Source organism: Anguilla rostrata, chromosome 6 (genome assembly GCF_018555375.3).
Source record: "Anguilla rostrata isolate EN2019 chromosome 6, ASM1855537v3, whole genome shotgun sequence".
Lineage (NCBI taxonomy): Eukaryota > Metazoa > Chordata > Actinopteri > Anguilliformes > Anguillidae > Anguilla > Anguilla rostrata.
This window is the reverse complement of record NC_057938.1, coordinates 35897497-35968785: the sequence shown is the minus strand read 5'-3', so window position 1 is coordinate 35968785 and position 71289 is coordinate 35897497. Positions and strand designations below refer to the sequence as shown.

Genomic DNA, 71289 nt, shown 5'->3' with positions numbered 1-71289 from the left:
ATACGTATGAACAATCTTGCCTCAAAATGATTCTGGAGTGAACCAGGATGTCCAGATTCTTACAAGCATTTTCTTCTGTTTTCATCTCCTTGTTTCCTCCTTCGTTCTCTTCTTGTTTCCTTTTGATGTGTAGAAGAAAGCAATGTAAGAAAATGAGGAAACATTAAAAATAATTCTACTGCGGCCCAAGTTGGGTGTGTGTTTTGCCAACCCAAAGTTTTGTCATTCTCATGCCACAAAGGAAATGTGAGAGACCATTAAATGCAGTTCCTTCCTATGAGAGTTTGCTTCTTCTAAATTGACAAACATCATGTTGCTCATGTAGTTATCGATTCGTTCTCAATTTCTTATGAAAAGCTTGTCTACCGCAGTAGCTCATGGGCACTGGTGATGAGTGAGCCACAAACAGAGGGTACTAAAATACCAGTAGATAAATACCAGTAGATAAATAATAGACCTAACTATTTCCAGTATTATTCTACCATAGCATAACAATTGTGATGATTCAAAAGATACAGAAAATGTAAAGAGGGATTTACCCCAAGTGTATTCTTTCCATGTGAAACTGATTTCACTTAATTGATCCAGATCTTATTTATATTCTGCAAATAGACAAGGAGAAAATGGAACTATGATATAAGACACAATTATGATAAAGCATTGGGAGAACTCTTAACAGTGGATTATTCAGATATGTAACACAGTTTTTAATCAAGCAAAATAAATGGATAAAATTAAATTGGCTGAAACCAATAAACAGTTGAAACCAATAAAAAGATCCATTTTATGGCCCTTTTGATTCCAGCTTACCTGTCACTACAGCTTTGAGATAAATCCTTTTTTCATCAATGTTCCTTGAATTCAGGCAGTAAAAGTGCACATATACCCGACATGTTTTGTTATGAAAATCTTGTTTGCCAACACAAAATGATCTAGAGACAAATTAGGTGTGCCAACTGGTATTGATTATTAGCTTAAGTCATTTCTTGATTGTTGCTCCAAGTAACTACACAGAAAATGGTTCTGAGTAGCCTATACTTACCAATTTAAGGTAAATAATCATCCACCCCGCCCCCAACTCCCGTCCCCCATTTCCAGGACACACGTCACGAGTAAGAGTGGATCTTTGTTCTTGCAAGTTATGAGTCCTTTACTCGGACCTGGATTAAGAAGGAACTAGAACAAAAAGACACAAGCGGTCCTCTGTTATTAGTATGATTACTGTTATTTCACATGCTAGGGACAGATTTTTCCTGTATGCTAAAGTCGTTATGAGTATAAAGCCCCTCCTTCAGGCAATGGGAACATGAACAACTCCTCAGTCATTCTTCTCCTTTCTCAGCTCCTCTCCGGCCCTGCCATCTTAATCATTGCGACAGGTGTGCTCTTCAAACGCCACGCAGCGCAGACAGGCAGGGAATTACAATGCGATGCACCCATCTGCTCACGTTTGGGCAACACTAGTCATTACTCACTCCAATTATCCTCTGTGAGCCTGCTTGTTACTGGGGGATACACCATTTTCTCCAACAGCCCAGTTCTGACTGAGACCTTTGTGTAAGTCAGTCTTACAAAATACAGCTTACCCTCGACTAATCTACCCCTCCTCCTGTCAAACACACAGGAGAAACAACTCAACCCACGCAGTCACACACACACGCACACACACACACAAACACACACACACACACACGCACGTATGCACACACACACCTAAATATTTGTATCACTTAGTGACTGCACCACTCTCATAAAATATACATAGAAGAGGTTTGATCGAAGACCCAATAACCTTTTTTTATTTTTTTTATTAGCATGACAGGAGTTGTCTACAGTTGCTGCAGAATTTTAATAACAGAAGACTAACCTTCTCTTCCCTCTCTCTTTCAGAATAAAGTATTGCATTTCTCCGACTTCAGTCAGGTCACTTGTCATTAGTCTAATTTTGTGTGCAATTCGTTATGCTGAGGAATCGCTGAGTAGGCAGGTAGGCAAGTCTACAATGGCTGTATTCATGAAATGTTATTTTCTGAACCATAAGTTCACTTTAGTTTAGCAGTTTAGTTTAGGTTTAGCAGTTTGACCAATGGAAGACTGGGGCAGATGTTAATTTTGCATTGTGCTTGAAAATGGACACCCCATCTTTGCACACACTCTTTCACTCTCACATTTTCTCTTATGCTCTCTCTCTCTCTCTCTCTCTCTCTCTCTCTCTCTCACACACACACACACACACACACATGCAGACACACTCATGTATAAATACACCACATGGCCAAAAGTATGTGGTGTACACCTGACATTCAACATCTCATCCAAAATTATGGGTAATAATATGGATTTGGTCCACCTTTTGCTGCTGTAACAACCTCCACTCTTCTGGGAAGGCTTTATACTAGATGTTGGGGCATTGCTGCAGGGATTTTCTTCCATTCAGCCAGAAGAGCATTTGTGAGGTCAGACACTGATTGCTCACAGTCGGCTTTCCAATTGATCCCAAAGGTGTTGGATGAGGTTGAGGTCAGGGCTCTTTGTAGGCCAGTCAAGTTCTTCCACACCTCGACAAAACCATTTCAATATGGACCTTGTTGTGTGGCCGGGGGCATTGTCACACTGAAACAGGAAAGGGCCTTCCCCAAACTGCTGCCACAAATTTGGAAGCACAACATTTTAGGACAAAGATATATATAATTTATTATATAAATTATAAATATATTATCATTATAATTGTTTCATTACAGCACTTTTTATACATAACCCTTCATTTCAGGCCATCATATTGCCTGGGACATATTAATGTTATGTAAATAAAAGTAGTCCTATTTAGTACTTTGTTGCACATCCTTTTCATGCAAAAAACTGCTTGAAGTCTGTGACCCATGGACAGGGCGGTCTCTAAGTGGGAGGTGAATGGGGCAGTCGCCCTGGGCCCCGCCCTCTGGGGGACCCCGCGCCATCTGCCTGAACTTGAGCAGACTCTGTACACTTCATAATTCATTCTGATGCTGCTGACTAGATACTGACAGTTCTCATATACCTGCACTAAAGCAATTGAACACGCCTGTCGAATCAGAAACAGCAGTGAAGCCATTTGTCCTAGACATTACGGTGCCCCAGAATACGAGAAATATGTATAAAAAGTCATTTCTACATCGTGAAACCAAAATGTATTAAAATACCCTTAAATAAAAGCTGAGAATGTGCACTCTTAACCACGTGTGAATTGTTTGATGATGAGACTAAAATTGTGGTGTACAGAGCCAAGTTACTCACACATAGCCTACAAAGCACTGTCTATAAGTCATTATTTCAAATCTAGGCCTGCCATTAAAATTATTGATATAAAAATTGTGCCAAGTTACATGAAACAATATTGGCTATCTTAGCTCACACAAATTAAACAAGTTGTATTCCAAAGCAATGCTACCCAATGTTTCCTAAATTGTTTCAAGTAACTTGATATTTTGGAGGTGTCAATTTATGCTAAGCACAAGTACTGTGAACCGGCTTTTCATTTATGATCATTTAGTATTTATCAACATACACATGGATACAAAAAAAGCTATGTCTACACATGTTTGATAAATCTTTTTCTGTTTCCGATTACGCATACATGTACACACTGTTTTATACATAGATAAATGAGGCCCACTGTGTGTCCTACAAGTGCTCATGTCATAGTTCCTGTTGCCTCTCATTCTCAGACCTAGTTTAACTACATGAAAGTTTTGCAGAGTTATGACAGGAACTGATGACAGGAAATGACATCACACCCTTGATTCAGATCAATATTTCGTTTGGCATTGTGACTTGGATGCACAGTGCCTTGCAGTTCAACTCAGCCTTTTTCAATGTGGTACTGAGGCCCTAGTGTTGTTCATGTGGCAATCTCAGAATACTGAGATGACCTTGTGAATTAAATTGTATGGATAGACAGAACACAAAAGGCTCTTTCAGTTAATCATGCCACGGGGGAAATCCTCCCTCATTCCAGCCACAAGGTATTTAATAACTATTTCTGTTTAGCAGCAGGGCTTATCTACATAACTTAGACTTTGTCTCCGACCTGAGAAATCTCCCCACCCCCCACCTTCCTTTCCTAAATATAAACAAATCCTAACTAGAGTTCATTAATCAGTAATGTGGTCTTGCTGGGGTAGCTCATTAGAGTCTGCTGACAGTGCATTATAGAGGAGGGCCTAAAACTTGTCCTGGGAACCAGGCTTAAAATTAAGTTTGATGGCCTCCCATTGTTGTTGCTGAAACTTGATCCAACAATCAGGAAAGAGCAGTTGTTGAACATCGAACAGACAAGACCCCAAAAAAAAGGAATTCATTACCTTGAATGCAAATTGCACTAAACAATGGCTAACCGAACAAGAGCACAAACATGGGGGATGAGTGATTGAGGTGGTTTTTAAAAATCACACTCATTTGTTGGGGAGGCCAGCTGGATGAAATTCAAAAATGCAAAACGTGCCAGGGGAGCAGTTCAGGGGAAGGGAGTAGCGAGGACAGAATTGCGGAGGCGACAATATTCATTACTGTCTAATGATACATAAACACAGTGAGAACACAGACCAGGTAGGCTACATCACCCTCATTCTAGATGTTTCTGGATGAAGAGATCTAGTCAAAAACCCTGACAGTGATTTTCCAAGTACTACAAATTAAATAATAAATCAATCGTAGCCCAAGTTCGTGGAGCGATGACCAGTGTTGGATCTGAATAAGTCCAGTAAGCCCTCAGTTGATGGCAAGAGTTCCCCAAACATTTTTTTCTTAAAGGAGTAACATGGTGGTTGAACATGACACTTCCCAGTTGTCTTTAGGCAACAACAAAACAAATGTGCATATTTTTTTTATTATTCAGTCATTTCAATGTACTTTAAAACGTATTTTTCTAAGCCTAAATTTCCCACTGTAGAAGTTCACCCGAACCGTCTGGGCGTGGTAATGAGAACTGTCAGTTAGCTATGATTGACAGACTGTGCCCCGTTACCATAGCTACCCCCATGATACGCGCTCTTTTTGGGAGACTGAATTTTCACAAGCTAGCTAGCTTAGTAGTATATCAAGTATCGATAGATAGCTAAGGTAAGGACGTTGACTTATATCCAATTATAATTTTTGCTATCTAGCTAGCCAAGTTAAGATAAAAGCACAACTATAACGTCCTCATAAAAGCAAACTAGCTAGCTAACGTTAGCTAGCTAGCTAAATGAATATAACCAGAAATAATCTAATAGTCCTTAAAAGGCACTTTAATTTAAGCGAACCTAACGTTAGTCAAATATTTGCATTGTCTTGCCTGTAAGCCAGCGGTGTGTCCTGTCAGATTTCTTTACGGGGCGTGGAAAGGGGAGTGGTTACTGTATTTGTGACGCACCAAGTTGACAACTTTCTCAACCGGTTGAAAATAGGACGATAAATTTAAAACGCATATTTCTCCAAAAATACAGAACGGACATATTTAATGTGTTTCTTCAATGTCTCTTGTGCAAATAGCACATAAAACCGAGAAAGTGTGAAAATCACCATGGTACTCCTTTAAGACTCCCTAAAATGGCCACAAAAATATTTTAATTTATACGTAATGTTGACACCTTTATCCAGCATCCACTACAGGCTGCAGTGCAGTAGCCATTTAAGTATACTGAAAAATCATTAAAACAGGTTGTCATATATTATGGAATTATACCCAGCACATATTATCACAATATCCATATATGATTAATTAAGATGATAATATATCCAGAAAATGATATAATATTGCCAAAAACATCTAAACATATTAAAAGTGATAATATGGATGCCCAGAGGTCACTGAACAGTTTATGAAATCCCATTCAGAATATTTCTGTTAGAGTAATTACAAGCTGTTTAATAAGTGAATAAGTATCTGGGTTTTACACTTCCAGTGTAACTTCCTCTGTGTGTTCACTTTTACTTTTAAGGCTTACCCTCAGTGCAGAAGTAACCCTGCGCACCAAACAGCTCAATTTTTATTTTGATGTCCTTCACAACTGTCATAAATTTATATTTCTGAGTCAACTTAGACGTGCAGTGAATGATTGTGATCTACTCACAAACCTGTGTCAAATACATATTTGTTCTGGTTTCAAATACTTTTCTACGCTTTACTGATCTTGTCTGGTGTATTGGGACCAATGAAATACTCTCAGAAATTGCAAACCCTGCCTTCTGGTCATATTGGCAGGCTCAATTACACCAGACAAGATCAGCAGAGCACAGAAAAGTATTTGAATCCAAAACAAATACGTATTTAATCCAGGTCTGTCTACTTTTTTTTTTTTTACCGTGGTTGTTTCCAGCTTCAGCCTTTCAGTACAAGAATCACATTCTGAGTGGTTTGTCAATACCAGAGCTAGGATCAGAGAAAATGTCCAATAGGAAAGGTTACTGGGCAGGATTTTGCCCATCTTATCTGATGTATTATCAAGGGTGCTTACAATTTAGATCATAAGCAGTGCAGCCAAAGGAGAACATTAGTTCTCGTATGTCATAGTCTTTTATACATTTTTTTAAAAAAAGACATAAAACACCATTTTGCATGCTTTTGAGTCATGTGCGCGTAAGTATGCCTGACAGGTAGCCACATGAACCCCAAGTTCCCCCTTCCCTGTGCAACTGCAGTTGCACAGACATTTAAAAAATGTTTCAGTGGGGAAAAACAATGATTGATAGGGATGGGAAGGAATGGAGGTGGGGGTGGGGGAGATAAGCTGCAGGCACATTACATCTCCCATCTGACACTGTTTTTAGTGACTGGGCGTTGTTGAGGAGAAACTCAAAGCTAGCAAAGTGTTGAGTTCCAGTCTCCCTGTGACATCACGGAAGATATGGCCTCATACACCTCTCACCTTCCACCACTCGTCACTCTAACCTCTAGCAAATTCTTCGCTGTATTTGGACACCAGACCTGACAGTGCGAGAGCCCCTTCTGTTTACCCAGCATGCAGTGGGTTTCCCCACCTCTCTCTCTCTCTCTCTCTCTCTCACACATACACACACACACACAGACACAGATAGGAGACAACAAATAAACAGATAAAAAATAAAACAAAATGCAAACAGGTAATGCTAATAGAGAATGTACTGTATGCAATGCCAGCGCTACACAAGGTGTCACACAACAAGAGCCAAAACCACTTACTCCATCTATCAATTTCATTACTTACATCAGCTTGTTCTCTCCATGACAAAGTCTTAGGCTTGCATCTGATGACTCAAACTTTCCTGTCTACTACAGCTGCTAAAAGAACCCTCTTTACATACAGTGATGAAGTGTTGACCATTATAAGGGTCTACAAATCAGCCTTTTGATGTGTATTCAGTGCACACAGCTGTGTTAGACACCATGCAATATCCTAGAGTGATTAATCATCAGATTTAATACTTGCTGTCAGTAAATACGTGTCAAATAGGCGTCCATCAGTTTCACGGAGTGAAGCGAGTACGTGTGATGTGGTTTTAATTAATGACTCGGAAAGAGACCATTCCTTTTTTAAAGAAATGCACAGCAAATATGGTATTGGCCCTTTTTTGCTTTGCTGCAGTGGAGACTGTGCAGGGGAGCAGTCCATATTTGGCCTCCATATTTGGTTGAGCAGATCTGAAAAATTCTGCTCCTTTCTGTGACGGTGTGGAATGCATTACGCAGCATATCACAATGTGGCACCGAACTGCTTGAGTTGCCCACGTCTATTTCAGGCCCAGCAAAAGAACATAAGCAAACAGGAATGAGATTCAAAAAAGGACTTTAGGTCCAGAATGCATACATACATACTGTACAGTGAGCTCCATAATATTTGGGACATATTGATGTTACGTAAATGAAAGTAGTCATGTATAGCACTTTGTCGCATATAGTTTGCATCCAATGACTGCTTGTGACCCGTAGACTTCACAACTTCACCAGGTGCTGAGTATCTTCTCTGGTGGTGTTCTGCCAAGCCTGCAGCCATCTTAAACTCCTGCGGGAGCAGGTTGCCTGGAGTATTCTCTCCAGCGTGTAAAACGCATGTGTAATTGGATTCAGATCTGGTGACTGATGTGGCCAGTCAAAAATTTTCCAGTTTTTGACTATGAAAAACTCCTTTGTTGCTTTAACAATATATTTGGGATCATTGTCTTGCTGTATGATGAAGCATCACCCAATGAGTTTGGAGGCATTTGCTTGAACTTGACCAGATAAGTTGCTCCTGTACACTTCAGAATGCATTCTGCTGCTGCAGTTACTGAAGACAAGTTAGCCAGTACCTATGGCAATCATACAGTACTGTACATGCCCAAACCAAAACAACCCTACCACCAAGTTACACAGATGAGGGGGGTGCTGGGCAGTTCCTTTTGGCCTCCAGACTTTGCTCTTGCCATCACTCTGATACAAGTGAATCTTGGTCTCATCTGTCCACAAGACCTTTATCCAGAATTCTATAGGCTCTTATAGGGATGTCTTTGCGAACAATAACCTGACCATCTTGTTTTTGCAGCTAACTAGTGGTCTGCATCTTGCAGTCTAGCCTCTGTAGACCTGTTTGTGAAGTCTTCAGCGGACAGTAATCACTGACACATCCACACTTGCCTCCTGAAAAGGGTTTCTGATCTGTCAGACAGGGGTTTTTCTTCATTATGGTGAGAAATGTTTGGTCATCAACTGCAGAGGTCTTCCTTGGCCTACCACGCCCCTTGCGATTACTGAGCTCATCAGTGCTCTAGTCTTAATGATGTTCCAAACAGTTGATTTTGGTAAGCCGAAGGTTTGGTTTATTTCTCTGACAGTTTTTCCCCCATTTCTCAGCCTCATAATGGCTACCTTGACTCCAAAGGCAATCAAATGCCTAGAAAGACTAGATACTAAAAGCTCTGCACAAACAAAAGTGTGATAAGTTTAGGTTTCTTGCTGTTGGTGACCTCGATGCACCGTTTGGTGTATCTGAGGGGTTTCTTTCATATCCATAAATAAAAGCTGAGAATCAGCACTTTAACCACATATGAATTGTTTGAGTACAAAAATTTAATATAGAAGAGTACAGAGCCAAATCAAGAAAAATATGTCTTTGTCCCAAACATTATGGAGCTCACTGTACATGTGCACGCAGGCACACACACACACATACACCCACACACATACACACACACACACACATACACACACACAGCTAAATGCAAGAAAGAGAGCAAAACTTTCTTGGTACAAGCTTTAGCTGTACATAATAATCAGTGCATTTCCCAGAAGTGTATCTCCAGCATCTCAGCCTTAGTAAAGTCAAATGTTAAACAAATGAGCACATTTTTTCCACACTCACTATAGTGAAGTAATCTTGAGAAATGGTTCTTCTCACTCGTTTTTGGGTGAGGAGATTGATTTTCGTTTTGTGAAGCCTATTCCCCTCTGCTGACATCAACAGGAAGGAGTTGGTTTGCTACCAGCTAAAATCAACAAGGGCGTAGAAATGTCATTGACCCCAGAGCTCACTTTCGCGAGCAAAACAGTAAAGTCAGAAGTATGCTGACTCAAGTCGGTCTTGAGTCAGGAATTGAGTCAAAACCTTCCAATAGTGCCACATTTTGTGAGTAAAGATCATCCGCCTCTATGAAGCTGTGGGGTGTCACATCTTCATGTGACTTTTTTTCTGAGTAGTACATGCTACACTGTCAAAAAGGTGCACACCCACCAGGCCTGTCTCCATAAATGTGGAACACATCGCCATGGATTTACCTGCAGAGGCCATAAGGAGCTGTTCTCTGAAAAATGATCAGTAGCCTCCGATATCCACTCAGAAATTGGCAGTGGTTAGTAGAACCCAATGCCCATCCAGGAACATGAAGTGATTAGTAGTCTCAAATAACCACAGCAGTGCTGCCTCTAATTCTTCAGCACTGGTCCAATGCTCCGAAGATTACATCAGCCCATTTAACAGCCACTGCCTGCAGAAGGAAACAAGAGGACGTGGAGTGAGGGCAAGAGATGGAATAAGCCAGGATCCACCACTCGACAGCCAGCACATCCTCCCTTGCTCTCCTGCATGATTCCTTAGGAGAGCAAGGGAGGAAAACCCGTACCAACGACAACTGCCAACACTGAAAAGCAGGAAAACCGCTCACAGCATCAAAACAAGGCAGATAATGTCACTTTTTATTTAGTACTTTCAATACATGCTCCTCAGGTGTTTCTGGTGTTTTCAATGCTGGTTTCTCCTGGCTCCTGTGACACTATTTAGAAACATACAGTGGCCAGTGGTCCCCAACACCCACTCAGGCACACAGTGATCAGCAACTCCAAAAGCCTCTCAGACATACGCACACTGATTTGTGGTCCCCCACACTCAGCCAAAAAAATAGGTGGTCAGTAGTCCCTCATTTATGAATGAACAATTGAATGAATAAACAAATGAATGAATGAATGAATAATACAAAAGGGGAAGATTAAAAACCTTATTTAAATCATTTGTTAAGAAATGCACACTACAGCTGTATCTCAAACTGAAGGCAGCTGTCTGCTGCCTCACTGCCTGAGCAGTCATCATCCTTCGAAGTCAACATTTTTAGAGGTGCCTGAACACAATCCTGAATGGAGACAGGCTTCCCACTAGTAAGTCATGAGCTTGAAAGTTTTTTTGCGGCCAGAAAATTGGCTTATATCAATGCTACCATCTCAACTGATTTCCTCAGCCTACCTGATCATGCATGATTAATGGCAATGGACACCATGTGTTTTTTTTCACCAACATTTTTATTTTGAATTCACATGCTTAGTACACAATTCTACATTGTTACAATTGGTTAATAAAGCAATGTAACAACAAAGACTAGGTTAATGTATCAAGATTAGCTCTCAGTTATTATATATTATTATATAATTAGAATATAAAGCTGAAAAAATTTGGTGCAACAAAAGAGTGACAACAAAAGTAAAAAACCCACTGAATCATTTAGCTTCTCAATTCTAACTGGGTATACTAAATAATATCACTAACATTTGTACACAAACTTGCCTCACTGGCTATCTTCCATTTTGCACATAATTATGGGATATCCTACTTGGAGAATGATATATCCAGTGCTGTAGAGAATTGTCTGTATGAAGGCATCTAACTTTTGAATGCGGTATGCCTCAATGCCTTCCTGCTTTGAATGCTGCCTGTGTAGGCCACATTTTTACTGTTTCAGATACATCCATCCAGTTTTGACCAGGTACAGACAGCACAACAGCAAACAAGTATAAGAAAATTAGAAGGGTGGTAGTTAGGTTCTTTTTAATAAATAAATATGTATAATGCACACAGAAACTTGAAAACTTACCGGTGCACTACCTGTCATTTTTGGGGAAAATATTTTGAAAGGCTATCAACTGCAGGACTCCTGCACTCCTTTGGGTCATACAGGTCTTCAAATGTCAATCATACCGAAGGGTATAGGCGCATGTGCAGTATTCTAATTTAACTATGCATCAGTGGCAAGAGTATCTGCAAACAACATACCATAAAGGATCCCAACATCAATTCTTCAGTAACCATCAGTTGATCATTCTAAGAGAATTTGGAAAGTAACTTAAGTGTAAAGAGATCAAAAAAGATAATATACGTTTCATGTAAAAAATCTATCACATCATTCCCTTTTTTACAATTTCATAAGGTTAATTTTATTGTGCAATGGTGTAAAATGCCTCGCAAAGGCTGTATAGTAGCTTACATTGTGTTGCATTACAATCATGTTATGTATTGTGTTGGGCTGTACTTCCTGTTCAGGGACTGCAGATGTCAATTAGCTTGAAGCTAACTTGTGCCATTTTATTTTGATTGGGCATGGTCCCTTTTAAATAAACAATGAACTAAACTATGAAATTAGAAACATATAGGCACATATGAATAAAGTAGTTCATGCAGTATATACTATAAGTGTCAGTGATAACACAAAAATATGAATTGTGAGTATGTAATGTTGCACAGGATGTGTGGGAAGAAAATCTCAAAAGTAATTGAAGTTTACAGTTTAAACACAAACAATGATTGTATGTACCTGTCAACTTGGTGGCAGCTGGTTGTTTCAGCCTGGTCTGAAATTCAAGTGTAACTGTTGTTCAAGTCACAGTTAGTAGCAGATATAGTGAGACTGTTGCCTGGGAGTGGTTGCTTGGTGGCTTGTTTCAGGCATCAAAAGCTTTACAGGAAGTTGTGGTGTACTTCAGGCCACTTCCTCCCCCTGCACGAGGCTCTGTGATCCAGTGTGTGCGTCACAGGAGGCTCGAAGGCTGCAGGCTACCACTGAGAACAAATGGAGGGCCAGGGTGCTCAGAGCGTCGAGGCAGATGACAAGGAGGTGCGTTCTTCCTCGCAGGGAAGATAATAGCTGTTTTTGCTTTCCTCTGGGAAAGTTTGCTGTCTCAACATAGCTCTGTGTTGTGTGTAACTAAAAGTGGTCCCTCCTACACCTAACTAAGGAAAAACAATCCTCTTTAATTACTGTGCATGTATGCATGTGTGTCTATGTGCCAATATATACATTATTTGAGTTTTTTGTGTGTCTGTCTGTGTGAGGCTGTGTGTATGTTTGTCTATGCATTTACATATGTTGTTGAGAGACTTCAATTTCATCCTCACCTGGACCCATTGGAGTGAAATGTCTCCTTAGTTTCTGGTCAGAATACTGGCCTATGTCCAACCTGGACTGCTTTGAGAGTGAGCATTCCCTAGTGTGTGATCTCCTTCTCCTCTTTCTCCTCCTCGCCCTCATATTTCCCCTTTGTCATGGAAGCCAAGTGAATCTCCCTGTTGCCGCAGTGCAAATAGCACTGAGCCTCCTCGTTAACCAAAATGAAGATATCAGCCACAGAGCCGCTGTCTGGCAGTTGCCACGGGAACAGGCGAGACAAATGGAGCTCTCCTTGGCAGATTGCTTGGTCTGTCTGGCGTGCTCTGAGGGAAAATTGAGGAGCTGGCAGGAGCCCGTTCCTCCGTATTCAGGTACTGTTCGACGTGTGGCCGACAATGTGTATTGCAACACGGTGGAAAATATCCCCATTCAGAGAGGGAAACCAATGCCAGATTGGAGCCAAATGCCAGCCAATAAGTTAGTAGATTCTACATACTACCTCCCTTCCCACCCTGGCCAAAAGTTCCACTGGTGCCTGCTCACCATGAATATTCATGAGTGGTCAGCCCTGTTAGCATCGTTGCTTCTAATGATTAGCCTTTACAAGAATCCTTCATGTGTCTGATGAAGACAGTTAAAACCATTTGAGTCATGAGGTTATTGGGGACCAGTTGTCTGCCCAATGACTACCATGGACAGGATATATCACATTACTTTTTTCCCCCTTCGTTTGGCATCCCACCAACCCACAAATGGATTGCACCCTAGGTGACAGTCCTTATCACCTGTGCCTACAGCTGGCCCTGTAAGGATGGATGACTTGCTGGTCCCACAGTTCATAGTCCCAATCTTTATGGTGGTCATACTTTCACATAGGTTGGTTTTCTATAATTTGGGTCAAAAGAGGACACCAGTGAAACAATTTGTCTGCATGTATCCTCAATCACCTCTTCACAGGACTTACAATGTTCAACTTCCTGTATGTTTATTCTCTCTCATTTATTCCGAAAATGAAGAAACCCAGTGGAGGCATAGTGTGGTGGGAGGAATTTACTGTCATGTCTCCCAGTAATGTCGAGAAACAGCCCACAGTCCAACACTGTGTCTGTTTTTAGGGAGGAGTAATGGCCACATGTTGTAGCCAGGACTGCTCTCTCAACCAAGGTGATCAAGTCCATGTTCTCAGTAGTGAGGAGCACTAATGAGAGGTAACCACCAAATATGGTCATTTGGTGAAGACAGGAGCCACATCCTAAAAATTCCACACACGGCACCTAGCAATGAACCAAGTTTGCACCCGCATTGCATTCAAACAAACAAGGAGCCCTGATGTACCCACCCTCCAGGTGTGCAAACACAGAGAACTAAATTAGGATGTCAGTTTACACAAACTTGGGAAACTCAATAACATAATCTCTGGATTGGGCCAATGAATTCTGGAAGTTGCCATAACTGATATGTCACAGAGAAGTGTTAGTGAACTATCCCGAGTGCAAAGATGGGGTGTGACTTGTAACCCCCTTGTTCCTTAAACCTCTGCTCATCCAGCTGTCTACAGTCAAGGTATCACGACTTCCAAACCAAATATAATTAATTCCCCTACAAGAGGTACTTTTGCACACGGGTCTGACCTGTCCTTTACTGAATCTGCTTGAAGGCTGTGCAATAATAAAGACTTCCAAATGCAAAGAAGCCACTCAATTAATCTTCATTAACCAGGGACAAAAAAGTCAATTTTCTTTATTTAAAATGTGAAGCCTGCTGTCTGCTCATGTTTCTGATTGAGTCTTTGTGCTGAAGGTCAAACGATTCTTGCATGGTGGCCTCCTGCTCTTTGATTGGCTCAGTGTTTTTGTCAACTTCTGACCACGGCACTGCACACTACATCAATCCAGACCAAGTTACATGGCACACCTGGCCAAACATTTCGTCAACTGTAATTGCCTACATGTAAAGGCTCTTATGTAATGAAAAGAAACCACCAATGTCTGAATCCCCCACCACTATATTTCACAGACTGCACAAATGCATTTTATGCAATAGTTGTGTATTGACCGCACATTGTGATTGGCCGGGGCACATTCCATGAGTGTTGGTACTGGGATGCCAGGTATGCCATCCGCCAAGTTACGACTAGGCGGGTCATGCCCCATACCTATACAGCACCGAGGGTTTGGCACATTTCAGGGTTTCCAACAGAAGTAGACACAATTATCACAGACACTCAGCCCTTAAGAACATTAACTTCTGTATCTTCTGTTGGACCACAGGTAAACACACCGACTTTTGATACAACCTCACATGTCCACAGAATAAAGCCCCAAACTTGAATTATTTAGCATTGCCAATTTAATCATCACAAATGCTCCAGTCACACAATCAATAATTCTCCCCATTGGACATTTTGCGACAGCTGCCAATAACAATATCTGTTCAAAGTAGTCTGATGAAAGTAGCCAATTGCAGGATACTCAGATACATAGGCAAAATGAGCATATAAGGAAGTGCACGTGTGATGCGATTGTCGTGCTATGGACTTGCTTTTCAGCAGGAGGGACAGGGAAGTTTGTTGCAATCAATGGAAAGATGGAGCCAAATACTGGGAAATCCTTGAAGAACATCTGTTTCAGTCATCAAGCAATCTGCATTTAGGGAGAATGGCCCAATCAAAGTGCAGACTTCAGAAAATTTCCCCCATTGACAATTTGTGGTAAGACCTGAAAATTGCTGTCCTCCAACAATCTCAGTGTATGTAGATACAGTTGGAAAATTGGACATATTGAGAAGACTTCAAGACTTAGAGCTGGGGGGGGGGGTGCACCTCATATTTTCTGCATCATAAATGTGTTGAATTTATTGTATTGGTGAAGGGGGAAAGTATTTTAATTCATCAAAATATTTAGGTGTAACGGGACGCAACATTAAAAAGTTTAAGAGAGTGCATACTATCTGAAGGCACTGTATTTACTTCAGGGGAACACAGTATTTGGGTTGAGAACAAACCATGTTCCACCCCCACTGCATCAGTGTCTGATTGAATCCAGAGGCATGTTGCGAAAGTAGCATCGTAACTGTCCAGCAGATCCAATGGGGGCAAAAGTCATCTGCCTCACACACTGCAGTGAATTCATATGAAAGTGCGTCTGTATAAGAGGATGGAGGAGGACTTCTTTTAGTCTGAACATTGTGTATCCAGGACTTTTCCCCACCATTGCCATGTTGTGTTTGTATTTAGTTCCAAAGTCTACCAGAGATTCCACTGCAAAGTTGTTATATCAATAAACAGCTCTAGCCGCAACAAGTCTAAGCTAATGCTAATGTTTCTCACTAATTGTCCTAAGGCCATGGTGCATTACCACAAACCAGGTAACTGGTTCTGTGCCCCTCCCCTAGGAAGACTGGCTGTTCCACTTAGTTTTAGACTATTTTTTTACATTTATTTGTGCAATCATGAATACTGTACATAAAAAGATAAAGAACAAGAGAAACAAAGAAGCATTTTATATACACAGGTGGTTGGGAAAACCCTGAAGGACTTAAAATTAATAAATTGACAACCTTAGATAAATTTAATACATTCTCTTGTTCATTCACGCATAAATTGAGATACGAATCATTGAAATTGAGTAATAATAGTTCCAGGTACCTCTGTGTGCCTGTTTCTGACTCACAGATGTGTCTGTGTCTGTCTGGCTCTTTCCTTCCAGCTCTCTATGTTGTCTTTGTGGTGCTACACCAGGTTTGTATTCAGCTGATTTACGTGAGCTGTCGTTGTAAAGACCGCTGTGGGAGGAAATCCATAAAGTCTCCATCTTCAGCTCTCGCCCTCCTGGGGGATTAGTGGGGGTGAAAGAGCAGGGCCAGAAGGTGGGAGGCGTTTGATGCTTCATGCTTCACCAGTGCTGCAGCTGCAGCATGTGTGTACACTGCTGAGGCTCTGCGTGTAGTGTGCACTTATACTGGGCCTCATTTATCAAACGTGAGCCGAACAAATTTGACCATAAATCGTTCGTAAATGCATTGACGTAAACAGTATGGGATTTATCAAAGTTATCGTTATTCGTGGGATCCAAACAGATTTCATGAATGCTCTGAATGGTTTGTATTGTGTGCGTAAATGAGAAAAACACTGTTTTAAAGCTTGTTTTATGTGTTTTTGCTTTTATTATTCCATTCATTCATCTTTTATTTTTAAAATTTTGAAATTATAAGTCAATTGTATACTGACTATATATTGACAAATTGTTCAAATTATTATATAGAAATCACAATTGGATTCAAAATTAAGACAGGTGATGCTTCTTTCATGTAATCCTGATGAATCAATTTAATGCTTAACTGCAATTGAATACAAATTCCATAAAACACAAAAATGAGGTTTGCTATAAATAGGATGCAAAAGTCATAGATTAGGTCTTAATTGCTATGGCTGACCTTGCTTTATTAGAAGCTTTATTAGAAATGAATATTTTCTTTGCCTCTGGGTTCATGTCAAACGGTTTTCATTTTACCTGTCACATCGTAGTGGAACTTGTGACGGAGTTGACAACAGCAGCTATATCTTGTCAGGCTTTAGTCTTCTCCAGCCCTAGCATTCCACTGCTTACACTGCTGAATAAAATATGTTTTTCGCCTTGTATGTCCATTAACAGCACTTCAGTCTCTGCACAGTTTTTTTTTTCTTTTGTCTTTTCTTGGCTATCTCTTTAAATTTCCTGCAATAGAATTCCAAGCTTATTCCCCAAGCTCTTTCAGGGGTGTCAATTTATGCTAACCACAAGTTCTGTCAACGTGCTTTTACTTTACGATTGATTGGTATTTATCAACATATACACAAGGATCCGGGGGGATAAAAATCTGAGTCTGTGCGTGCTTGAAAAACCCAGAGGAATTTGTCAGTTTCCGATTGCAAATATATTTACACACAGTTTTACAAAAATATTGCGAAATGAGGCCCGCAGTGTACACTCTATATGTACAGCATGTGAATATCCATTAAACAAGGGCTCAAACAGGAAGACATCCTAGAGCTCAACAGTTTCCTTTAACAAAATTTTCCAAAAAGGCAAAATATGTGTTTGGGAAAAAGAGGGAGTATGAGTAAGTGAATTAGAGCAAGTATAGGAAAGTTTGTGTGCATGTTTGTGTATCGCTGAATGAAATAACAGCAGCTAAATAGGATTTTGTCCACCTATTCCTCAATCTGCTCCTCTCTTCACCTCCAATACACCACTGGAGATACAGTAGGTAAAGGGTAAAGATACAGAGGAAGTGGGAAAGCTGCTCATTGGAAGCCACACCGCTGATCACTGGTGGACGTGGCAAATCAAACTGGTGTGAATGACATGGGTGTATATTTGTTTAAGAATGAATTGAGGTGCTGTTGTGTTATGTCTGCTATATGAAAGTCAATCCCGGAATCTATGCCACTTGTAAAGCATTGTGACCAGAGCTCCACTAACTTACTATATCCTCAGCCTAGTTGTAACTACCATTCTAGCAAGGTGAAGTTTCAGTGTTCACTTTGGGATGCCCGATGTTCTGTAGTGTTTCGTAGTCTGTTTCTATGCCCAGAAGTCTTGGAGTCTCAGGCAGGGGCTTTGATTCACGTTCTACTGCATGCAGATAGAGTGTGGGTTACGAGGCAAGAGGGCGGTCTTTGGGAGGCCAGCGGACATCAGAGCCGCTATGGCCTGCACTTCAGTCTTTTAACACAACACAGAGACAGGATATAAATGCACTGGGGAGGGGGAGAGCATGTGTGTCTCTCCTTAATGAGTCCGTGGGACGAAAACGAGGGGGTCGGTCGTACTCTGCAATGGAAACTTCCATGTCTGTTGTGGCAGTTGTGGGCACTCACCCTCAAAGACTTGCTCTGCCAGCTGTATTTGGAAGCTGCTGCTGGCAAGCCAAACACTGTGGTAGCCACTAAGGATATAACAGATGACCCCAAACCACCCCTACCACCCCCAACCCCCCATTATTCAGACACAGTACTGTGCTTGGTAACCATAAGTTGTTTTGATTCAGAGCTCTCCAGAGAAGTCTGCCAAATAGTAATGATATAATGGCACCAGTTGTAATATACAGTTTAAACCAAACCCTGAAAATAAATGGGAAAAGCGTTTTGCAATTGAAGTGGTTGAACAAGTGGAATGACAGAAACAAAACATTCATGTTGTTCTACTAATTCAAATCAGGGTTTGGTTGATTTATTCTTTGCTATTGGGCTCCTATATCAGTCATACACAACCCACTTTAATGTCGAAAGCTGTTGTGGACAGGATCCATAGCCAGTGCAGATACAGTACAGCACAGATCAGCATGCTTGGGGCACACTAGAACATGAAAGCCCCACACTGCACAAAAAAAGAACACAAGCTACAATCCATTGCAGCGTCATGTGGCACATTGTCTGGGGATACAATGATTCTGTAGCGCAATGGGGTGTGAAATTTTTTGTAGTAGTGCTACCATAACATTTACAGACAACATAAGTACCTCCACTCACTCCAGATAACACGTCTTATCCTTTTACACTGCTGCTCAGTGGCAAAACTTAATTACACGCTGTTAAATTAATAAATTGACAACCTTAGATAAATTTAATACATTCTCTTGTTCATTCACGCATAAATTGAGATACGAATCATTGAAATTGAGTAATAATAGTTCCAGGTACCTCTGTGTGCCTGTTTCTGACTCACAGATGTGTCTGTGTCTGTCTGGCTCTTTCCTTCCAGCTCTCTATGTTGTCTTTGTGGTGCTACACCAGGTTTGTATTCAGCTGATTTACGTGAGCTGTCGTTGTAAAGACCGCTGTGGGAGGAAATCCATAAAGTCTCCATCTTCAGCTCTCGCCCTCCTGGGGGATTAGTGGGGGTGAAAGAGCAGGGCCAGAAGGTGGGAGGCGTTTGATGCTTCATGCTTCACCAGTGCTGCAGCTGCAGCATGTGTGTACACTGCTGAGGCTCTGCGTGTAGTGTGCACTTATACTGGGCCTCATTTATCAAACGTGAGCCGAACAAATTTGACCATAAATCGTTCGTAAATGCATTGACGTAAACAGTATGGGATTTATCAAAGTTATCGTTATTCGTGGGATCCAAACAGATTTCATGAATGCTCTGAATGGTTTGTATTGTGTGCGTAAATGAGAAAAACACTGTTTTAAAGCTTGTTTTATGTGTTTTTGCTTTTATTATTCCATTCATTCATCTTTTATTTTTAAAATTTTGAAATTATAAGTCAATTGTATACTGACTATATATTGACAAATTGTTCAAATTATTATATAGAAATCACAATTGGATTCAAAATTAAGACAGGTGATGCTTCTTTCATGTAATCCTGATGAATCAATTTAATGCTTAACTGCAATTGAATACAAATTCCATAAAACACAAAAATGAGGTTTGCTATAAATAGGATGCAAAAGTCATAGATTAGGCCTTAATTGCTATGGCTGACCTTGCTTTATTAGAAGCTTTATTAGAAATGAATATTTTCTTTGCCTCTGGGTTCATGTCAAACAGTTTTCATTTTACCTGTCACATCGTAGTGGAACTTGTGACGGAGTTGACAACAGCAGCTATATCTTGTCAGGCTTTAGTCTTCTCCAGCCCTAGCATTCCACTGCTTACACTGCTGAATAAAATATGTTTTTCGCCTTGTATGTCCATTAACAGCACTTCAGTCTCTGCACAGTTTTTTTTTTCTTTTGTCTTTTCTTGGCTATCTCTTTAAATTTCCTGCAATAGAATTCCAAGCTTATTCCCCAAGCTCTTTCAGGGGTGTCAATTTATGCTAACCACAAGTTCTGTCAACGTGCTTTTACTTTACGATTGATTGGTATTTATCAACATATACACAAGGATCCGGGGGGATAAAAATCTGAGTCTGTGCGTGCTTGAAAAACCCAGAGGAATTTGTCAGTTTCCGATTGCAAATATATTTACACACAGTTTTACAAAAATATTGCGAAATGAGGCCCGCAGTGTACACTCTATATGTACAGCATGTGAATATCCATTAAACAAGGGCTCAAACAGGAAGACATCCTAGAGCTCAACAGTTTCCTTTAACAAAATTTTCCAAAAGGCAAAATATGTGTTTGGGAAAAAGGGAGTATGAGTAAGTGAATTAGAGCAAGTATAGGAAAGTTTGTGTGCATGTTTGTGTATCGCTGAATGAAATAACAGCAGCTAAATAGGATTTTGTCCACCTATTCCTCAATCTGCTCCTCTCTTCACCTCCAATACACCACTGGAGATACAGTAGGTAAAGGGTAAAGATACAGAGGAAGTGGGAAAGCTGCTCATTGGAAGCCACACCGCTGATCACTGGTGGACGTGGCAAATCAAACTGGTGTGAATGACATGGGTGTATATTTGTTTAAGAATGAATTGAGGTGCTGTTGTGTTATGTCTGCTATATGAAAGTCAATCCCGGATCTATGCCACTTGTAAAGCATTGTGACCAGAGCTCCACTAACTTACTATATCCTCAGCCTAGTTGTAACTACCATTCTAGCAAGGTGAAGTTTCAGTGTTCACTTTGGGATGCCCGATGTTCTGTAGTGTTTCGTAGTCTGTTTCTATGCCCAGAAGTCTTGGAGTCTCAGGCAGGGCTTTGATTCACGTTCTACTGCATGCAGATAGAGTGTGGGTTACGAGGCAAGAGGGCGGTCTTTGGGAGGCCAGCGGACATCAGAGCCGCTATGGCCTGCACTTCAGTCTTTTAACACAACACAGAGACAGGATATAAATGCACTGGGGAGGGGGAGAGCATGTGTGTCTCTCCTTAATGAGTCCGTGGGACGAAAACGAGGGGGTCGGTCGTACTCTGCAATGGAAACTTCCATGTCTGTTGTGGCAGTTGTGGGCACTCACCCTCAAAGACTTGCTCTGCCAGCTGTATTTGGAAGCTGCTGCTGGCAAGCCAAACACTGTGGTAGCCACTAAGGATATAACAGATGACCCCAAACCACCCCTACCACCCCCAACCCCCATTATTCAGACACAGTACTGTGCTTGGTAACCATAAGTTGTTTTGATTCAGAGCTCTCCAGAGAAGTCTGCCAAATAGTAATGATATAATGGCACCAGTTGTAATATACAGTTTAAACCAAACCCTGAAAATAAATGGGAAAAGCGTTTTGCAATTGAAGTGGTTGAACAAGTGGAATGACAGAAACAAAACATTCATGTTGTTCTACTAATTCAAATCAGGGTTTGGTTGATTTATTCTTTGCTATTGGGCTCCTATATCAGTCATACACAACCCACTTTAATGTCGAAAGCTGTTGTGGACAGGATCCATAGCCAGTGCAGATACAGTACAGCACAGATCAGCATGCTTGGGGCACACTAGAACATGAAAGCCCCACACTGCACAAAAAAAGAACACAAGCTACAATCCATTGCAGCGTCATGTGGCACATTGTCTGGGGATACAATGATTCTGTAGCGCAATGGGGTGTGAAATTTTTTGTAGTAGTGCTACCATAACATTTACAGACAACATAAGTACCTCCACTCACTCCAGATAACACGTCTTATCCTTTTACACTGCTGCTCAGTGGCAAAACTTAATTACACGCTGTTAAATGACACAGATTGATCCAATCTTACCCAAAAACAGCACCTCCACCCCACTATGCCACCGTAGATACCCACGCCATTGTAACCAGAAATCCTCAACTTATAACAGATTCTTCAGGAATTAAATACATCTTCACTTCTCCGCATTTGCGTTTTATATGTGGAAATAAGCATTGCTCAGCAAGTGATCCAGGCTATTCATTATATGCTAACTCTTTTAATATTCTCAAATCCATTGGGGCATTAATAACATAATGCTTTAATTTGAAATGCAGCAAGGATCAACGAAGGTAAATATACCATAAAAAGGTAGGTTTCAGTATCTTTTCCTTTCAGAGATTATGTAGCTAAAAACATATGAGACATACACAGGATGATAAGCAAGGCAGTCCCTGGATTTCACATATATGGTTAATGTGAAATTAATTGTTCATCAACACAATTATGATTATTATTATTATTTTGCCATGGAGATCTGTATCATGAATATATCTAACATCACTGTCCATTTTCACTCTTTCCCTCCATGGTTGTCTGTCTGTGGGCATTGTGTGACAGCAGAGGATACTTCCAGGATTCTTACACCAAACAGAAGCAATGAAAAGACAAGGTGACAAGGAGAGTTTAAGAGGTTCAGAACTGCTGCTTCTGACATGTTTGTCACACATGACAACACACTGTCTTTTTCATTCCATAAAGCGCATTGTTCTAACAAAACCTTGCTTCATGTTAGAGACAGATTCAGACCAGGTAATGACAGCTTTTTCAAAACACAGCCTTACCAGGGCCTTGCTTTGAAAGGGAAATTAAGTCTGGCTGCTAACTGCTGGCCCCCAAACCAGAGATTCAACCCAACTGCCTCTCACATAGCCACCTCTCCCCCCCCCCTCATTTAAGGCAGCCCCCTGGGCCAGAACAACCTCTCAGCTGCTTTTGAATTGGGATCAATACCCCAAGCACTGGCGTGACCGCCTCAGGGGTCTGGGGGCTATTGACTCCACAGTCCAAGTCCCAGCTGTGGATCCTCTCTCTTCTGACATCAATAAGAGGGGATCAGGCTTCACCCCTTCAATACTGACCTGTTGGATCCTCTTCACTTCTCAGTGGCTAGCATCCTAGAGAAACCAATTGCACGGCTGCTAGCCAAACCAGGGAGGAAATGTGAATATTACGATAGTAACAGAAATATTGGAATGGTTTTAGATGTATGAGTTGCACAAAGTGACAGAGAAAGCAGAGTACAGCCTGCCAGCATTAGAATCACTTTTCATAGATGGATATAAAGCAGGTGATTCATAAAAAGTGACTAAATCAATTTAGCAATGCAGACCTTCAAGGAAAGGCTGGAAGCGGCCTGCCACCCTCAAGCACATGGAGTTGGTAAGAATTTCCTGTGTAAACGCACTGCGGACAGTACATTGCTAAAGGGCTAATGCGCTAGCATGCATCATAAAGGACAGGACCAATTAGCAAGAATTTCTGGGTTTCCATAGGCCATGATCATCTGATCAGACCAGACAAACTGAGGCCAAATCCAAGTCTTTCTGGAGTTCAATTTATTTAAAAACACAGCAAACATAGGAAACTTTATTTCAGGATTCACAACAGACAAGAGGATTTCTCTGCAATGGAGGTTCCATAGAATCCCTCACTCTCGCACACACACACACACACACACGCACACACACACTCTCACACTTTCATACTCGCACGCACACATACACACGCACACAGATTACCTCTGTCCACTAATGTTTTATGTCCTCGTTAACTCTCCCCAGCATCGCAGGAATGCGGCCCCTGTGGATCAGTGGAAGGGACGTTCCCCGGGAAAAAGTATAAATGCCTTCTCAGGTTACCAGGGAAGGCAGAGACCCTTCTCATCTCCTACGAAAGTGTGCATCCCCTTCTAAAATGCCTCTGCGGGCATCCGGAAGACTGTCCCGGCGCCTCCTTATTGGCTGCTAGGGGTTCCAGCCAGCCAGGTCCTGTATCCGAAACCACTGTTCCTGTTTGACAACACAAGGCGAACTTCTTCGGCAAAAGAGAACGACACACAGCTCTAGAGGAAAATCAGCCCGTTGGCTTTTTCTCCTATTTGTGGCGCGAGTGTATGAACACCTGGAGCACAAGGGGAAGCTTTGCTCAGAACAGGAAGCAGAGGGGGAGTGAAGGGGGGACTAGTGCTGCGCGATTTAACCCCTGACCGGCCTTGCGCTCCCCGTATGCAACCCGAGTTTCAGCTGCTACCACCCCCCCTCCCACCCCCGCTGGCTGCCTGCAGCCACTGGATGGATGGACGAACACACACACACACACACAATTAGAGGAGTCCGTTCCATCCAGATGAGACTGATTAAAGCAGGAGACCAACGTGCTCCGCGCAGCAATACTGCCCTCCCAGTGCATTCCCTCCCCCCATCCCTTCTCCTCCTGCTTTTAATTATGAAAATACTTCATTGGCATGACTCTGAACTGTATGAATAATCTCATTCTTTCCTCCTGCTCCGCGGAACATTGCGCTGGGCTTGTCTTCAGTGTTTTTCTCTGGGTGCTGGAGCCATGTCACATCCACAGAGTCCCAGCACAAAGCCCACCCAACTTCCCTCCCCCACCCAAATCACCTGCCCAACATGCACAAGCCTGCACCCTCCAAAAAATGTATAAACTGCCAGTCAACGAACACCCTTTGACACAGTGCATGGAATTCTAATGTGAATTTTTTCCTTTTCAGCTGAAGTGGTCTCTAATCCAGACTTCATATTCTTAAACATTGACTCCTTCCCACCCCACCAATTGCCTATAATAGAGAGGGGATGGATATTATATATAAATCTGTGCAGTTTTGCCGTTCCAAAACCTCCTGCGATTAAAAATTATTTCCAGATCACATTTTGATCAGGTCAGGGTGTTTCTTAATTTATTTATTTTTTGTCAATATGAGTTCCAATGCACCCCAGTGTGCCAGAAATGCATATTTATGTTTCGCCGTATGTTTTCCCAAGCAGACTTTTTGTTAAAATGACTTCTTTTATTGTAGAGAATAATAAGTGCTTTTAAAATATTAAAATATTTGTGATTGATATTTAGATGTTTGAGATGGTCTTGCAGAACAATGGCATTATGAATATGCAGACAGATGTGTGGCCTTGGGGAAAGTATTAAATTTAAATAAAAAATAAAAACGTTGTTGTAAAAGTTGTCTTCAACAATTAGGGGTGTCCAAAATAAATTTTCTTGTTAAGCTTTGAGATGATCTCACCCTGCTCCACACACAGACACACAGACACAGGCGCGCACGCACGCACATGCACGCACACGACCACACGCACGCACACGACCACTTCCTCTTCCCAGCAGCCGCCCAAGACATGCCATCTGTCACTCAGCTGACCACTGACACACTCCACCCTGTGCGCTCGGCCACTCTCCACATTACTGCAAACACACTCCTTCCCAACTACATCACCACTTGCAGGCACTTTACCTTTCCCCCTTAAAACTACAATTACGTACCTCCGTCATCAGTCACACCTTCCACATTGTCTCACAGTTGTGGCACACTTACCTTAACCATTTTACAATGGTAAAATACAGTTTGCCCACCTTCATTCAGATCACACTCCACATCATCACTAATCGACAACCTTTGCTTTACATTTCAGCATTTACTTTCATCCAGAGCAACTTTTTACATCCAGAGCAATCCCTTTTACTAACTGGATATTTATTCAACCAATTTAGGTGAAGAACCTTTCTCAAGGTTACAATGACAGCATTCCAGCTGAGAATCGAACCCACGACCATTGAGATAAAAGCCCAGTTCCCAAACCGTTATACGGCACTACGACCCCTCATAAAAAAATAAAATAAATAAAAAACTCAAAACAGCTCATGACAAGCCCTGTTAAGATGGAGACATGTCCTCTCTACCCAAGTTTCTTTACTTGAGTTAAAAATATTCTGACTCCTAAACTCCCACTGCCACTGGAATACGTTTTTTGCCATTGAAAATAAGCTTTCATTTGTTAACAACTTCATACCCGTGGCAAAAAAATATTCATAGAGATTATCTTCAGCTGATTAGTAGAACATCCTTCGGTGTGTGTGAAAGACATTTCACAGAACAGGAAGTGAAGCTTGAAATGAAGTCTGAAGTAGGGCAATTATTTATTTTTACTTCAGAGAAGTTTTTCAAATCATGGTCCAGCATCCATCATCCAAACCAACCAACATGACAGCAAATGAAAGGCTCTAGAACCATTTCTTCATGACTGAAGCACTCGTGCACAACTAACAAACAAGGCCCCTTTCCTCAAAATCTAAATTATCATGTGGTATCAACTCCACCACAACGCCAATTGCAAATAACAGTCTTGTTCATAAGAAAGTATTTTTAAAAACTGGGTCCCTATTAACTATTTTAATTTCTATCAAACTTTTAGAATAGAATCAGGACACGGGCCATTTTCAAGGCTGGCAACAAAATGGTTTTAGCTTCCGTTTCCAAAGTTGACACCCACATTCATGATACATAAACAAAACATTTATTCAAATATCCTCTATCAAGCAGAAATCTATACAGTTGAACTTTTGATGGGAGATACAAAGGACAGGCTGTTCCACCAGGAAGCTTTCACTGTCCTCCTTAGTCAAGAGTCCAGGGCAAGCATAGATGCTCACAAGCCAATTTGCGATTCTCACAGCTTAGGGCCCACATTTGGAGTACCCCCAGAGGGGAGCCATGGGGTACACCTGTCACTGCTGTGAACCAGTCTTCCCAGTTCAGAGGAGCTGCTGGCTGAGGTCAGTATACTCCAGCACTTTGCTCCAGGGTGAACAGATGGTCATACAGAACAGCCTTGGCATAGGGAGCCAAATTTGTCAAAAAACACGCAGTTTGTGTCTTTATGTAAGAAAAACTAACTGGCTGAACCATATAAATATCAACTTAGCAATACTATGTAAATTTTTTCATTATAGTTGACTGCTTTTGTCTTGCATGTGTTTTAGTTATTACACAGTGTTAACACGTCAAAATCGATACAATAAAATACGCAAGACTGATAGGAAAATTACGTTTCGCACATTTTTTTATATTGAAATAGTAAAAAATGTAAACAAACATAACTCTTAAAACATTTATTTACCAAATCTATTCTCTTGGTAAATAAAGTTTAAAAATTAGAGAAAACTGAAAGCAAAAATATTGAATTTGTAAGTGAAATAAGTTCAGTGTTTGTTTCGCAAATTATTAATGTGCTTTTCATATAGATTTTTGACAGTCTGTCTGAGGTGATTTGTCTTTGATGAATCACTTTCCAATAATTGATGGGAGGGTGACGTGGAGGTTGGGCCATATGGACAGGCCATCATGGACAGCCCCAGCTGTCACCCTGACTGACCACTTATCCGAGGCTGAAATATAACACCGCTGAAAGCAAGCACAAATATCACATCACATCCTGTTACACCGGGGGATAAGAACCTTGCCCCTCACCCCACACACACACATAAACAGCTGCTCAGATTATATAAATAAAAAGAAATCTCCCTAGATGTTTAACCAGTTTAACATCAACTGTCCTGCATGCAAAGCTAATGGACTTTTGCCAAATAAATAGATATTCTAACATGTTTGGAATTCTACATGGTGGGTTTTCATACACACAAGCAAGGCATTCATTGCTTTGACCACTTTTTATGAGGCTCCACAGAGATGTCCAAGGTAATCACATCTTAGTACCCTCCAGAGCCAATGGTTATGAATTCTATGAATTTCAGAGGGCATCTTGGGTAACAACTGCTTCAGCTTACAATTAGCATTTACCAGATACAGTAAATTTGGTATTTGGACAGTGACACAATTTCTGTTGTTTTGGCTCTGCACTCCAGATCAATGAATGAATGAATGAATGAATATCAAAGATTATGAGGTTGCAGTGCACGGTCAGCTTGAATTTGAGGGTATTTACATCCATATTGGTGTCTTTGCATCATACACAAGTATGCTATTTTTATTTAAATGTTTTATTTTTATTTTTTTAAGGTGTATAGTTGATTCTAGGTGTGGCATTTTCATTTGGAATTCCTTGAGGTTCTCTCACAAAATGAGGATCAAACAAGTGCTAATGCCAGTAATGCATGCCATCATGAAAGATGAATAGATAATTAATAAAATAATAATAAATTGATTAGAGGCATGGCCAAACATTGAGTGTGTCAAAATCAGATATTTGATTGATTTGATTTATTGCCAGGAAGCAAGAGTGCAATGGTGAGCTCAGCAATAGCAAATTACCTAATAGAACACACAAGACCACTATAGTGGATGATCAAAGTATACTTTAAATTGTGACTAAAACTCCTTTTCAATGGTTGAACAGATCAAGAACACTCCAGGATGTAGACATAGATGTGTCAAAGACTACCATAAAGTAAAGACTTCACCAGCATAAAGACAACCCCCCCTCCGCCTCTGAAATTATATATATATATACACTTAAATTAAAGCTGACTGCATTTCAATCTTATTTTCATAGTTTAATTTCAAATCCATTGTGCGGGAGTACAGAAGAATTTTTCCACTGTCCAAATACTTACAAACAGGGCTGCACTCACTTTTGTCACTCTGAGGAACGTTTTTCAGAAATTGATTTTTTGACTGCCCCAGGCTAATTCAGACAGACTGAACAAAAGCCAAGCAAACCCTTTCCCTAAATTTCCCCACCTAAATTCTTTCTGCTGTTGAACAAGTTGATCCATTAATAAAAACGTTATCTGATTTCAGATTTCATCATTCTGTTATAACATCCTTTCCACTGTGCTCATGTCCCAACATTGGACCAATTCTTGAGAATTTCCACCCAAAGGTGTAACAGGACAGGCTTTCGTAAGATCTCGACCAGCACATCGATGTGTCAGAGTGCAAATGAACCTATCTGTGTTTGCCTACTCCCAGACTGATAAGACACAGCGTAGACATGAATAACCAGCATTTTTTTCCTGTTGTCCTCAAATTACCCAAAAACAGGACACTGTCATCTTTTCATGGGTCCTATAGTTTTTCCAAAGCTGGGGGAGGGGGTGGGAGGAGTCCACACCTTTGGGTCATAAAATCCACTCCACGCCCAGAGCCACCCTCCATCCTCTTTACTCCAGCTAGGCCAAAGTTTTAGGGTGAAGCATGTCCAGGTATTAATCATTATTTATCATTTGTAATCATTCATATCCGACTGAGGAAAGTTTGAAATTCTGACTCATACCCTTATGGGATCCCACTCCTGCAACCATCATCTGCAACCCCAGAAGAAATCATTGCACACCTTACACTCACCTCATCCCTTTCATCTACTGGAGTCCATCTCTACCACAGTGTATCAGTGAAAGGGTTCAAGTATCTGAAAATACATTTTCACTCCAGACATATTTACCTGCAGTCTTTCAGCCCTTCCCCCCAATTTCCACTCAATTACGCAATGTCATGTGCACCAAACACCAGTACACGGCAGTCTGAGACTGTTTCATAGATGTAATCTGGAGAGGATGGGTGAGGCCCCAGCACCCCTGGAACTGCGGCCCTATACCTCAAAACCAGTGGCAGCAGCAAAGCCTCTGTCTGACGATCTGCATCAGCATGTTTTATTGCCTCCATTTCCCAATGTCTCAGGTTTCAGGTCAGCCAGAGGTCAAGTGCCCTAGAAAATAGGCCTTTACCCCCACAAACAGGGCCTTACACATTCACAGCCCTTCGACAAACAGGCACTCAATCACTGCCATGTTAGTTGAAGATAAGAAATCTGTGTGGTCTGTGCCCATGGCAATGGAAGGGATCCGAAGGGGTGGGGGTGGGGGGGTCAGTGAGGGTGGCCATATTAAAACGCAGCCTTACAAATCCTTTCTATGTGAGCATCTGAGAACTACCATTTGATAGGGTAGATACACATTGAAAATTTCAAAAACCAATGGAGAGTAGGTGAGTGACCAAATCCCAATTTCATGATAAAATGACAAAAGTGATTGGTTTAAAAGTTTTTCCTTTATTTTGCCAGTTTGCTATAGCACAGTGGTTCCCAAACTTGTTTGTGAGCACCCACTTGGTATGCTTGTTGTTTCAACTACTTTTTGATCATTTGAAATTCTTGAAAAAAAAATGCATGCAAGTTCTACTGTAACTTTTTTCCTTAAGGCAACACAGTTCACGTTTGACTATTTTGACCCAATTGATTTCACCTCTCAGCCTGTAAATGAATTTTTAAAAAGTTAACCTCGTTCTCCCGGAGTCATTTCACATATCGTGCATTACATACAAGACAAATACTACTTCATCTAACTGATTAAATATCCTGGGATGTTTATTCCTCATATTTTGCATGGCTATTTCTTGAGGCAACGGACATTAAGTGTCTGATTAAAACCAATTAGCAGCTTTTCACAACACAGAAGTTGCAATAATAGCTGGAATGGAGACCAGCATACACAGTGGGACTAGGACTGAGATTTGGAACTTGCACTCTGGTAATTGTGCAGAAACTGATGGCTTTGTGTCTTAAAATCCTGTACCAGTCGAACAGTAAAAACTAACAGTGATGGAAGATTTCATAAAACCAAAAATGAGTGGAATAACACATGCTATCAGTGACTCCATATCAGAGACCAAAGGTTCAGCTCAACTGCATTAAGAGGGGTCAAAGGGGTTTTGGTTTTTTAAAAAGAAGCCTTGAAAACCAGCCCCAAAATCATAGTTAAAAAACTTTTTCCTGATGCAAAATGAGCACTGCAAACATGTGGTGACCGGTTTATAGGCTAAATGGTGCTTTAGAAAAAAAGACTTGCTGATTAAAATAATTGGCTAAAACGCTTTAAAGAGTTTTGAAAGGACAAAACAGACAAAAACTCTGTTGTATCAGCTCAAATGGGTGTTGGATGCTCAGGCTTTCAATGCATTTTTTAGCGGAGAGGGTTTGGTGTGATTAAAAGCCGAGCAGAATTAGACCAGTTCCACGCCTGAATAAGCAAACTAAACAGGCCACGCACCAGGGCCCATAGGGACCTTTCGAACCGGTACACCCCCACCGGCACAACAACAATGAATGGCCTGCCCTGGGCAAAATCCCAGCAGCACAGTTGGGCAGGTCCACTCAGCTCCCCGCTAACTGCTTTCCACATTGTACTGCATAGACCAAAACACTCTGGGGAGGGGGGGGGGGGTTCCTAATGCTGTTCTACACTTACTTATGAAGTCTACTGCAGCAGCTTTAAAACTGTGACTATTGCAGTGGGCCAGAATATACTCCAGATTTACCATATTAAACCTTTTTAAGGCATTCTTAAAATCTATTACCAGGAGTCTGGTGTTTCCGTGCAAATCTGTTAAATAAGACCAGGCTGGCAGAATACACAGATCCCCAAATGCATAAACAGTGACAGTTAAGTTTGTTTTTTCTGTTCTACAGGCCACACACACACACAATTCAGGACTCTACAACAGGTCTGTGCATGCAATACCCACTGAATTACATGGACACCTCAGTTTAGACACCTGTGACAACACCTGTGGTGGCTCTCCATTAACTCGATATGACACATTTTTTAAACTTATATTACATTTTAAACTCAAGACATGTTTAACAGGCAGTAAGCAAAAAAGTAGAATACTTAATAGAAGCCACAATTAAACTTTCCAGGTATGTTATTTAGCCATCCTTTTAAAAGACTTGTATGTTTGCTCAAGGGGAACTATGTGTGGAGCAGGCAACAGAGTGGCTGTCATGGTTAAAGAATTTGGTTTGCAACAAGTAGGCCGCAAGTTTATCTTCAACAAACAGAAAGGCTCTGTCATCACCCTTGTGCAAGGTTCTCAACCAGAATCTCTTACACTAGTATAGTAACTGATAATATATAAAAAAAATAATTCTGTAAGTCACCCTGCGTGTGAAATATAACTTTGTGCAAAAAGGATTTATTCCCACATTACACATTATACTCCAGCCAAGACACTTGCACAAGCCCAAAGAACTTTACCTGCTTGCACCTTGACACACACGGAAACCCCTTCAAACCAGGAAGTGAAATATGAATGCTGGAAATAGTATGAAATTATACAATTTATCACCCAAGGATAATTGCACCTCTTGGGATTGATAACTTTGTTACTCCTCTTTAAAAAGCCACAGGTGAAAGGCAGGACAGCTTAGTGAGTTTTGTTATTGCAACAACTGCCCTCCAACCCCCCCCCCAAATGTGCATTCAGCATCTGTAAAAGCACCCCTGGCATGACAAGCGACACGGGCCTCACTCTGAAGGAAGAAGTTCTGTGTACAGGTTTTTCCTCCCCTTTCTAAGAAATAAATCAACAAATGAAAGCATTCTACCATTTCCTGACAGGGTGCCTCAAAGCAGCAACATTCAAGTCAAACTGAGTGAACTCACATGGACCACAATTTCTGAAGGTACGAACGAAGTACTCATCTCCAGCACACAAGTGTCCTGCGGTACACCATGCATCCTTGTAATGGCACCTTAAAAGCAGCACTGCACCTGGTCAGAGTCTCAACCTACAGATACATGAAATTGACCTGGAACTACTTTGTAGTAGACTTTTCAACCACTTAATCTAATAAATAGCTTCACATTTGCATAGGCACATCAGTTATGAAGAAGAAATGCTAACGCTTGGGTCGTTGCTGTTCTAGCCGGCAATGGTATTTTATAGGATAAAACATTGAATTGTACTCACAACCTTGGGTTGAACCCACCATCTTTTCTGTTTACACACTGTCAGCTCTGAGCCAATTTATGAGAAGGCAATGCACCCAGCTCACAGGGTATAGTTAAGGGAGGTTTGACGGAAGCTTGCATTGAGTTTTCAACTCTGCAAAAACTGTGGGCAAACTTTAAAAGAATGGTCACATAAAAATATGTGCGACAACGGGATGCCGATGTTTTAGTCATTGGGGGGTACTAACTCGCTCCTCACACCTTGACCGTGCTTTGTCAAAATGAATCCAGAAAGGCACAGATTGGTTGTACAATCACAACAAGACTTAACCCTGGGCATTGCTCACCATGACGCTACAAAGAAAATTCCGTGTTCGTGCGGGAGCAGCTTTCTTACACGGCCACACCTCAAAGCACAGTGCATATGACACACAGCTAAACATGCTGGTTCTTTGAAAACATCCTACATTTAGTGCACAAAGTTACCCGACACCTATAGTTTCACTGCGTCCCAGTTACTGGCAGGGACTGGGTTCATAAGGTCTTTCATTTCCCACAGACGTAAGCACAACACTATGGCATGACCTGGCAACCATTATTAACAGGCCACCTGCGGTTACCATGTCTTTCCTTCATGTAAAGTTCTGCAAAGCACCACTTTTTCCCTTGTACCAACTTCACCAAATTTTCATGTCCTTCACACGGGCTATAACAACAGCCCAAATTTAATACAATTATGAGAAGCACATGAAATTTAATACGGACATTACTCCACTGCTTATATATGGATAGAAACCTTCCTTGCAGCAACAGCACAAAATCCATATTCACAACAGGTGCCTCTTCAAATGCTTAACAGCACCTAGGCCATTCAGCAACCCAAGGCAAGGGTAACCAGCCTTCTGGCTTCCACTCTGCATGTATTCGGCTCTTCATTTTGTTAATGGTACTCATAAGTTCACATAAGTTAACAGAGGCCCTTCTGAGAAGGCCTGACCTTGACTGCTTTCAAGCAAGTGATTTAGCTCTTGATGATCATACCTGATGAGTAATAGATCTGAAAATGTGTCATGGAAACAGTCGATCACAGCGGAGACATCAGGACAGTAACGCTTTGACTCACATCCCCATTTGGCAAACGCCCTAGACTTCACCAGCATTTCTCAAGCTACATACAGTCCCCTTCATTTTTTTGTGTGTACGGCGTGCAGTTTAGCATGTGCTAGTTTGATAAAAATGTTACCATTACATTTTTCTTAACTTTGTTTATTTTTTCAAATCAGCATAGCAAATAGAACAAAAATAAAGCATGGATTTATAATTTAATTACAGAAAATTTTTTATTCCTGACTGCATGACATGAGTCAAACCTCTTTTTTGTTGGAAAATTCAACATTCTCAAGCCTATTCCTTTATGACCACCATCAAACTTCATGGGACAAAATGTTGCCCAGAAAATGCTCCAGTCAAACTTTCAATCAATGACCCTCCAGTCACAGAGAGGCCACCATCAACAGATTCATCCTTTTGGCCCTTCTCTGGTCACAAAACAAATTACATACAGTGTTAGTGCTGTAGCACCTGATACCAAGATGGAACTTTAAGGAAAATCAACCAATGACTGGTATGGAAGAAACTCCTATGAAAAATCTTACCATGATGTCTTCTGGCAAAGAGGCAATGATCAAAAGGCAATACATAAACAAAATAAATTTAACTAGATGGCATGGGTCCTTCAAAACAATACTCCAGGTTAATATGGCTGGCAAGATTTCAATAAATTGTATCAAAGTCTTGAGTCTTTATTGTAACATGTCAACTTGGTACAACCTACAGTAATACTGTATTCACTGATGTAACAGGTCCATCTTCAAAATGATCTCTAAAACATAAGGACTCAGTTTTCAAATAAGATTCTGCCCTTTGAATTTCCAGGGTAAATTTTTTCCCCATAAATATTGGACTTAGTACGGTTTCAAAACTTTCTCAGTGGTCTGTGTGTGACTAAATAAGTAGCAGATGTACAATAATCAGAACCCCAAAGGTGAACTAAAATATGATGAGCACCCAAGCCCCTGATAAATATTACAGAAAAGGAGAATCTGCACTAATCTCTGTAGTTAAAAATGTAAGACAATTTATGGAATACCTTGTCAGAGAAATTATGACAGAATAGTGACAGAGCAAGTATAGAGAAAAAAGCAAACTAAAAAGCCAGCCAACAATTCAGTCTTTTTGTTTTAAGAAAAGAAATCGTTATAAGGGGTAATAATATTCATAAAAATCGGGAAATAATCAAACTTCTCTTAATTATATATTCTTCTGAGAAGCCATGTTATTTGTTAATTGCCTCTATTGTTTTTGCTTTATCTAAACAGTCACTCTTGAGCATTATGATTTGTAATTCGAAGTTAGCCAAGTAAGGCCTTCGTACAGTCCATCACCTGTGGTCGCGCAGGATGGCTGCACGTACCAATTCCTATCTCTGATCCGGGTCAAACCCAGTTTCTCCTGGATTTCGTGTGGCTTCATGGCATCAGGCAGGTCTTGCTTATTGGCAAAAATCAGGATAATGGCTTCCCGCATCTCCCGGTCATTAATGATGCGGTGCAGCTCTTGCCTAGCCTCGTCTATCCGATCTCTATCCGCGCAATCCACCACGAAAATTAACCCCTGCGTACCCGTGTAATAGTGTCGCCACAAGGGTCGTATCTTATCTTGCCCCCCGACATCCCACACGTTGAATTTCACGTTTTTGTATGTCACAGTCTCCACGTTGAACCCGACGGTGGGGATGGTGGTGACTGATTGTCCCAGTTTCAGTTTGTAAAGAATAGTGGTCTTCCCCGCTGCATCAAGTCCAAGCATCAATATTCTCATCTCCTTGTTGCCAAAGATTTTTGACAGCATTTTCCCCATTGTGTAAACTGTGCATAAATATCCACTTTTAGAGAAAAAAATGTGTTTGTTCTTCACGTGGCTCCAAATGCGAATCCGTTCAGTGCAGCCTGGAACTGTCTGTGTCCTTTTCCGTGCTCAACAGCAAAAGCGAGCAAAGTGTGTAGCAAGTAACGTTGGAACTATAGAAAAACAAACAGTAACATCCACTGAACAAAAGGTGAAAGGTGAGAACCAAACTAAGCCATTGGAGATACGTCTTAGTAACGATGAACTGTTAAAAACAATATAGCTTTCTAATTTCTAGTTCTAAACTTCTTCAATGAGTTGGTTTCAAAACGTCAATCAATCGACAATTCACAGCGAATTTACAAATGGCAAGTATTCCGCTGCAGCAATAAGAATATAGTTTAGTCGATTTGTGTAAGAAAAGTAATCCAGTAACTACTAGTGGTGATGTGGGAGGGAACTTCTTTCAAACCCTCATACAGTTCGCTTGTATCCACATTACCAAGATATCGAGCTAGTTAATTAGCTACTTGAATATTTTTGAGCTTCAGAAATTCGCGGTGGGTCAATCACAATCCGTGTTGTAACTCTGCGCTGCTTCATTGGATTTGGATGCAGTGGAAAAACAGAAAATACGATCTGTCCGAAACTGACAAGGCTTCAAAGATAGACAGGCCCCAGCAAAAGCCTAAGATAGTTCCGACTTCCTCTTCTGTCGAAAGCACTCGCCCTTGTTAGAAAATCAGAAGCTAAATGCTGGGCAAGCAACGCGATGTTCCGGGGCTCCTTGATACTACCGAAAACAAATCGTACACACTTGTATCGGAAACGGAATGGCCGCAGTAACTCCAAAGGTCATTGATTCATTTGAGAGCTTCCTCTCCTCTTCTCCCTGTGAAACACAAGAGCAGGTCAGAAAAGGGAGGGGTGTCGGAAAGCAGACAACTTTAAGCGTTTCCACCCGTACCCCCACAGCAATTCCATTGCGCACAATTTCTCCTTTCAAAAGCCATGAATGTGCACTTCCATATTTTCTCAAGCTCCTGATGGCATAGATTTGTCGTTACCTGCATTTGCAGCAGTCACCGCTCCCCAGACTGCTCCTCGCGGCTCTCGCCTCCTTTCACTTCCTCTCACACTCTCTCTTTTCCGTCGCTACAGCAGTTCTGAACGACCGGAAAAGGTGCGGACCCAGATCACCCACCACTTCCTCTCAATTGCTCGTGCACTGCACCAATCGCATAGCATGTGCGCAGGCACAGTTGCAACACGCGCTATCTTAAAAAATGCGCTGAGGTTTTGACTGTGTTTGAATGGGCGCCATTTGGGCTCATGTCATCTATCTTATTGTAATAGGCTTCATTTATTCGAAACCAAAATGGCTGAAGACGGGACAGCGTTTAACAACATTCATGCAAGTCATGGTAGAAGAGTACGAAATCACACCGTTTATGTCTGTTCCTCTGTGAAGTGAGAAGTGGTGCAAAACAGCGGATAGCTAGTTCGTGAACGTCATTTTACGTGAGTGGGAGGTTCGATAAAGACGTCAGTGACTGAGTGGAAGTCGCGAAGAACTTTAGAAGATGCCGCATATAAACGTTGCAACAAAAAAGAAAAATAGTGCGGTAAAGTTGGCATTTAGAATATTGTAGGATACTAAATTACACTAAGTTATACAACATTATACTACTATCAACGGCATCGAGCCCAGTGTTTCTATTGGGCTGCATCGCAGATTTAGGAAAGTACTTTAGTGATTAGATGTGTTATATCAGATTTTTGATTAAGAAAAAACGGTGGTTATTTTGACATACGTTCATGAAACACTAGACTGATTTACAGCATTATTGACAAAATATAATTTGATCTGAGTTGGCGTATTTGCATATCTACACGTGGACTACTTGCACAACTGAATAGCGAAAATGTTCCATTATGAACATTAACATTACAAACAAGTTGTTGGTATGAATGTTCTGTTTCAATAATAATAATAATAATAATAATAATAATAATAATAATAATCGAGATTCGTTAAATCCTCTATTGTTTCTCGGCAAAACGAGACGTTGTCGAGGGATACAGAGCCTCCATGTGGTAGAAATGTATATTGTATCTACAACAACAAAACGTTTTCAATGTACAAAACTGTTAAGTTACTCGCGCATACAAAGCACTGTTTAAGAGTCATTAATGACACAAAAAAAAAAACTTGCAAAACTTAGGCTTTGCAAAAAATGAGGTCAAGTTGCAACACACTATATTTGCTGTCTTAGCACACACACACTAAACAAGCTTTATTCCAAAGCAATGCTACCCAATGTTTCCTAAATTATTTCAACAGGGCCATGTATTTTTTCATCTTACCATCTGAAGAGAATGTTCGCATTTTTGTTAAAAATGTTTTTTTGTTGAGATATAATTTATTTTTGTACTGTGTTATGAGTAACTGATGATGATTGTGCATATTAATTTATGAACCATAAGACAATAAATCTAGAGAGAAGGACATCATTTTTCCTTTACTATGAATTATGAATAAATGAAAGTGTTTGTCATTTTTGATTACAGTAAGTGTTTTTAATAGGTTATTGTATAGACGATAGATCTACTACTGGTTTCTATGTTAGTAGATTATCTACAGATGATCCTAGCTAAATCCTAGGTAGATAATACTTGCTAACATTCATTTTCAAATGTGGCGTTTGAAAGGTAGCTACAGTGACCTAGTTAAAAAGTATCAAGCGGTCAGTTTGAACATTGTCTCTTTAAGAAAATCAATAAACCTGCCATTATGAAATCCATATGGCTCCCCCTTCGTCTCCCTTCCCCATCCATCCATTAACTATACTGACTTATTCCTGGCCAGGGTTGCTGGGGTTACTGGAACCTATCGCAACATGCATTGGGCATGAGGCTGGAATACACCCTGGACAGTTTACCAGTCCATCACACCATTCACTCACACACTCACACCCAAGGGCAATTTAGACTCTCCAGCGAATCCAACCTGCATGTCTTTGGACTGTGAGAGGAAACCGGAGTACCTGGAGGAAACACATGCGAACACTGGGAGAACATACAAACTCCACACAGAAATAGTTATAAACACTTACTTAAATGGCCATGAACAGTCAAATTGGCCATCATTTTTCTGCATTGTTGCAAAAGGACTGCAATAATACCCAGCTGCAGTGCTGCAGAACAAACCATGGCTGGGAAAAGCCTGCAGTAGTGGTCCAAGGTTTCAGGGCCTACCTTGTAGTCATGCAGCTATCTGAGTCATGAATAGGGTTAGGTACCGAAACCCAGTAGAACTATGGTACCAGTTCCCATACGATCCGTACCTATTGGACTGAATCGCAATGCAGATTTTGGTGGGTTATTTCAGTGTCATCTTCACTAACGTTACTCTCTCTCTGGTGACTCAGTCAGTGTCAGTAGGTACCATTAGCAAGCTAGCTAACCCTAACCCTAAACTCAGTCAAAAAAGAAAAAAACTGCAAAGTGTAGCTGTATTTTACCCAAGATGATTGCAATAAAAAATGCAATACTGTCATTTGCTAGTTATTTTAAAGAAGGCAAACTACTGGGTAAGGCACCATATTCTCTCAGTAATGTTTTATCATGGTTATCATCAAAAACTGAATGATACCCGGCCCTAGTCATGAAACAATATTATGTGGGGTTTGCATGTGAAATGATAAAGAATGCACTTCAGAAATATAAATGAATTGTTTCCCATAAACATTACACACCTGTAAAAGCAATAGTTAAAATTTTTTGGCAATTATTAGTTAGCAAGTAAACCAGCTTCCACACAAAATGAAGATGGCGACCCCAAAGTAGTTAAGTATGCTCTATTGTCTGAAGTAGCAGCACATGTGCACTTCCTTATATGTCCCTTTTCTCTGTGTATCCAAGTATCCTGCATTTGGATGCTTTGATCAGACTACTTTGATCAGATGTTGTTATTGGCAGATATTAGCTAAATGTCCAGTGGGGAGAATTATTGATTGTGTGGTACTGGAGCATTTATGATGACAAAATCAGGGAAAAGAGGGAAAATGCAAAATAATGAGCAGGATAAAGAAGGAGAATGAAAAATAATCCAAGCTTGGGGCTTTATTGTGTGGACATGTGAAATTGTATCTAAATGCTCTGTGTTTACATGAGATCAGAAAGTAGAGAAGTTAATGTTCTTACAGGCTGAGAGTCTCTGGTCATTGTGGTTATTTTTGTAGGAAACCCGAAAAGTGCCAAACTCTTAGTGCTATAAGAGTATGGGGCATGCCCTGCCAAGGCGTAACTTGACGGATGGCATACCTACCATCTCAATTCGGTGTCCGTGAAGTAACGTTAATGTTGTGCTGCCCAAAGGGCTAATACAGTGGTTCTGAAATTCTGTCCACTGTGAATGCTGGTTTTTGTTCCAAACACCATTGCAATCCCAGAATTTTAATAGGCTGCTAATTTTTCTTAATGAGGTTCTTTTTATGTTTAGAGGGATTACTTACCATCTTAAGCCACATTATGTCAGAAATAGCTGTGCATGCTCCAAAGTATAAAGGTCCCATGTTAGCAGTGTGATTATCATGCTATATTACATACACAGAGGTAGAAACTTTTATGTGATCAAATTAACGGTGAATCAATAGGCTCTTCATTACATTGATGAACATACATGTTTAAATCCTTTTTTATTTTTTCATTAAATAATGTAGATTTGGCTTGTTATCTTTTGATTTGTCTTTGAATTTGTCATTGTCTTTCAAATGGTTGGTTTCAGTGGCCATATGTCCACAGTTTCACCAATTAGGAGCCTATTGATTATACCTAATTGATTTTAAATTGATACATTAAAACATATTTCACTCTCTTTATGTAATCATTTGCAATATAGCACAATGTAAATAAAGGGTTTTTATTATTCATGGCATGCATAGATATGTCTGACATTATGTGGTTTAAGAGGTTGTATAAGCCCTCAAAAATGAAAAGCATAATTAAGAAATATTAACAGCTTGTCTAAAATTCTAGAATTGCAATTGTGGTTGGAACGAAAACCAGCATTCATGTGTTACCCCAGGATGAAGTTTGAGAACCACTGGGCTAATGCACAGATCAGCGCTACTCAACTCCTGGTCCTGCGGGCCACAGGTGTTTGCTCCAGCCATGCACTACAACACCTGATTTCACTCATTGTTTTACCTTCTTGGTTCTGGTGTAAAATCAGGTGTACAAATCAGGTGTGGAAACCCATTTTCTCAACACACATGTATGATTACATTTCACTGCTTTATTTTGCTGGAAGGGGTGGGTCCCATGTGTTACAAGAAAGACTCAAACTGGCCAGTCCACAGGGTCAGAACATGGTGTTGTCTTCTCAGCAACAACCATTCTGCCCAATAGGGCTTCTTATGTCTTTGGTGTGTTTGAATTTCTTCTCTACATTTTCAAATGCAAGTATCGGAGCTTCCAGAATGCATATTAAGCAGACTCAGAGGGACAGAAGGAACCTACTTAATATGCACCAGCCAGACAAAAAGTATGATCTGATGGATTAGTCTGACATCCAGAGACAAGTAGCACAGGTGAGTGTGATACTTCAGAGATACTGTGAGTGGGACACAGTGGGAGTTGAGGTTATTAGGTGTTCAGAACTTAAAGTGATGTCAAAATGCACATTATTGAATGCAATTTTAATCAATCCAGCTGTAATTGAAGGCCAATGATTATTTTTTGCTGTGTCAGCTTTCTAAATTATATTATTTTTTAGTGGCACACTCTTTGGATTCTTGCCTGTTTTATTTGATATAAAACATTTATTTTCTCACATTTTAATGCTGAGCAACAGTATTAAGTTATGACAGTATTTAGATTTTTCTCAATTTAAAGTTTGATTCCTTTCCATTTAATGCTTGCCTTTTACATCAGTCATAAATAATACGGACTTCTGGTTTTGTACCCTTCTGGTTGATCTGTAACTATAAAGTTCATTTCTACACTTATTTTTCCCATGTTCACAATCTTCACATTATAATAGTTTTGGATCCAGCCAGAAACGGTGGCATTCTGTAGATACAATACAGTGTGTGTTGCTGTTCACATCCTGCTAACCTCTTAATCCGTGCACAAAATTATTTTCCTTATATGGGGCTCCCAGGCGGCTAAAACACTGGGTCTCAGTTTGTGAAGCACACTCTTTTCGAGTGTGAAGACCTGACCATACTAGGGTCAATATTACTAATGCATAATTTCCCACAACATTTCAGTTGATTTAAAAGGGATTGTTGTTTTCTCATCATACAACAGAATCTCCTGTGGTTGAACTGGTGTGTGCAGTCTCCACTTCCAAAACAATTACTGTTGAACTGTGGAGTAAGTAACAGAAGCGCCTGGGAGTCATGCTTTGGAGGACATTTGTGTGCTTTTCTGCACTCTGCAGAGCTGAACAAAAAACATTAAAGTGATGATAACTAAATCGCTGCTTAAATGTTTTGGAAGTAAATCACATAGATCCTATTTGATTATTTAAAGGTAAAACCACACACCCTCCAACGAGATCGTCTGGCATCACACTCGCGTCGCACAATCGGCCGCTTGTGGGTGTGTTTTCTAAAACAGCGTTCATTAAATGTAGCCTATATCGCTAGCATATTTAGGAAATTCCCACATAGTAATAATTAATGAGTCTTCCTTAACAGAACTATTGGAAATGGGGAAATAAAATTTGAAATCGAAGACAGTTTACACATTGATCTTAAATCTGGTAATCGCACAATCTTCCCTGTCCTTCTGGTTCTCTACGCCACCTAACCTTTCATTGCCTGCGATCCCAGCATGCCTTGCGGACATGAAAAATGAATGGAGGCGGTTACGAAGATCTCGTTGGAGGATGTGTGGATTTACCCTAAATTTTCAAGACAGAATATGCCACCAGAATAATTTCGCATAATTAACTGCATGCCTTATATGCAAATAAAGTTAACAAAATATGTTTGAAAAACAAACTCTCCATAAATTAAAGTTTTAGTGTTTTTAATCATGGTAATAGTAACCACTTTCCCCCAAAACTCTTCACAATAACAAAACACTATGTATATTTAAGTTGAATTAACACTATTTTAATTCATCAGTCACAATACTTTATGACCTTTTGGTAATTAAATTTAACCACCCCACTTAGGGTTAATGAAGGAAAAATCAGCAAAGGCCAACTGGTCATCAGGGACAACAGAGCCAGTGTCCCTGTCTGAGAGAAAGGACACCTTGCTCAGGAACTCCAGGTCCAATAGGTCTTCTTCAGGATCACCCTGTTACAGGCAGACCAGACACCAGAATAAGAATACAAGAAAGAGTTGAACTGGTTCAGGATGGGAAATTTATTTAAGCAAGGATGTTCACCAGTTTGGTTTCTTTCAGATTTTACCAGGCAGAAGAATGGGGGTCTCATAAAAGAACACCATGGCTGTTCCACACCCTTTTATTGTTCCTGTATAATTGCAGCTCAGTGAAAGAGTGCCCTGTGTGTATAAAGCTCACACCCTGAGCCTGCAGTCCTAAGACTCCCATTTGCTCTCCAGCTTATTCCGTTAGATAGAATAGAATCCATAAATGACCAATCATATCTCTCCAGTAAAAATGTTAGGCATGACATTAAATAATTACCAATCCTGCCTAACATTTTTACTGGAGAGTCTAAAGACACGATTGTGACTCCTGTAAAAAAAAAATTAGGCATGAGTAAAATCTTTTACTTAAACATGGGCACATGCTTTCTTGCTTTCTGATTTTTCTGGCGCTTTTGAAGCACGGAGTGCCACACAGCATTTCAACTTTAATGTATGTGTGGTGAGGACTATTGACTCCCTGTTTAAAAAAATATGACACATATTAACTTATGGACCAGAAGATCTTACCGTGATTTTTGGTTTGAAGGGGGGTTCCATCTCCCTCTTTTCAAGAGTAGGCCAGTCAATGACTTCAAAGAAGGGGTGAGCCCGGATGTCTCCAGCCACACCCAGCCTGTGAGTGGGGTCCCTCTCCAGAAGCTGTAGTGGGAGACATGACGGGACTAGATATTGAGACATGCAATTTGGAAGAGTTTGATGATGCTGGATCCATGAGGCAGGCTCCTTTGGTGAAAGTGGGGTTGGCAGTGTAGTATAATGGATAGAGAACTGGATTGGCAGGTTTGGTACTGCTGTTGTAACCTTGAGCAATGTATGTACCAATAAACTTAAAGTTAAATGAATATCCATTGGCATAAATAGATAATGTGCAAAAAGCTGTGTGAGTCACTCTGGATAAGAGCATCAGCTAAAAGACCTGTAATGTAAGAAACCGAGACTAATACAAACTATCACTTATGGACTGATTTGCTTGATCATTCACTCTCTCTCACCCTCTATAAGCTTGAAGCAGACCCATTTGACTGATGGAGAAACATCATGATCTCAACATAATGGTCTCCTTGCTAATTGGCTCACACATTGATGAAATTAATGGCTTTTACAGATAAAACTGTCTGGTAGATCTGTCCCACACTGTCTTTGAAGGAAAGACAAGATGGTAGATTTACAGACCTTCTCAAGCAGGTCCTTCGACTCCTGGTTTAGCCAGCTGGGATACTCAATTGTGTCTGTGCAGACAGATGTGGAGAGCTCATCTTCATTGTCCCCTTGAAAGGGGGAATCACCAGTCAACATTTCAAAGACAAGGACCCCAAGTGACCACCAGTCCACAGGAAAAGAGTACTCCTTTCCCTGGAAGATCTGAGAGCATGACAGGGAGAAAAGCTCACTCACTGACATCATCACAGTGACACACAGACTAAGGCTGCTGCTCAATCCATTGAATGTTCTGTCCTTGTAAACTTCACTTGTGGACTCCACTCAGTAGGATGTGACACAGTACCAAAGAACGCACTTGTTCATCAAGAGGAGGAGAAAGAGAGGAACTAGACTGGACTGCTGTTAAATTGGACTGCTCTGCGCACTTGGAAACAAAGTCAAAGCTAGAAATTATGGAAATAGCTGTTCCAATGTGTGTGGCAATACAACTCTTGTCACAATGGCCAGGAGAATAAGTATTTATAACATGATTGCTGTGATGAACATTTGGTAATATGGATGTAGTAACCTACTGGCTGTAGCAAATATAAAGCTTGATAAATGTGGCAGCAGTATTTGTATCATTATTACATATAATAATGTTGTATAAATAATATGACAGTTTACTACCACATACAGTATCAGTGCACACCATGTATATTACTAGCAGGCTGATTTTATATGTGGTAGTAATACTTGTTAAAATATTTAAAATAAAAATATATTAGAAACAATAATGCAAAGTATACCTACCACATATATAAACTAGCATGCTAGTTAATACACCTTGTTCTCCAATTAGTTGCACATGGTATACATATTTGTAATGCTATTCATAATTTTTTTAAAATCACTATTAATAGTGATAAATTGTCCTATTACTGCCACATATACCAGCTCATATATATAACCAGCAAGTTAATAAACCCACATTTCATATTAACAATAATCCTACAGGTGTTTCCCTGGCCCAACCTGACATTACATGAATCATATTCATAATATTTTGCAGACATATGAATATGTTAGGTACATATTGTGTTCTCTTAAAATTTCTTATAGGCTTATTGTGACTATTTTGCTTTGTTGTTAACTACACTAGATTAACTGCTACGAGATTATTATGTAGCTTGTATATGATCATTTTATGATCATAAACAAGCTGCATCATTTTATTTTATGATCATTTTAAAACAGCCTTAATAAAAAACATCAAATTATTAACTGGAGATCAGTTTTAAGGTGAATATGTCCAATCACAAAATAAACATTATATTTTTGTTTATTCAACTTTACATTTGCATGATTTAAAATTATTTTCATAGAGCTTCACTTGTAAGCAGTCTATCAATTTTTGCTGGTTTTTCCCAGGAGGTAACAGGTTAACTTTTAACAGAAAATTTGGCAATACAAATAAATTTCACTGCCCAAAGTCTGCAGTTCTCTAGACCTGCTGTCTCAAAATGGAGGGTGGAGAGGCTTATTTGACATACTTTGTGTTGTTAAAGGATTGGACCACACTCGAAATGAGTTTTTTTTTAAAACTTCTGCATTGTAAAGTGGGGGAGTGTTCATGGGGGTATGTCTTGAAATGGATTGGACCACTGCCTGAGTCACCAACCTCACCACTTGGAGGCATACAGTGACTAAATCTCAGACACAATTACCGAGAGCCCCATACCTCTGGTGCAATGTAGTGCTCAGTGCCACAGAAGCTCATTGCTTTCCCATCAATCATGTTGTCCTTGCACAATCCAAAGTCCACAATTTTAATATGTCCATCTCCATCCAGCATCACATTGTTCAGCTTCAAATCCCTGAGGAGAGAAAAGATCAAAGCCTGTGGATTTATGACTCCTTATGATCATTTTCAGTACTGAATCTCCAACAGAACCATTGAGGATGTGAATGATAAACACTTGAATTAATGTAGATGGGGGAAGATGATGATTTTACCTGTATATGACTCCATTTGTGTGAAGAAATTGGAGCCCACAAATAATCTCTGCAACATAGAATCTGTGTAAGAGGAGAAAGGGGTAGGAGGAAAGAAAGGCCAGAAAGAAATATGACAAGTATATTAGACAGGTAACAGAGTACTTCCACAGTGGGTAGAGGATCTTTATCTAATTTATGAAGTACTGACTATCACACCCCTCAGCCCCCCACCCCCTATTAAAAAAAAATAAAAAAAAATTTAAATGTAAAAATGAAAAATGTAATCATGCATAATGTGATGCCTTTGGTCAAAATATATCACATATTTTTCCAACTTCACTGAGACTTTAAAGTCAAATGTCTTTATTGAGGGTACCTTGCTGTCTGAAACCCTCCTATGCTGTGGTACATTGCATCCTGAGAGTCACAATTAACACTGGCACAGTTCTGGAGTGACTGGATACATTATTGGCATTCCGACGAGACATCAACTTTTACTGGAATATTATGCAGGTATTGCTTTGACATTATCACTGTCAATGCCAGAGCAATAAGACAATATCAACCTCAAAGGAACCCGAAATACCATCACTGCACTTAAGTGGGTTTTTCAATTTAATCTTTAAAAATAGATGCAAATTAAATCTTTCATCGAGTGTAAGTCACCTATTACAAGACTTGACAAACAGCTGGAAAAATCACTATGGAAAACAGACGCAACTGATAACCAATGGAGAAGATGGTGGGATTGTAGTAAGGGGCCCATTTACTCACTGTGTGCTTTGTAGATCAAAGTGCCCCATCACCACGATATGGAAATAGAGGTCTCTCCCATTCACATACTCCATAACAAAGAAAAGGCAATCCTAAGGACACAAATACCACTGTCCTGTCATTAATTGCCTGGATACACATCTGTCTGATAGGTATTCATTTTGTCTGAAAGATGGAATACTGCTGCATGAGGACAAGGCGCATTACCTAGGCCTGGAAGGTGGAGTACAGGTGTGTGAGAGGAAAGGGCATTACTTTAGTCTGAAAGGTGAAGTACAGTTTTAGTGAGAATTTTGGTTATTCACCTTTGTTTGGAATGTGGAGTGGAGGTGGGTGAGGAAGGGGTTCTCTGCAGCTAGGGCCAACACCCTCTTCTCCACCTTGGTGCACTCAACATGGTTGTTTGCCAGGATGTGCTCCTTCTTCAGGGCTTTGACAGCAAAGTACTTCCCACTCTCTTTCAGCTCTGCCAGCATGACCTGAGAGATAGGAGAAAGAGGAGAGAGAAGATGAGCAAAGGAGAGGGAAAAAGAGGGGAGTGAGGACGGGATAGATTTTAGGAGGCAAGGAGGTGAGTAGCAGGGGATAAAAAAGTAACAAGGAGGTGAGAAAGGAGACCAGGTAGAATAGATATTCCTCCTTTATCTCCCCCTCCTTTTCATTTTTGAACTGTTAGCTTAGCGTGAGTATTTTCTTTTCCCATCATTAGTTGTTGAATCAGCCATTGTATGTTGTTCCTATGTTCATAATTATAGTTATAGTTAGTTATAGTCATATCAATTAATACATTTAGATATTTAGTATGCATGTATGTGATCACAATTAAAATGCTCAATAAAAATATTTTTACAAGGTAGCAGGAAAGGGGTGGGGCAAATGTAAAACAATATGGTTCTAATTACGTGTTTAATGATATTTAATTGTTTGGAACCATGCTACTACTACTTTATGTCACCACACAAACAACATTAACATTCACATTGTAAAGAGAGCAAAATGGGAAGTGTGTTCATAGAACTGACATGCAGGTGCACTAGAAGGTGACCCCACCCTACCTTTCCAAAGGCTCCTTTGCCCAGCACTTTATGGAAAAAAAAGCACTCAGGGGAGGGACCAGAGGAGACTTTTTCAACCTTTTCTTTCAGTTCATGATGCAGCAGAGTGCCATTCAACACCAAGTCAGGTTGGATACTTGGAGCAGTTTCTTCTACTCTCTGTATTTCCTCAAGGTTAGGTTGGATCAGAACTTCCAGCTCCTCTAGATCGAATCGTATCTGAGCTGCTATCTGCTGCAAGTTAAATTGGATCTGGGCTACCATCTCCTCCAGATTAAATTGGATCTGAGCCCCCTTGTTTTCCAGGTCAAGCTGGGTCTGGGCTGCGTTTTCTTCCATATTAAGTTGGACCTGGGCTATCATTTCCTCCATATTAAGTTGGATCTGGGCCTCCTTTCTTTCCAGGTTACACTGGATCTGTGCCGCCTTTTCTTCCAGATCAAGTTTTATCTGGGCTGCTCTATTCTCCAGATTACATTGGATCTCTGCTTCTTTCCTGTCCAGATTAATTTGGATCTGGGCTGCCATCTTTTCCAGATTACACTGGATCTCTGCCTCCTTCTTTTCCATATTAAGCTGGATCTGGGCTGCCTTTTCTTCCAAGTTAAGTTGGATCTGGGCTGCCTTTTCATGCAGGTTATACTGGATCTGGGCTGCCTCATTCACTAGGTAAAGTTGAACCTCAGCTGCCATTTCATTTGTGCTAGGGGAACGTGGTGTCACCTTTTGAACAGGGCATGGGATTGGCACCCTCTTCTCCTGAGCAGGTTGAGGTGGTGCCACCTTTGGAATATGATTGGGTAGTGCCACTTTTCGAACAGGGTGGGGTGGTGTGATTCTCTCCTTTTCAACGGGCTGGGGTGGTACCACTTTTCGACAAGGATTGGGTGATGCCAACTTTTGACCTGGGCAGGTTGGTGCAATCTTTCTAACAGGGTGGGGTGATGTCACCTTCTCCTTAACAGGGAATGGGGGCACCTTCTTCACCTGTACAGGGCGAGATGGTACACCCTTCCTTCGAATAGGGCAGGGTGATGCTCCCCCTGCGTCCCGAACAGGGCGGGGTGATGTCACTATCTTTTCTTTAAAAGGTGGCATGTCCCTCTTCTCTGGAAAAGGGTGTAGCAGTGTCTTCTTTTTTCTTTGTCCAGCCTGCATCTGGTTTAAATGCGGGGTTCCAAAATCATCCCTGTATGTGGTGATATATACCCTTTTAAGTAGAGACTCTGAAGCCTGGGGGGGGAGGAGAGAGAAAGACCAAAAAGTAAGTCCTCAAACAAACTAGGAAGGAACTCAAACCCCTCATTTACCAAGGCATAAAGAAACAAAAATTTCAAGAAGCTTCAGCTCAGTATGAAATAAATAAATAAATAAATAAATAAATAAATAAATAAATAAAGGCTCATATTTTGCCCAATCCATTCATAAAATTTGTCATTTCAAGCCATGTAATATTTGAACTGCCACAAATTCTGCAGCTGACTATTTCCAACTCAAAAATTAGGCAAGGCAAATAAAATGGCGACGTACAGGTCCATCATAGACAAGTAAAAAATGTGCAATGTATTACTTTGAATAGCTTATTGCTTTAGTTACTTTAGTAATAAATGTATTAGAATGGTTGTATGCAATAACTGTCATGGAATGGGATTATTTCGTTGGTTAATATTTTAGCCTTAACACAAACATTATTTAAATCAAACACATTGTTGACTTTTTATGATGTGTTTACAGAAAAGCAAGAATCTGAAATGCTGATCGTTGATTTTTGATGAATAGCATGATAAGTGTGTGTCACGGTTTTGATCATGTACCTACACCTGTGTCATGCAAACTCCAAAAAACAGCGAACCAAACTTAAAATCACTGACCTCAGACTGTGTGAAAAAATTCATTTTGAGTTTGTTGTCAGGATATCATGGTGTAAACAGGTTTGGAGAACTGCATAAAGCAGTTATTGGACGTGCGCTATGCACCCACATTTATACACTATGAAATATTCTGGGATGATGTCACAGTAAAAACTGCAAGTTCCAAGCTCATGTGATGGAACAATACTATTGTTTGAGTGGGTACACTTTGTCTTGCCAGATGTATATCCTTTAAATATATGGACCAAGATAACAAATTTAAGAGGTTGTTTCATGGAGAAACATTGCCGTTTCAGAGATCAAATCTAGCTCTGTATATAAAATAAATGAAATGCACATCCAGATCACGAACACTATGGATGTCTCCTTAAATGTTCCTAAAACACATATGCATACACACACACACAAGCATACAAACACATACACAAACACAAATGCTCATAAATAATAATAAAAAAAACAGTGACACCATATTGAGACCCAAAGGAGGAGGATCTGTGGCAACTGAACTTGATTTCTCATGTCTTTCAAAGTGAGCAGTCCGAAAATGAGCGTAATAGGTCAAATTACTTATTGTGCAAGGTTTTCATGTCCTAATCACAGAATTTTCTAAAACTTTAAAGGGATGCTGTGCTGCGAATGTCCCTATGTTAGCCAGTATAAAACCAGCAATGTTCCGTAAAAATCTGAAACAACCTTTATTGTGCGCAAAAACTGTCTTGGCCATTCGAAAACACATTACAACTTAAACAACATGAAAAAAAAACCCAGAAAGTGAGTTTAAAATGTAAATCCAACGTGTACTCCTTTGAATTCTCTAATTCACTTAAATATTTTACACCTGAGGGCCAATAAAACATGAAGCATCAATCTAGTTTTTTGGGCGGTAAGCCTGCCCACTGAACTGTCGATTGGACCTGCCGCTGACACCATGCCGTCATTGGTGCACAACGCCCCTCGAAGACAGACCGCGCGTGTAAATGTATTACGCATGCGTATCATACGTTTGTCCTTCTACAAGGCGAGGTTGTTGGTGTGGAGAATGATCATATTGTACCGCGGATACGCACATTGGCTAATCGAAAAGATAACTTGCTTGCTAGAATATTCTCCGGTCAAAACACGTTTTCATGGAGGAATCTGGTAGGTGCTGTCTCTTGTAGGATAGAAAGAAATATTTATTTCGCTGTGATTTCAAGGTAGCTAGCTATGAGGATTTTTCTTGTTAGATAACGACGTTAGGCCCATAGCATGCTTTCAGCTAGTTAGCTAACGTTAATTGTGGTAGCTGGTTGTCTGGCGTTGGACGGAAATGGGAAGCTTTTTGCAGAACTATACTTATTGGAATTCTAAAATCAGAACTTAAACGAGTTATTAAGTTTTTTTTATGGTCAAGCTATAGTGTCGGATAGCTAGCTTGCTACCTAGCTACATGTCTACGCAGTCTGTTGTGATTAATGTGTTTAACCACTCCGATATAGTAACCCACGCTTGCATATCAAATAACAAGCGAGGCTGCTCGATAGTTTTTTTGTTGTTGTTATCATTTAGTTTACTTAACTACCTAGTTAACTATCTAGCTAAACCTCCGCTGTTTGACGCTACATGACTCAATTATATTTGTGCAAAATAATAGGTATCCTAATATTAGTACTGTCGAATAAGTTGAAGTCCAGTTTAGTTCGTGATCGCGTATGTATGTATCCGTTAGCGAAATGGTGTGTGACGAGTGATAATTAGAACATTTTGTGTTGTTCCAGTTGTATTCTGTGTTGCTAACTGGGTAGCTGTTTCCAGGCTTTCCTGACTGAACGCGTAATAGTGAAGTAAATTGGAGATCGTGCGAGTTTCTCTAGGTGCTGAGGAAGTCCACAGTTAGTACTTATTCGGCACTTAAATTCCCATGGAGAATTGACCATGTATCTTGGAAATTGGTGAACGGAACCTGTCCCATTGTTGCCGTGCCACTAAATATTGTCCATTTTATTTGTCTAAAGAACATTAAACCATGTTTTTTAAAATACCCCTGAAGATAAAACATTTGTGCATATTACCCATCAAGTCCTTGGAAAGAGGCATGGAACTTGGGAGTGTATCTGGGAAGTACCTTGCATTTTCTAGGTGTGCTGGGAGATGGAATGAGGATTTGTCATAGATTGTCAATTCATCAGCGTAATATATAACCAATACCTTCCCAAGGAGATTCATCTGTTAAAATAAAAATAAAAAATAATAATTTGAATAGCATCTTCAGAATATTGTATAAAATAGTGGGGCAGGTGAGGCTGTGTGTATGGGAATGGTGATATTAAAGGCGCTTTTGCCATTTGTCATTCTCAGAGCAGCTCTTTTCTGGAGTGGCCATAACAGGCATGCTGGACGTGGACCCTACGGGAACATTTGGCGCCTTAGGCATGGATGCCATTGGGCACAGCTTCCTGTCAGATTCCCTCATCTCTGCCCAGGACCCAGTTCTGATCCAGGGCTCTGATGCCGCTTCCAGTCCCCTGCCTGAAACCGTTGAGGCATTGTTGGGCCAAGGGCGGGACCAGGTCCGACAGTCAGAACAACATGACCAGGTGCAGCAGTTGGATTCCCTGGTTCAAGATCCTGTGGTGCATCTGCAGCCTTTGGAACAGGACCTTCTAGAACAGTCTGAGACCTTCAAACAGCATCTGTTACAATTCTCAGAACCCTTGGAACAAGATCAGGTGTACCATTCAGAACCAATACAAAAAGACCTTGTGGAATTTCCTGACCCAATAGAACAGGAGACTGAGATGTGCCCCTCTGAGCCATTACAGCAGGACCAGGATGATTCAGTGGAGTTTGCAGACCCATTAGAACAGGATGAAATGTACCAATCAGAACCAATCCAAAAAGACCATGTGGACTTTCCATACCAAATAGAACAGAACGGTGACATGGGCCACTATGAGCCATTACAGGAGGACCAGGTGGAACCCTTCCCAAAAGATCAAATGGAAGACCTGGTGGGCCTTCCAGAACCTTTAAGCCATGATCAGGTGTACCATTCAGAGCCATTACGACAGGACCAGGAAGAGCAGCTGGAACCCTTACCAAAAGACCAGGGGGGCCTTTCAGAACCTTTAAGGCAGGGTCAGGTGTACCATTCAGACCAATTACAGCAGGATCAGTTGGAGCAATCAGAACACATCGAAAAGGATCCAGAGGAGTGCTTGGACATGTCGGAACAAGTTTCAGCCCAACTAGTAGATTCTCCGGGGCCTGGAAGCCCAACCAACATGGAGCTGGAGGACGCATCAAAGGATGGCGTAGAGGAGGATCCTGCCACCGTCCTGGAGGCCCCCTTCCCTGCAGAGTTTGACCAGGAGGAGCAGCTGGAACCCTTACCAAAGGACCAGGGGGGCCTTTCAGAACCTTTAAGGCAGGGTCAGGTGTACCATTCAGATCCATTACAGCAGGATCAGTTGGAGCAATCAGAACACATCGAAAAGGATCCAGAGGAGTGCTTGGAAACATCGGTACAAGTTTCAGCACAACTAGTAGATTCTCCGGGGCCTGGAAGCCCAACCAACATGGAGCTGGAGGACACCTCAAAGGATGGCGTGGAGGAGGATCCTGCCCCTGTCTTGGAGGCCCCCTTCCCTCCAGAGTTTGAGAAATACTACAAAGTGGTGGAGGAAAACCCAGAGGACTTCACAGCATGGACGTACCTGCTGCAGTATGTGGAGCAAGAGGTGAGGCGGTTTGAAAACTGGGCACATTCGACTTATGCCAGCTTAGACCTGTGACACCCCCATTTCCTCCTCTGAACACAAGTTGTGCGATTTGAAGTCATTCATAATAGCAAGGTGTTAGGGTTGGTTTATTGGGTTATTGGAGCCCTTTCCTGAAGTTTCTGTGAGCCTAACATGTTACTTGGAGTTAGAACTGTTGCAGGTCTGACCAGCCATTGGTCGGCCAGCTATTTATTGCACCTACTAGCAATTAGCATCATTTTCCTCTCTCAGAATCACATAGGGGCTGCCCAGAAAGCCTTCAACGCCTTCTTCGCCCGATACCCTTACTGCTATGGATACTGGAAGAAGTATGCAGACATGGAGAAGAGGCTGGACAGCACTCAGATGGCTGATGAGGTAAACTGGGAACATGGGGGTGGGGTGTGGATTCTTTACCAGCGGATGTACAGGAGACCCAGTTGAGGCAGCCAAACAAAAGGTCCCCTTGTTTTCTAAATCTTGTTTCCTAGTAACAAAATAAAAATGGTTGAAGTAGGCTTGTTGAGTTGTGAAATACAATATTGCTTACACTGCTTGATTTCATGTTTTGTCCTTATTAAATGACAATGTAGGGAGCTATTGCGTACTTATGCAGTTGAATTCAATGTTAAATACTCTGTCATTTAAAGCCCAAAGAGTTGTAAGTCTCTTGTAGTCATCTCTAAAAAAATAAGTAGTAACAACTGCTAGTTGGTCTTTCCTGCGTTTGTTTCTGCTGGTGTGAGTTAGAGCCTCCCTTCATGCCCTGCCTCCCCAGGTGTACCGGTGTGGGCTGCAGGCCATTCCCCTCAGCGTGGACTTGTGGCTCCATTTCATCAGCTTCCTACGGGAGACTGCGGACCCTGGCGACAACAGCACCGAGAGTCGCATTCGAGCGTGAGTGATGCTCACCTCCGTTCTTTAAACAAACCGTTTTCTCTTACGCCGTCTACGGCCACGCAAGGGCTAGCCGGTCGGTACTCTTTGCCCTCAGTGACTGATCCCATACCAGAATCAATTCCCTTAAATGGTTTTTGTTTGAAATTGTGGGTAGGGAAGCTGTGTGGATTAAAATTGATGTCAAGTCTAAGTCCCAGTTGGTCACTGTTCTTTTCAAAACACATCGCCCAAAAAAATTTGTACAATATCTGTATTCGTAATTATGATAACTTGGCGCTGATTTAACCACAGACCGCTGGTCCTGGATCTGGTTTCGGAGGCAGAAAGTACCTGAAGCGAAGGCACCGGACTGATGCTCTGCCGTTTGCTCAGACAGGTGTCATGATCCCAACCTGTAATAACTCAGATTGCTCAAATTAAAAAAGAAAAAATTTTAAATTTATATATATATATATATATTTTAGTGTCGCTTAAAGGACCTAGTCTCAGCAAGGCTTCCTCACCCCTCTTGTTTCTTTCAAGGTGGTCAGTGGGATATCTTTGTCTGTTTGGCCTCGGGAGAGGTCAGAATAAAAGGAAAAGTATTGACGTCTGAGGTCCCCATATTGGCTATGGATAGGACAGACATCAGCTTGGTGGATGAGGTCAGGGATGTGTGGGGTATTCGGGGTGCATGGAGTAAGCTTGTTGCGTTGGAGTTTTAGCGACCGCGGCAGGCCGCCCCGTTCACACCGCGATGGTTTTCGGTCCGGCAGGGCGTACGAGCATGCGGTCCTGGCGGCCGGCACGGACTTCCGCTCTGACCGGCTCTGGGAGTCCTACATTAACTGGGAGGCGGAGCTGGGGAACCTGGCCCTTGTCACCGCCATCTACGACCGCATCCTGGGCATCCCCACCCAGCTCTACAGCCACCACTTCCAGAGGTGAGGCCCCAGGTTGGCAGCAGGAAGCTCTGGTGCTGGGAAAATCTTTTTAAACCCATCACTGGGATACTGATAGTAAATAATAAATTATATATTTAGGTCATCTAACCTTCAGAATTTCCTAGTTTCCCCAGAAACTATATCCTTCCCCTGTAGAAGAATCTTCTCTGTCAGGTGCTGTGTTCACTAAGGCTGTGACCAGGTGTTTTGGTCACCTACAAAATGATTCACACTTGGTATAGACGAGTTGAGGGCTTTAAATGATAAACACAGGTGATGAGTTTTTGATGATGCCATGGTCAATATGAACTATGTATTAACTGGCAAAACATATTTTTATAATTCTACAAGTCGTCATTCTTTCCAGGATGACAGGCTTTCAGACAGGCTATTTTTTTAAATAGTCGTTCAGGTGTTGAATTAAAATACTGTAATATCTTTGCATGTAACTGGTTCAGAATATAATGTCTGGCGTGCATGTCTATGGAAGTGTATTGTACAGAAAGTTATTTTCTCACATGCAACTTGGTGTACCTTAACCCCAATCTACTCTACGGGAATGATTGCTCTCACTTTCCTCTGGGTCAATATGAATGTGTGGTTTTCTCTTTTCTTGACTTAGGTTCAGGGAGCACGTGCAGAACAACCTGCCTAAGCAATTCCTTTCTGAGGAGGAGTTCCTCCAGCTGCGGGCTGAGTTGGCCAATGCGGGTGGGCTCAGTGGGGAGGAGGCCACGCCCACTGACGACCTGCCGTCTGGCACAGAGGATCTTGCAGACCCAGCCAAGGTACTGCCAAAGCCATGCCTTACCTGTTCCTGTGGTCCCTCTCCTACATGTCCCAGCAGTGGCTGGCTCCTCTACAGGCTCTTCTGCCAGCTGATAGATCCAGCCACATTTCCTCTTCCTGCGCCAACACTGGGCTTCCTCAGATTGCTTTTTAACTGCGTGTGGCATGTTAGAGCCAGCCTTGAATGTGCAGAGGAAACACATTTCTGTCCAACCATTGACTGGTCATAACCGGTCCTGTTCCTTTGACCAGAAGGGTAACTATTGTGACGAGGCAGGGGCTGCTGGCAGACCCTCTGTCCCTGGGTGAGGCTTTGTCCTGTGGGGCTTCCCACTACAGTAGGCACTAGTACACTCATGATTCAAACTGCACCCTGCTGCACTGAGAGCTAGTATGTCAGTCGTGTGGTTCTTTGGGGGATGTAGTTCTTTAAAAAAGTTATTTGATTCTGTTTTAGAGCCTTGTACTTTATTTAATGGTGTCAGTCAGTTTTTGTTTGTTTTCCCTTCAGCGTGTGACTGAGATTGAGAACATGCGGCACAGGGTCATAGAGGCACGCCAGGAAGTGTTCAATCACAACGAGCACGAGGTCAGCAAGCGCTGGACCTTTGAAGAAGGGGTGAGTGCAGCCGCCTGACCGTGACTTTTCTGGAGCATATTGCCCTTCTGGAGTGTACTGCCCATCTGGAGCGGGCATGTAATTGGGCACTCCTTGCTTGAAATCCATCTCTCAAGCTTTAACTCATATAACCTGCTTGCTGTGTTTTTCTGAAGTGTACATTGTGACCTTTCAGTGAAAAGTGGAAAGTACCCTAGAGCACCAAAATGAAATATCATTCCTACGTCACCAAAAGAAATGTCATTCTGTAGGGCACCAGAATGTATTATTTGTGATGCAACGGGTAGTCTGGAGAAGTTCCAGGGGAAACCAAGGAAATGCCAGCCAATAAAAAGAAAATACCTCTCTAAATTTCCCTGGAATCTGTCCTTTTTTGGCAAGTTATGTTTTTGTCAAATGCATTCATTCTTAAACCAGTTTTTCATCTGTCACATCTCCAGATAAAACGGCCTTACTTCCACGTGAAGGCCCTGGAGAAGACCCAGTTGAGCAACTGGAAGGAGTACCTGGACTTTGAGATTGAGAATGGGACCCCGGAGAGGGTGGTGGTGCTGTTTGAGCGATGCCTGATTGCCTGTGCCCTCTACGAGGAGTTCTGGATCAAGGTAACTGGGCGTCCTCGTTCCCCCGCCCTACCTCTGTAGCCCCCTTCAACAATATCAACTCCTCACTTAAGTTCTACACTGTTTACTTGTCATGTTGATATGTGACTGTCTGTTGTATTAGGAGATGGCCTGCTTGCCAGCAGATTTGACTGCAGAATTTGCCAACTGCGTTGCATCTCTTCGTCCTACCTTACAGAAACTAATCTTTATGGTTCGATGAAGGTGCTGATGGGTTTAAAAGACATTTTAATGTTCTTGTCAATGGATTTACTGGCCAGTGCCAGGGAAGGAAATCTTAGTCATGTCTTTTTGTTTTCCTTTCTCCCACCTCTCTCTCTCTCTCTCTCTCTCTTTCTCTGTCTGAAGTATGCAAAGTACTTGGAAAACTACAGCATTGAGGGTGTGAGACATGTGTACAAGAAGGCCTGTACGATTCACCTGCCGAAGAAGCCAACCCTTCACCTGCTGTGGGCCGGGTTCGAGGAGCAACAGGGTGAGTTGTTTTTAGTTTTTCAGTTCCTTTAGACCAGTCACACCTGCTGGAAGGTAGACTGGGTAAAATGTACTAATTCGGGACCATGGCGGCTGCCATTTTGTGTCAAGGTGGGCCATGGGGAATGTAGTACTATGTTGTTTGAATCAGTCACCACCATAGGTTAGCTTTTATTTTCTCCTAAATTGTAATGCAGTTGTAAGACAATGCGGTTATCTAGCAGATGGTGTCCAGTGAAAAGTACATAAATTACCCGGAATGTCTTTTCAATGAAATTAGTGTTCTAAAACAGGATAAGCTTTTCCACAACCTCAAAGTACCTTCCGCATAAATAGAGAGATCAGTTATTTGAATGGCATGCTGTTTTTAGGAAGAATAATAATAACAAGCAAGGACTGTGATTTAGTGGACACCAATTCATATATTTAAAAATGGGATGTGCAGTTGTCACGATGCCCAATAACTGTGACTGTTTTTCAGGGAACATCGAAGAGGCCCGTGGGATCCTCAAGGGCCTAGAAGAGGCAGTTCCAGGCCTGGCCATGGTGCGGCTGCGCCGGGTCAGCCTGGAACGTCGCCATGGCAACATGGAGGAGGCGGAGTCCCTGCTGCAGGACGCCATCAGGAACGGGAAGAACGTGGGCGAGTTGTCGTTCTACTCAATCAAGCTGGCTCGCCAGCTGCTCAAGGTGCAGCGGAGCTTGGAGAAGGCTAGGAAAGTGCTACTGGAGGCCATCGAGAAGGACAAGGTACATCGGGCAGATTCCACCCTCCTTGAGCTCTTTGGCAGATGCCCAAATGACATGGCTAACCTGTGTAGGTCCACAGGCAAGGTTTCAGTCATAAATGCCTTGTCGTGTTCTTTTACTGTAGTTGAAGTGATTGTTGCCTTGATTTCATCCAGTTGGTTCATCCTCCTTGTTTTTTGACCAGTTGTTGCTTTGGGAATGTGAAGAGGTGGTGATGTTTCATTTATGTATGAGAGGCATAGGGTGTTAATTTGTTGTTTTTATTCCCCCCCCCCCCCCCCTCCCCAGATGAGCCCCAAGCTCTACCTGAACCTGCTGGAGCTGGAGTACAGCGGTGATGTGAAACAGAATGAGAAGCAGATCCTGTCCTGCTTTGACCGGGCCCTTAACAGCCCCCTGCCACTCGAGTCTCGCCTCGCCTTCTCACAGCGCAAAGTCGAGTTTCTCGAAGACTTTGGCTCCGATATCAACACGTAAGTCCCCATAACCCGCTCCCACACACACACACACACACACACACACGCTAGGAGACATTTGCAGGCTTGAAGAAGATAACCTACTGATTTTCTGAGGACCTAATTTCCTTAAACTGTTCCTCCCTCTCTCAGGCTGGTGTCTGCCTATGAAGAACATCAGAAGATTTCAGAGGCGCACGAATCCACAAAGCGGAAGGCTGAAAATGGGTAAGGCCAATATTCCGCCGTTGCGTAATTCGCTCGTGTTGACCGTCACCTTTCCAGGTCTCTTGGGGCTATGTTGCACATAGCAATTTAAATGCAATAAAAAAGGCTAAACATTACTGAAAAGACTTATAAAACATCAGTAAATTGCAGAGTGGGGTTTGATCAGTGCTCTGAAATGAGAGGATTAAATTCTTCGTCATCATCCAGGTTGACAGCTGTCGTTTTTAAAAAGTGTTTTAAAATACTTTTTCATGGCACTGTATCAAGAATAGCACTAACTCTACCTTTCTGTCTATGACTAGATTTCCCATCTACCATCCTACCTAAAATTTTAATTGACACAATGCAAATAATTGCATAAGTAAACTTGTTGCTCTCAGGATCTTCCTCCAGTGTTAATTTGTTCTGTGGTTTGACTGAACTCTGCATCTTTCATCTTCTCTGGTATTGTTTCACTTTTATCCTGACACTGCGAAAAGTTCCTTGCCCAGCATCTGAACTCTTGCTGTTGGGAGTCGTATCTGTACTGATTTTATACTGCATGAAATCAGTTGCTTGACGTAGGAGGGCTTTCTATTCTGCGATGTGTTGCAAGTGCATTGCATACAGATTGCAGTAGTTACATGAAGCATCCTAGAGGGGGTTTGATTACAAGCAATGAAAGTGGTGTTTAAATTGCTTTGTGTAATGGGGCCTTTAATTTTTGCGGTCCTGGGGTCAACTCATATTAGCAAGGATTAAAATGCCTTTACTGTCATTGATCTCATTTTTATGTCTGGCTGGAGTTAAAAGGTTAAAAGAAGTATTTGTCATGGTTAACATTAGAATACTCTCTTGTAATGTCGCTAGTGTAAAATGGTAAAATTTATTATTGAAAGTGTATTTATTTTTTTTGGCAAACTTGAGAGTGTACCATGGTAGAAATCATCACCATGATGCATGCACTGCAGAATATTAGATTTTAAATTCGAAACTACACTTTGTAGCCATAGAAGCCTTTAACTACAGTCGCTTGCCTGTTTCTGCCTCCTTGCAGTTCGCAAGAGCCAGAGCAGAAGAAGGCGCGCACAGAGGACCCCTCCATGGCCACAGGTCAAATGATGCCGGATATGCAGCCCAACCACTCTGCATACAACTACAACTACAACTGGTACCAGGTGAGCAATGCCGGCCAAAACGCACAGTGTCAAAGGAGTGCGGCATCGCCATACAGTTCCACAGTTTCTTAAACACATTTTTAAAATAACGAATTACTCCTGGCACACTGATATTGTAGAAACTTTGCACTCTTTATTTTTCATTTTATTTATTCTTGTTAATTGCCTTGCGGGTGACTTGGATCAATTTTTACTCGGCTTGATATTTACTGAAGCATTTCAGCAGAAAGGCTAATCATTGACATTTCTGTTCTGTTACCCCCTGCTTTTCAGCAATACAACTACCAGAATCCATGGGGCTATGGACAGTACTACCCTCCTCCCCCTACGTGATGCTGGTCTCTCTCCTGATGATCCGTCTGCTTTTTAACCTTCAAGGAAGCCCTTGGGCCCTCCCAAGATTTTCTTTTCTCTTTTCATTAGGTCTCAGTCCCTGCAAGGAAGCTGGTCGCTAATGATTTATGGCCATGTGTGCTATAAATGTATGAATATATATATATTTTTCCTCTCCCCCATCCATTATACCTTTACAAAGAGCTAAATTGTGTCATTTAATTTGGTTGTAATGGTCTGGGAATTTGTGTTTAGCACAGGTTTATATTTGTGTGGGTCCAGAACTTATCTTATTTTTAAGCTGGTTTTGTTTTCTCCTGGCTTTCCTTAATGTGAGCTAAAGATCCCAGAGTATTTTTCCCCTCTATGAATGGATGAAATGAAGATAATACTTTCGTTTTCACTTTAATTTCATAATAAATGGATAATGAATATACTTTTTCTTTGTAATTATTTGGAACTTTGTTCATAACGGCTACATTTAGTGATTTGCTTTGGTTGGGTTCTTTATTACTAGAAACGGATTCCAGGACAGCTTGAGCCTGAATATTAGTAGCAGTAAATTCAACTGGTTATTTTTAAAGTATAGCAAATGTCTATCAATAATGCAGTGTACACAAGTTTTAAATAATTTGAGGAGTGCAAGAAAAGACAAGAACATTACTTGGGAGATCTACATCACATTTTGAAGTTTTGAACTACTTCCTGAAAGTTCTGTGGGCACAGATCCACTGATTGGGAACTTGTTGGATTATATTAGTAGAAAAATGACTAGCCATTAATTCATAAAGAACAGCAACCAAAAAACAACGATGGGCATCACCACTGGCAAAATTGTCACTGGCATTGCATCCCAGTCTGCACAGGTCTGTTGAAACCATGTTCTATAGATGTCTTTTCTTGACTGTAATCCATGTCAGATTCCGATTGAAAATGAAAGTTTGACTTTTTTTTTGGACGTAGAAATGACGTCCGGATTCAGACATGAATATTACGCCTTTTATGATTCGGATGCCAGAAGCTGACAAGAATTTTAACGTGTTTTCTGGGCTATACTCGTATTTTTGGTCAGTTGTTGACCACCCCAGCAAAAATAGGTATCCATAATGTAAAGTTATCTATACAGACCTGCAAGTTCAGAATGTTAAGCAGTGTGTTTCCCTTAATGTCAGGCAGGCTAACTGTTCTTACCATGGATAAAGTGAAATAAAAGTAATCCAGTATGGTTTGTTAAATTAATTAGCAAATAATGAGGCATGGTTCATGAAGAGGTAGATAAAAGTAGATTTTTGAAATGGCCTATAAAGAGGAAATATAAATTCAGCTTAACACTTGTAATTGCATTTTTTTAATAAAAAATATTTGAAAAGAGCAGTGACACAAAACACATTTAAAGGCTACTATTAATAACAGCAGTAACAACTACAGAAATTATATTTCTAATGTGTGTAGAAAAGGTCTAGTATATTTTTTTAAATTATATTCTACCACCTCCACTGTAGTCCTGAAAACATGTATTTGTATACATAATACAGTTTCAATGTGTACGTATGCAAATATGTGGGTTCACAGATTAAATGCAAAGTAAAAAAAACTGAATGGTCAATTTTAGCCAAAATGTATTTCACAACAACTGCAGCTACAGCAAACAACTACAACATGTCAGTACTACAACAAAAGTGAACTACATGATTGAATATAATTTCCCTGAGCATGAGTTATGAGTTGGCTATTGTGTCAATGTACACCAATTAGAATGTTTTCGATAATTATTTAGTCTTGTCTACCTTTGGTGGCAGTAACTTTTTGTGGTGTCTGAGGGGACTTTGCCACAGAGCTGCATTTCGACCCTTTCACACCCCGTCTTTTTGTGTCTGGGAGCTCCAGATGGCTGCAGCCAACAATTTGGAAATTTGGGATTTGAGTCCAGTCCATTTTTATCTCCAACTTTATTTTCCTTTTCAAAGAATATTCAATTTCTGATATGAACCTTTGAATGAAATTTGAATTCAATTAATTTCCCTACTTTTCCTGAATATGTATTACATTTATTCAAATCTGCAAATTTACGAATAATTTTATGAGTGCGTAGAAATATGGATACATAGACAGATAGCTGAAGAGATTTAAGGGAAATTTTCTTGAAGACAAAGGTTGTATTTGTAATTATTCTCTCCAAACACCAGCAAAATAACTTTTTATTAGTTAATTGTCATTATTTCATCATTTCTTTCATGGCCATGGTGACATTTTTAAGTGGAAGCACAGATCTTACATTAGTGAGGTCTGTGAACACTGCTTTAGATCCACTTCAATGAAACTGTTTTCTTTTTCTTTTCTTTTTTACTTTTATATTTCTATTATATTTACTTACTTACATTTTACCTTTCCATAATTTTCCAACTTAATGGAAGTCTCCATCTGAAGTTCAATCTGGGGCTCCACCTCTAGATCCCTAGGGTCAAGATCTGGAATTCTATGACGATATTTAGATTGTCTTGATTTAGACTTAATTTTGATGTATTGTCTCGTGTACGAAGCATCAACAGTTACGCACATAAAGCTGCTTATGAAATACAACACAATGGTAAGCCTCCAGGCTTGAGAAACACATTGAATACAATCAATATACTGTATTTAAATGTTGACAATTCATTGTTGACCACTTTTTATATTTTACCTTTCAATCATTCTCCAAAGTTAATGGTGGTCCCATCTGTCGAATGTGGAGGTCGGATTCCGTTAAATACATTACTGCATTAAAGTACCAGTGTCTAAAACATAGACTGTATGGTCGAAAAGAAGCAATAAGTATAGATTGTGTAAAAATAAGCAATAAGCAAAGCGCCTCCTCTGATTACGTAGAATATTTCCCATCATCCCCACGCATGCACATGCGCTTACACGGAACGTAAAAAAGGCCTTTTCGTTTCCGAGCGTGGAGAGAGATAGCGTGAGGTATGCTGCTCCTGAGTACATGTGCTATAATGTATCCTCTTTGAAGTTTTAAAATTACGAATGGAATATCCGTGTACAATTTCAAATATATGCATGATCATTTATGCCATTTTCTTGAACTTATTTTACTATACGAGTGATAATTTAATGGATGTATCTTGAAACCGGATAGGCCCTATTCACGATTAGCCAGCTGGCTAACTAACAAGTTAGCATGAGGCTCTGGTACCCGCCGACCTAGCTAGCTGGCTGTTCACGTCTCATAAACGATTGAATACAGCAAACTAGCTACGTTACGTATTTCATTAATACCGTAACCTTCGGGGCAAGTTAAACGGTCCATTAACAGTAGTAGTAGTTGGCACACTTGTTTCTGCAAGTTGGCTCGCTAGCTAAGTATTTGGGAAATTCACATAGCACCCTATGTCGCTTGGTGACGGCATTGGGACTTTTCCCCAGCCGACTTTATCACCGGTCTTCGGAGATATGTGGTAGCAATTCAAGTCGGAATGGTCGAACTTGAGACTGTACTGAACTGATGTCTTAACTTGTGGTAATGTATTGATTGTCTGGATTAATTATTAGGTTATAATGCAAACCGATAACTGCGAGCCACTTAAGTTTGATAATTTAACAACGTCGGAGTTCATACTAAAGTTTATTGATAAAAGTATTGTCTTAGCATGTTTTGGGAGAGCATATGAATCGTATATTGAGGACTCCATTTGTAAACATACCGTTAATCTAATGTGCACCACGGTGACAGGCGTGTAGACGCTTGAGTGTTGTTGATGCCAGTGTCCCATTGTGTGTTTCAGACTCAAGATGCAGCTCTTCGTACGCGGACAGAACACTCACACCCTTCACCTGACGGGCCAGGAGACAGTTGAGGACGTTAAGGTGAGGATACGGATTATTAGTGTATATATGTAGTGAGGAGTCGTTGTACTTGCACATGCTTATGGGTATTCCTTTTGACTCATTCATGTTGTATAGTCGTCCATACCTTTTCAGTGTGGATAGGCTTTCCAGCAGTACTGGTCGTGTTGATTTTTCTGTCCCATCCACAGTCGAAATAAAGAATTTCGAACATGAGGACCAATTGATGTTTAATGAAAGCTATGCAGGCTCCTTATTTGAACCATATGTATTCCAGTGCTAAGAAGAGTCTTGTCTGCCTTTAAAATGCCTTGTGTAATGTATAGAAGAAAACCTGTGATTTTTTAGCTTGGATGCATGACCATTGGATCCGTGTAATCTACAGGTGTCAAACTCCATTAATGGTGGGTGGGGGTGGGGGTGGGGGTTGCGCAGTGCAATGTCTGCTGGTTTTTTCAGGTGTTCTCAGTGTTTCATTTAAGTCATTGATTTTCTAAGGAATTCACACACCTTGTTCTCAAGGCCTTAATTGGCTGCTGATTGAGAGGAAAACGCAAAAAGCTGCACACTGACACCCTTGGGATTCAATTTGACTGCATGACTAAGGATTATTAACAACGTTTGACCAATGAACTTGTCCCATGTGGTAGGAGGATGGGTCTGGATATATTGACTGAATTCACAGGCTTGTTAATGTTATTTCAGTACATATTTGGACGTTTATACATTGTGACTATAGACTGATCAGAGTGCGCTGCATGTTATCGGAGGGGAGGGGAAGTTAAATGCTTGTGTGTGGGTCATTCCACTAAGGTGTGGTTTGGATGTGCTTTTATAATTCAGGCCCAGATTCAGGCCCTTGAGGGACTTGCAGTGGAAGATCAGGTACTGCTGCTTTCTGGCACCCCCCTGGAGGATGGCGCATTCCTGGAGCACTGTGGGGTGTCTGAGAACTGCACCCTGGAAGTGACTGGCAGGCTTCTGGGAGGTATGTCGCTGTAATTGAAGCCCTGATCTCACAATATCTACATTCACAAACACTGTCCTTATCCACACCTCTTTGGGCCTTTCTACCAATGGCTTCAAAGCAGACTGATTAGTTTTGACCGTCACCCATTTCTTGAGATGGTACGGTAGTTTGCGAATCAGCTTGGTGCAGCAGCAGACATCATTACACTCACAAATCATAGCGGATATCCCTACCTTACATCCAGTTAGTGTGAAGCTCATGGCTTAAAGTTCTCCAGCACAACAACAGACTTCTGGCATATGGCTGTTTTAGGTCAGTGAAATATGTCCTTGGCTTGTAACGCAATTTCAGTACATCAGCAACAACCACTGTATGTTGATTGTTGTTTACGGTGCCTTAAGCAATCACGCTTCTCTATGTAATGCAATATTCCAACAGTATGTGAGGGTTTTAGCTTATAGAACATTGCGGCACATCTGGGTTCTTGACAGTTCACACCCCCTTTTGGGAGTGTGCTGAGACAACACAAAATCTTTTTTACATTAAGCTAATCAGTAGTTGAACAGCAGTTAAGACAACTGTATTTCTGTGTTTGTTTCCTGAGGCTGGGAATAGCTGGTGTTGTGTTGTATTTGAAGTTGTATTTCAGTGATCACCCGTAAACATCAGTAATCTGGATGCTTTCCGCAGACATAAGTGTGTGGAGATGCAGGATTCCATAGCTTTCCTTCTTTATTCCATCTCCTATAGGCTGTAGTTATAGGGCTCTTCTTTTGTGATCTTTAATTGGGTGTGGAAAATGTGCAGAATGCAAATCTGGGTTTTTCAAGAAATTGGCTCACAACACAACTTTAGGGGATTTTTGTAGTTTTTTTTTTTTGTTAGTTTTTTGTCATCTTCCTCTTTCTGTGGTTTTAAGCGGGATAAAGTTGAATGTTTTCCCAAAACCGTGTGTGGCATTCGCAGGGACACTTTAGTGACGTATGACCCTGTTCTGTTGGACAATTCAGCAGTTGTTCCGTTTACTCATTCAGTCTTGTGGGTGAAGTTCTCAGACCATTTTAAGTAACTTAAAGTTAAATGCCACTGTCAGTATTAAATGTAATGTTATTATTTATATTGATGGCAAAATCTCTGATTTGTCATCTATGTGCATTTGTGAGAGATAGTGGGCTAGCTAATGTTTTCATACTTTATCTTGATGGCGAGTAGGCAAGATTTTATTTACAACCCCGAAGAATGAGGAAATAAGAGACTGCATCTCTTTGAAACTTAAATAGAAATTTAACTTGTTAACTTGTTTAAATGGCATAATTTCACTTTTGTATCTCCGTTATTTGTTTTTATAGCATTCATGTTCCAGGCATTCATTCATTCATGTTAATAATCTTGTTAAGTCTTTATTCAGCATAGACATATTGCACTTTTTTTTATTTTTAATTGCAGTAGTTTGGTGAAAGGTGCTGTATTCTTTATATTCACATTCAGTTTTCCTATTTACTCATATTGCGCCCCCCTACTCCAGGAAATATTTTCTGTTTTCTGTCTGCTTTCTCCCATGGAAGGTAGATTAAATACAAGTCACGTGTAAAAGAAAATGTATACAGGCTTCTGCTCCTTCTGTATGGGAAATTGCCTCCCTGTCTAGAGATGTTGGTCAGATGAAACCTGGTCTTACCTGAAAGCTTTGTTTCCACACAGGTAAGGTCCACGGCTCCTTGGCTCGTGCTGGGAAAGTGCGGGGACAGACACCCAAGGTCAGTGTCAAAATAAGTTTGCTTTCAGATGGCTCTTGAACATATTCAGTGGTTCTGTTCCTGTAAGTGATATGTTCTGCCGGGAATAAGGTTTGTGTTTGTAGTGTGTTTAAAGTCTACCCCACCCTGGACCAGGAGATCTGCAATGTATGGGTGCTTTCATCACCCAGGCTCTGGGGGTGGGGGTTCGATGAACTGTGGCCGCAGTTGCCCAAAGGACTGTGTTGGTTACATTTTTCCTTTTTCTTCAGGTGGACAAACAGGAGAAGAAGAAGAAGAAGACCGGACGTGCCAAGCGGCGCATTCAGTACAACCGCCGCTTTGTCAATGTGGTACCCACATTTGGCAAGAAGAAGGGCCCCAACGCCAACTCTTAGAACCCTACCAAACCCCCAGTAGAGCAAGGACATGGAGAAATGCACGTTGTAGATTCCTGGATACTTCAGATCTGCAAAAGCACATCCTTTAGCACCAAATTCAGACTATGCATAAAGTCTAAATCTGGCGTTTGGCTACTGGTTTCTATTTCTGATTTTTTCAGCTTGCGAGTAGTTTCATTTGAGGATGTGAATGTAAACCTGATCAGGTCTCTACTCCTGTAAGAATCAAAATAAAGTGCATACTTATGTTCTCAAGCGAGTTTTTTTCCCCAAAGTGAATGTTTTAGATGTTGTCTTCACTCAAAAACATTGTCTCAAAGTATGTACTTTTTGTAAAGGCCAGTATTTAAAAAACCTATAGGTTCAATAAAGTAGTCCTAGGATGTTGGGAGCAGATTTTCTAAATGAAAAGGAAAGCCTTTCATACACCAGCTATAAAAATCCAGGGATCTCAAATTCAACTCTTAGAGGGCACCAGTGTCTATGGGCTTTTAGTGGTTTAAATTTAGTGGATGCGCAGCTACCTTGGGGTTGTTGCTCTGTCAATAGCTTAGCTTCAGTTTAGAAGTAGTTTAAACCTGCGCTGTCCAGAACCAGTCACGTGGTCTCGCAAACATGATTCCTGTGTCCTCAGAATTTGCGGATTAATGCGCACTTGCGCTTTAGCCTAAACAGGGTTGCTGTGTCTTGTTCATACCTGCCAGTAGAGGTCACTAACTGGTTTAAATTGAACCTGCTGCACACGTTTTGACTGAGGTGTAAAGTGAGATGGCTACTGCTCAGATCATTTTAATATTGCGAAACATTAGTAGGCTATATTTATATGTTGGATCATGTGAAAGTGAATTATGTCGGTGTTGAGTAAACGGGACCAATTTACCAAAAACATTGCCATGTAGAAATAAACCTGTCGAAAAACAAATCCCGAAACACATGGAAGAAAGAAATCAACAAAAATCATCTAACATTAGTCAGCTGTGGAAAAAGATGTCAACACGACACTCCTGAGTGTCACGTGTTATAAGTTTTATTAGAGATGTAGCTCTAACTTTGGTAGCCCTGCCTTCGTTAAAGAAAAGAAAAAAATATTGCAATTACTATTGTTTGTACATTTAGGTACATTCTGAAATTGAGTTTGCCTTAAAGATTTTTAAACATTTTACAAAGCAGTGACTACTTGTGCTGTTTTTAATTTCCATGTGCGAAAAAATTGGGATCTGGTAAAATGTCCAAGTTTATGGTAAAATGTTTTCAGCCACCAGACACAGTGGCTAGTTCAACAAGTAGTGATTTTCAGACCTTGGATATGTGTAGGCCTATTGGTCCATGTGATGCTTATCAGTTAAATTTTCTGACTTCCATAAGCAAATAGTGAAATAGCCTGTATACTGTAGGAAGAAACTGACAAACTGAGACCACATTACTGTTTCACCATTTGCTGAGACTATTTGAACTTACAACATGGACCATTATTATAATACAGATGTTCCTTCAAATCGCTCCCGTTGGGCAGATCTTAAGGCCGGATCACTTGATAGTATATCTAGTTAAACTGCAGTATTAGCGGTGTTTAAGCTGAACCCTGTGCTTGTTTAGCATGCTAAACCCTGGAAAGCACATTTAGCTGAACCAGTTTTAACCTGCAGCTACGCTAGTCAAATGCAAACTGAAAGCAACAGCCCCCTTGTGTCTAAGTCAGGTGTGTTGAACTCAGGTCCTGGAGGGATGCAGTGTAGTTTTTTTGTAGTTCCCTTTTGATCAGCTGCCAATTTAGGCCTTGGAAACAAGGTGTGGGCTCATTAGCCAACCAATAACTTAAATTAAGCAATCAAGTGCTGAAATGCACTGAAAACCTGCAGGCAATGCAGCACTTCCGCACTGGTCCAAGAGGAATACTACTTGCTGAAGCTCAGCACCTGCTTGTGGGATAAGTATTGAGAAGCAAATGGTAAAAAAAAAAAAAAAAAAACCCTGCATTCTGATTTTTTAAAATGTTTATTCTGACTGTTTTCAATTACCATACCATACCAGACAGGATGATTGCACCCCACACACACTTGCACACACAAACACAGCTGAATACCCACTTGCGTGTAGTTCTAAATGTCTGAAATCTTGTGCCAGGAACAAAACGCGAATGCAAGTTGTCTGCAAAACTTATTTATTTGGCTTTACAACAAATGTGCGATTTATTGGGAAAATATAAGCAAAGAGAAAAGTAACTTCGTTTCATCTCAATTCAGAAATTCAAATGTTGAGATCAAAGTGCAAAGCATGTACAGTGTTACTGTGTTAAAGAAACAGTTTCACGGGGATGGCTTGCTTCTGTTCCAGGGCTGCATGCGTCTCATTCAATGGCCACCAGTTCAACCTCAAAAATTAGCTTCGCATTCGGCGGAATTCTGGTGAGCGGCAGGTTAAGGAAATGCCATGGTGGAAGTTGGTTGCTTTTGGCATCCTATACAAAGTTAAAATGGAGAGTAAAAATTCATTTACAGTTTCAATTCTATTCTATTAAAGTTTACTTTGCTGGTCTCAGCATATAAAAGTTCATACCCTCATATTTTAGAGCCATGAAACACTGGTACGCGCCCCTTCCCAAGGAATACAGAATTCCCCAGGCCAATATTCCCAGTTGAATGCCAATGTAAAACAAAGTGATGACAACCTTTTTAGTCACTTTCATGTCCCTGGTTGGTTAAAAACTGACAACAAAACAACAAAAGAACCAATGATCAACTTCAGCGTATTTGACCAGTAAAGGATACTTGGAGTCTGGCTGGCCTTTCCTTCCGTATGCCCACTCTGGCTCGATCTCCAGCCTTGATGTCTCTCCCTTGCTCATCGTCAGAAGAGCTTCATCCCACTGAAGACAGGAAACATGCTCATAAATATCACAATAACTTGAACATTTTTTGTATGGCTAAATCCAGATTGTAATATCGATAGCATTCTTTCTTTACATATGGTACCTTTTGTACATATAAACCAAACTTTTCTTTGTCAAACCAATATATAACCCGTGTTCAGCAGTTGTCTACGATCATGAAAATGCACTTTTTGTACGTCGCTTTGGATAAAAGCGTCTGCCAAATGAATGTAATGTAATGTAATGTATAGACTTTATTTAGCAGGTATACATCATGTTCATTTCCTTTATTCATTTTAACCGATCTATTCATTTCCCTTTTTCTCCCAATCTGAAATGACTGGTACTATTTAGAGGCCTGTCTCATTGCTGTAATGATCCTC

At 40.9% G+C, this 71289-nt stretch overlaps 5 protein-coding genes and 1 long non-coding RNA gene across 8 annotated transcripts in view; 2 read left to right on the top strand and 4 right to left on the bottom strand.

Moving 5' to 3' along the window:
• Positions 1 to 34189: 34189 nt before the first annotated feature.
• On the bottom strand, positions 34190 to 37261 carry arf6a (ADP-ribosylation factor 6a). Its single transcript, XM_064339402.1, has 2 exons — positions 36914 to 37261; positions 34190 to 36738 (listed from the first exon to the last, which is right to left on the bottom strand). Exon 2 carries the CDS (start codon positions 35856 to 35858, stop codon positions 35331 to 35333), a length of 528 nt encoding a protein of 175 aa, XP_064195472.1. The 5' UTR covers positions 35859 to 36738; positions 36914 to 37261; the 3' UTR covers positions 34190 to 35330.
• A 5660-nt stretch (positions 37262 to 42921) lies between these two features.
• On the bottom strand, positions 42922 to 46140 carry LOC135258029 (protein kinase C delta type-like). Its single transcript, XM_064341225.1, has 4 exons — positions 46129 to 46140; positions 44435 to 44623; positions 43769 to 43900; positions 42922 to 43162 (listed from the first exon to the last, which is right to left on the bottom strand). The coding sequence occupies exons 1-4, from the start codon at positions 46138 to 46140 to the stop codon at positions 43019 to 43021; spliced, it is 477 nt and encodes a 158-aa protein (XP_064197295.1). The 3' UTR covers positions 42922 to 43018.
• An 8-nt stretch (positions 46141 to 46148) lies between these two features.
• Positions 46149 to 47267, bottom strand: LOC135257991 (uncharacterized). The gene is made up of 3 exons (XR_010330845.1): positions 47174 to 47267; positions 46418 to 46480; positions 46149 to 46278 (listed from the first exon to the last, which is right to left on the bottom strand). It is a non-coding gene; the product is annotated as an uncharacterized LOC135257991 (long non-coding RNA).
• A 3816-nt stretch (positions 47268 to 51083) lies between these two features.
• Positions 51084 to 61529, top strand: LOC135257026 (pre-mRNA-processing factor 39-like). Of its 3 annotated transcripts, XM_064339399.1 has the most exons (15): positions 51084 to 51242; positions 52440 to 53518; positions 53552 to 53821; positions 54095 to 54220; positions 54621 to 54739; positions 55498 to 55665; positions 56288 to 56453; positions 56966 to 57073; positions 57514 to 57678; positions 58045 to 58171; positions 58652 to 58920; positions 59209 to 59393; positions 59529 to 59603; positions 60637 to 60760; positions 61034 to 61529. In XM_064339399.1, the coding sequence occupies exons 1-15, from the start codon at positions 51230 to 51232 to the stop codon at positions 61091 to 61093; spliced, it is 3054 nt and encodes a 1017-aa protein (XP_064195469.1). In that variant the 5' UTR covers positions 51084 to 51229; the 3' UTR covers positions 61094 to 61529. The 3 variants fall into 3 exon arrangements, with proteins under 3 accessions (XP_064195469.1, XP_064195468.1, XP_064195467.1); XM_064339398.1 differs by having other exon boundaries at positions 52440 to 53821; positions 60640 to 60760; XM_064339397.1 differs by having other exon boundaries at positions 52440 to 53821.
• Positions 61530 to 63939: 2410 nt separating this feature from the next.
• faua (FAU ubiquitin like and ribosomal protein S30 fusion a) lies at positions 63940 to 68292 on the top strand. The gene is made up of 5 exons (XM_064339401.1): positions 63940 to 64051; positions 64870 to 64951; positions 65774 to 65918; positions 67602 to 67657; positions 67909 to 68292. The coding sequence occupies exons 2-5, from the start codon at positions 64877 to 64879 to the stop codon at positions 68032 to 68034; spliced, it is 402 nt and encodes a 133-aa protein (XP_064195471.1). The 5' UTR covers positions 63940 to 64051; positions 64870 to 64876; the 3' UTR covers positions 68035 to 68292.
• A 1889-nt stretch (positions 68293 to 70181) lies between these two features.
• fkbp3 (FKBP prolyl isomerase 3) overlaps positions 70182 to 71289 on the bottom strand; it is a 4990-nt gene continuing 3882 nt past the window's right edge. The window contains exons 6-7 of the mRNA XM_064339400.1: positions 70806 to 70903; positions 70182 to 70439 (exon numbers count right to left, since the gene is read on the bottom strand). Coding sequence (XP_064195470.1) covers positions 70385 to 70439; positions 70806 to 70903 — 153 coding nt within the window. The 3' untranslated portion in view covers positions 70182 to 70384. The remainder of the gene's footprint in view (positions 70440 to 70805; positions 70904 to 71289) is intronic.

What these genes read in the sequence shown, in the direction of transcription:
- LOC135258029 (XM_064341225.1), bottom strand. An exon ending in CGAAGGACCTGCTTGAGAAG is followed by an intron (nt 43,901 to 44,434) that starts GTCTGTAAATCT and finishes CTCCCACTACAG; the next exon opens with CTTCTGGAGAGGGACCCCAC. An exon ending in CCTTCAAACCAAAAATCACG is followed by an intron (nt 43,163 to 43,768) that starts GTAAGATCTTCT and finishes TGCCTGTAACAG; the next exon opens with GGTGATCCTGAAGAAGACCT.
- arf6a (XM_064339402.1), bottom strand. Translation starts at nt 35,858, where the DNA reads ATGGGGAAAATGCTGTCAAAAATCTTTGGCAACAAGGAGATGAGAATA.
- LOC135257026 (XM_064339397.1), top strand. An exon ending in ATCTTGCAGACCCAGCCAAG is followed by an intron (nt 56,454 to 56,965) that starts GTACTGCCAAAG and finishes TTTTCCCTTCAG; the next exon opens with CGTGTGACTGAGATTGAGAA. An exon ending in ACAACTACAACTGGTACCAG is followed by an intron (nt 60,761 to 61,033) that starts GTGAGCAATGCC and finishes CCTGCTTTTCAG; the next exon opens with CAATACAACTACCAGAATCC.
- faua (XM_064339401.1), top strand. Translation starts at nt 64,877, where the DNA reads ATGCAGCTCTTCGTACGCGGACAGAACACTCACACCCTTCACCTGACG. An exon ending in AGACAGTTGAGGACGTTAAG is followed by an intron (nt 64,952 to 65,773) that starts GTGAGGATACGG and finishes TTTATAATTCAG; the next exon opens with GCCCAGATTCAGGCCCTTGA. An exon ending in TGCGGGGACAGACACCCAAG is followed by an intron (nt 67,658 to 67,908) that starts GTCAGTGTCAAA and finishes CTTTTTCTTCAG; the next exon opens with GTGGACAAACAGGAGAAGAA.